The 72,089-nt window shown below is 40.8% G+C and overlaps 1 pseudogene; it reads right to left on the bottom strand.

Moving 5' to 3' along the window:
* Nucleotides 1-39,769: 39,769 nt before the first annotated feature.
* LOC147367654 (microtubule-associated protein 1 light chain 3 beta pseudogene) lies at nucleotides 39,770-48,888 on the bottom strand (annotated as a pseudogene).
* Nucleotides 48,889-72,089: the final 23,201 nt, after the last annotated feature.

Genomic DNA, 72,089 nt, shown 5'->3' with positions numbered 1-72,089 from the left:
ACAGAGAACAATGCCATCACTGCCAAAGTTTCCTTGTGTCCCCATGAACATCTCACACACCCTCCCCCAGCGCTGGATGATTCCTCATCTGATCTCCATCATTGTGGAGGAGTTTTCCTTGTGTTGGAACTTTATATAAGCGGAATCACTTATATAAAGTGATTTTGTACACATGCTTATCTACACATGCTCCTTTGTGTCTTGTTTTTTTTCTACTGCATAATGTTTTGGGGATCTATTCCTGTTGTGTATCAGCAGTTGGTCATTCTTACTGCTGAGATGTCTTGCATTCTATCAATGTACCACTTTTAGTTTATCGATTTTTCTGTTGGTGGACTTTTGTGCATGTTTTTTTCAATATTTCTCTGTACTTTTGTACAAACGTGGTCTGTAATTATGTTCATCAAAATTTTAAAATTACAATAATTATTAAAAATTCTAAGTATAGCAGTTTTAATTTAGTAATCAGTAACCCAGAGAGAGACCTTTATGCAGAAGAATAGGTAGTCTCATGGCAAAATCTCAAAGATATATAGTTTATCATTCTGATTTATTTGGTCATTTTCTCTGAAAAAGAATTAAAAATTTGTTTCCATATATGCTTTTAAAAGCACAGAGATGGCTTATGTGAAAAATTATGCTGGATAATATATTAAATTTTCAATCTATAAAACCAAAAGCCAAGCAAAAGCAGAATGCAAATATGCCAGTAGTAAAGGTCAAAGTAGTTACTGGAATTGAGCTTATAGTTTGACTGGATTCTTCTTGGCAAGAATTCTCACCAGGACCTTCCTGTGGCCCAGTGCTAAAGAGTATGCCTGCTGCCAGGGACCAGCCCCGGCTGATCCAGGGTATTCGAAGGAGAGACGGCGTCGGCGAAGATCAGGAAACAATTGCTTAATTAAACGTTAATTAAGGATATAAAGAGTAATAGAATGAAGATAGCTCAGTGAGGAAATTCAGTGGAGAAAAGAGGCTGAAATAAGGATAGCTCAGTGAGGAAATTCAGTGGAGAAAAGAGGCTGAATAATTCAGCCAGAAGGTAGGAGAAAGAACGACATGGTGAGACCAAGTTTCGGTGAACAAGGCCCGCACTTTATTTTCCAAAGTAGTTTTTATACCTTAAGTTATGCATAGAGGATAATGGGGGAAGGGGTAGAGTCATGCAGTAAGCCAGGCTTTCTTCCTGCAAACTTATCATATGCAAAAGTTTAGGTGATTTGCATCATCTTCTGGCCCGGAGGCCTTTTTCTCTAAAGGTGATTATTCTAAAGTCAGGCGCCAGCCTCCAAAAAGCATTAGATAAATTTGCATTCCTACAGAGCAAAGGTGTGGTGGGCTATAACAAGAAAAAGAATTAACTCAAGGGTCCCAGGTTACAAACATTAAAGCTACTACTTACACCAATTATATTAATCAATACACTGCCAGGGACACAGCAGGTAAGGGATATGGAGACTTAGCAGCAAATATTGGCCCAACAAGTGAAAATCCCTTCACCAATACAATTTCTAATCAATCTTTTAACTGCTCAAAGGAATCTGTATTTAGACAGTTTAGAACATCTCCTGCCTCTCACAGTTGGGAGGCTCTGAACAATCACGTGTGGCCGGAAAAACCTATTCAGGCAGGCTAGAGGATTTCCAAAGGAGTTTGTAGGTTGAAACACTGTCGCACCCAGGAATTATTAACTGGAGCTGTAAGCTAACTCTTTTTTCAGAGAGAGGTAGTGGGGGACAGCCCCCCATAAAGTCAGAGGTGTAGGTGAAAGCACAAAGCAGAAAGTAGGCAGACTCTGGTTTTGGGGGTAGATTGCTCGAGAATTTCCAGGGAGACTCCTGAGGCTTGATCCCGCCTTTGCGTATGTCAAGCCTCCTTCCTCATGACCTTTGCCATGGGCGGAGCTCGCTCCCCACAGCCTGCCAGTGCAGGGAACACTGATTCAACCCCTGGTCTGGGAAGATTCCACACGCCAAGGGGCAACTAAGCCTGCATGCCACAGCTGCTGAAGCACTCTAGAGCCCGTGCTCTCCAGCAAGGGAAGCCACCACAAGTGTGTAATACTGTTATCTACAGGCACAACATTGTCAGCAGAGCTCCAGAATTCGTTTACCTTGCATAACTACCACGTTATACTTGTTTAACAGGAACTCCCCATTCCACCCCCCAGCCCCTGGCAACACTATTCCACTCTCTGCTTCTAAATATCTGACTACTCTAGGGACCTCATATAATACTTGTCTTTCTGTGACTGGCTAACTCCATGTAGCATGATGTCCTGAAGGTTCATCCATGCTGTAACATATGGCACAATTTCCTTCTTTTTTAAGGCTTAATAATAGTCTAGTGAATGTATACACCACATCTTCTTTATCCATTTATCTATCAATGAACATTATCTATCAATGAACATTAAGGTGGGATTCCCAGTGGCACAGTGGTAAAGAACCTGCCTTCGGTGCAGGAGATGCAGAAGACACAGGTTCCATCCCCGGGATAGGAAGATCCCCTGGAGGAGGGCATGGCAACCCACTCCAGTATTCTTGTCGGGAAAATTCCATGGCCAGAGGAGCCTGGTGGACTACATTCCATGGGGTAACAAAGAGCTGGACAGCATGCACGCATAGACGTTAAGGTGCTCCCCCGTCTTGGCTCTCGTGGCCACATTTTTTTCTCTCTTCTTTGCACATGGACCGGCTTTAGTCCAGGCAGATGCAACTTCTTCTAGGCAACACTTACAGCAACAATTTAGTGAGTGTTTGAATATTCTTGGATCTCAGCATTTCTGAATCCCTCCCCCACCAAATCCTTCCAATGAAGCGGGGGCTCAGATGGGTCCCAAATACACCTCATCTGATGTAGTTGCATGGATGTGGTCACACCTTTTAATTTGGAGTCTCCAAGGTGTGGCTGGTACCAGGACTTCCCTCGTGGTTCAGATGGTAAAGAATCTATTTACAATGCAGGAGATCGGGGTTTGATCCCTGAGTTGGGAAGACCCCCTGGAGAAGGGAATGGCAATCCACTCCAGTATTCTTGCCTGGAGAATTCCATGACAGGCCATGGGGTAGCAAAGAGTCAGACGCAACACACACACACACACACACACACACACACACACACACACACACACGGTGTGGCTAAATGTGTACCTCCAGACTTTCTCACCTGGAAAACCTGATAGCTTTGCTATATGAAATTTGCTATATGCTGCACAGAGTTGGACACAACTGAAGCGATTTAGCAGCAGCAGCAGCAGCATATAGTTTTGCTATATAAGAAATGGAGTGTAGATATTAATATTTTCTCTTGCCTCCTGAGAGGATAAGAAAATAAAGCCTTCACCATCATCAAGGAAAAAAAGAACTAGATTTTGTAGGTCATAAAAAGATCTTTGAGGATTAGGGACAATTAGAGTTCCAGCATGTCAGGTGGAGGAAGTCCCTGAGGGAAACAAGAAGAGGGAAGCATTTTCCTGAAATGGAGGAGGAGTCAGAGAAGGGATATGCAGAGGGAGAGTGACAAGGCTCTGCTTGGGCTCTGAAGCCTCACCCCTCCCAGGGCTCAGAACCCTACGCTCCACCTGACTATTCCAAACAGTTCCCCACATGGGGAAAGTCCCAGGATACCCACAAACCCAGGACAAGAGAAGGGAAATACAATGTGGTGAGAGTGGGGAAACCCCATGCTTCCTTCCCGCTAGCATAAAGCTGGGGGTCTCACTTTGGCCAACACAGCGCTCTATGAACTGCGTTCCGTTGGGGCTCCCATCACCCAGACCTCACGCGCATGACCTTCATGTCCGCTGTTCCCTTGGATCTTTCTCCAGGTTCTCAGCATTTGCTGTATCCACATGGCCCAGTACCTACAGAATCTTCGGAAATCAACTAACTGTGAGAGGCCCTTCATGACTATCTGATATAAAAAGAGCACCCCATAAGTCTCTATCATTTTATTTTGCTTGATTTTTCTTTGATGCCATACCCTGACATTATTTATTATGTTTTTTCAATGAGAATATAAGGGTACAGAAAATAATTTTTCTATTTCATTTTATTGTTTCTGCAGTCTCTGGAAAGGTGCCTGATGTTTAGTGGAATGTCATTCTTAATTAATATTAACCTGAGAGAACAGGTTTTCCCTCTCACCCATTACCCAGGTCAGGTGGTGTTGTTCAGTCTCCAAGTCGTGTCTGACTCTCTGTGACCCCATAAACTGCAGCTCGCCAGGCTTCCCTGAGCTTGCTCAAACTCTTGTCCATTGAGTCGCTGATGCCGTCCAACCATCTCATCCTCTGTTGCCTGCTTCTCCTCTTGTGCTCAATCTTTCCCAACATTGGGGTCTTTTCAAATGCATTGGCTCTGCATCAGGTGACCAGAGTATTGGAGTTTCAGCTTCAGTATCAGTCCTTCCAATGAATATTCAGGACTGATTTCCTTTAGGACTGACTGGTTTGATCTCTTGCAATCGAAGGGACTCTCAAAAGTCTTCTCCAACGCCACAGTTCAAAAACATCAGATCTTCAGTGTTCAGCTTTCTTTATAGTCCAACTCTCAAATCAATATATGACTACTGGAAAAACCATAGCCTTGACTAGACAGACCTTAGTCACCAAAGTAATGTCTGTGCTTTTAAATATGGTGTCTAGATTTGTCATAGCTTTTCTTCCAAGGAGCAAGCGTCTTTTAATTTCATGGTTGCAGTCACCATCCATAGTGATATTGGAGCCCAAGAAAATAGTCTGTCACTGTGTCCACTTTTTCCCCAGGTGTGAACTGAGCAAATGGGAGAAACTGCAATGGTCTGAAGAAGCAGCAGATGGCGCTATAAACACAAGATGCATGAACCTAAAAGTATTCTATAAAGTTATTTATTTTTTAAAGAAAGAGAAATTTAGACAAAATTGAGCAGTCTGTAGGGACTGCTGGTTTTGTAAAATGTGAGTGACGCTGTAAGACTTGGCCACCATCATCTTCTGCCTTTCACCTCTAAACTGCCGGAAATCCTAGGTTGATAAGGTTAGTGCCAGTGACCAAGACAGCTGAGCCACTGGATTTCCCACACTCACTGTGAAGTGGTAGGACGTCTCGTCGCATCATCAGCCTGTTGCCTGGATACCCCGTGAGGAAATATCTAACACATTTGGAAGGGGTCATATTGATGAAGTAGCAATACAGGCACATTATTAGGAAATATGGCGATAAATGGAACTCCCTAGCTGCTGCTAGTGGTAAAGAATCCACCTGACAATGCAGGAGACAGAAGAGATGCGGTCTCAAGCCCCGGGTCAGGAAGATCCCCTGGAGGAGGGCATGGCAGCCCACTCCAGTATTCCTGCCTGGAGAATCCCGTGGTTAGAGGAACCTGATGAGCTACAGTCCATAGGGTTGCAAAGAATTGGACACAACTGAGGCGACTTATCACCCATTCATGCATGGAGATAAATACCAAAAGGATGAGCAAAGAGAGCAGAACTGACCTGCCTCTGGGGACTTCCCTGGTGGTCCAGTGGCTAAGACTCTGAGCTCCCAGTGCAGGGGGTCTAAGTTTCATCCCTTGCCAGGGAACTAGATATCACATGCTGCAACTAAGAGTTCTCATGCTGCCAAAAAAAAAAAAGGATCCTGCATGGGGCAAAGAAGATCCCACATGCTGCGACTAGGACCCAAAGCAGTGAAGTAAATAGAGAAATGACCTGCTTCTGCTAGGGTGACTAATGATTCAGATTCACCCAGGTCTCTCCCAATTTTAGCATTCATTCAAGCCCATGAGATTGACAACAGATTTTAAAACAATTTAAGATATCAAGTGATGATTAGGACCCAATGACACAGAAATTCTTATCTTGCTAAGTGGAAGAATAAATTGGCAAAGCCATCCGAGAGTAGTTGGGCAATATCTGGAAGAATTGGAAATGTTCTTCCTTACGGCTAAAAAAAAAAACCACCCAAAAGTCCACAGACTCCCAAACTCTTTTGCATGTGTGCACCAAAGTACCAAACATGTATTCATAGCAGTAGCACTATTCATAAGGGGAAAATAAAACCCTGGAAACATCCAAAAATGCTTAGAATGAGGAATAAATGAATATAGATTATACAATAGAATATTACAGTGAATAAGATAAATGACCTAGAGCCATATGTATCAATGTGTATGTATCTTAAAAAATAAAATTGATAACAAATACAGTTTCAAAATGAAACATAAGGCTAGCAGAAAGCATGTACCAAATGTAGGGTAGTGGCTATCTCTTGGGACTGATGAAGGGGATTGGGGCTCAGAAAACCCAAAGGGGTAATTTCAACTTCATCGCCAATGATCTCATGTTATAGAGATAAAGATCTAAAGTAAAATGTCTACATGCATTTTTCTGTGTAATGGATACAAAGGTGTTTATGAAATTATTCTGTTGTTGTTCAGTCACCAAGTCGAGTCTGACTCTGCGACCCCATGGACTGTAGTGCTTCAGGTTTCTCTCCCAGAGTTTGTTCATACTCATGTCCATTGAGTTGGTGATGCTGTCTAACCATCTCATCCTCTGTTACTCCCTTTCCTTTCGCCTTCAATCTTCCCCAGCATCAGGGTCTTTTCCAGTGAGTTGGCTCTTTGCATCAGGTGGCCAAAGTATTGGCCTTCCAGCATCAGTCCTTCCAATGAATATTCAGGGGTGATTTCCGTTAGGATTGACTGGTTGGATCTCCTTGCAATCCGAGAGACTGTCAAGCATGTTCTCCAGCACCACAGTTAGAAAGCATCAGTTCTTTGGTGCTCAGGCTTCTTTATGGTCAATTCTCACATCCTTACATGACTACTGGAAAAACCATAGCTTTGACTATATGGACCTTTGTTGGCAAAGTGATGTCTCTGCTTTTTAATAGGCTGTCTAGATTTGTCATAGCTTTTCCTCCAAGGAGCAAGCATCTTTTAATTTCATGGCTGCAGTCACCATCTGCAGTGATGTTGGAGCCCCCAAAAATAAAGTCTCTCACTGTTTCCATTATTTCCCCTTCTATGTGCCATGAAGTGAGGGGACCAGGTGCCATAATCTTAGTTTTCTGAGTGTTGAGTTTTAAGCCAGCTTTCACTCTCTTTTTTCACCTTCATCAAGAGTCTCTTTGGTTCCTCTCTGCTTTCTGCCATTAGGGTGGTAGGATCTGCGTATCTGAGGTTGTTGATATTTCTCCCGGCAATCTTGATTCCAGCTTGTGTTTTATCCAGCCCGACATTTCTCATGATGTACTCTGCACGTAAGTTAAATAAACAGGGTGACAATATGCAGGCTTGTCGTTCTCTTTCCCCAGTTTTGAACCAGTCTTTTGTTCTATGTCCAATATTAACTGTTGCTTCTTGACCTGCATACAGATTGCTCAGGAGACAGGTAAGGTGGCCTGGTGCTCCCATCTCTTTAAGAATTTTCCACAATTTGATGTGATCCACATGGTCAAAAGCTTTAGTGTAGTTATTCTCTGTATCTGCCTGTAATTTTTAATTTCTCCAAATTAAAGAAGAGCTAAGTATGAAATACAATGAGATCCCTCAAAATAGTGAGACTACACAAAGTAAGGTTTTGTTAGGACAAGCTTTCCCTCTGAAGAGAAAGGATGAGTTAATTTATCTTAAGTCAAACAATGTTAAATAGTCTTTAAGAGCTGAGAAAATAACACTAATGCTGAGACATTAGTCTGGATTCACCAGAAAGTAAAACCTGAGTCAAAGGTGAGTGTGTAAGTTATTTTGAAACATGACTCCAGAGAGCAGAAGTGGAGGATTGTGGAGACTGTCACAGGAAAGGAAGGGAGGACAACACGAGCATAAATTCTCAAGTCAGTCATCGTGGTGGGCTGTGGGCAATGGGGACTCTCTCTCTGTCCGACAGGACTCTCTGTGGAGCTGTGAGAAATGACTCTGGGAAGTGTCTCCATCTGTGCCTGTTGCCAGTGACCAAGGGCTGCCTCACATTCCATGGGTATAAGGGAGGTGCGCGTGGTGTTGGAGATACCTGGGTCCAAGGCAATGATACACCACGAGTTGGAGGCAAGATCCCCCCAGGTGCTCCCTGCATGGAGCTTGTTATTGCCTTAGTTATGGGAGGAACGCAGGCGGAGTGGATATGAGGGAGGCAGGCACACGGAGTGCCTGGTTGGGGATAGCATTTCCATTTTCCCAAGGTAATAAGAAGTCTGCATTGAAATAGTAAGGAGGGAAGTCAGACATTGGAAAATGCTCCCAGGCTTAAAGGATATGAGCTCCAAAAAGAATTAGGAAGGAAGGAAGGATGGCTGACTTCCCTGGAGACTTTATTGGAAAGGTTCCAGAAGTATCTTTCCACAAGGATAGGGCTGAATGGAAGAAGAAGGACGTTTGAGACTTTCTTGACAAGCCAATAATTTTGAGAATTTTAATTCTAATTGTAGATTCTCTTTTTCTTCCCTCTCTCCTTCCCTCCAATCATACTTCTTTCCTTCCTTTTTGTCTCGCAAATCTCTTCAGTCGTTTTATACCACAGTCTTCTTTTCTAAGCTGTATTCTGAATCCTATTCAATTTAAACTCATATTTATAACAGAAAGTAGATTGATAACTGGATAGTCTTAATAAATGATTTGAGGCAACATAGGCAGATATTTTATCTGATTCCATCACCAACAAGTGGTTCTAAAAAAAAAAATCAGTTTTTCTTATCTTCAGCACTGAAGTGTTATAATGTGAAATCCATTCCTTTAATAAACAATGTGATTTTGGTCCATTTATTTACTAAAGTTAAATAAACATTTTAAATATCTATGATGTACTTTTTTTCTTTTAAAAATAAGTTTAAAAGTTTTTAAGTTTCTTTTTGTCATTTAAAAATATTTTACAAATTTACATTGTAACTTTCTCCTCTCCCTTTTCATGCCCTGCCTCCACTGCTCCAAGTAAAATTTATGTCTTTGGCTTTTATTCCCCCCCCCCCCCACCAATGTAATATAATGACATTAAAATATTTTTTAATTGCATATAATTGATTGGGCTTCCCTGGCGGTGCTAGTGGTAAAGAACCTGGCTGCCAATGCAGAAGACGTAAGAGACATGGGTTTGAGCCCTGGGTCAGGAAGATTCCCCTGGAAGAGAGCCTGGCAACCCACTCCAGTATTCTTGCCTGGAGAATCCCATGGACAGAGAAGCCTGGCAGGCTATAGTTCATGCAGTTACAAAGAGTTGGACACAACTGAAGCAACTTAGCATGCATGCATTATTGATTACATATTATATGTTACAGGTGTACAATACAGTGATTCACACTTTTTAAAGGTTATAGTCCCTTTATAATTATTATAACATATTGGCTATATTCCCTGTGCTGTACAATACATCCTTATAGCTTATTCATTTTATGCATAATACTGTAGTTTGTACCACTCGACTCCCTCCCCCTCTTTTCCCTACTGATAAGCACTAGTTTGTCCTATATCTGTGAGTCTGTTTCTTTTCTGTTGTATTTGCTTATTTATTTTTTAAGATTCCACAGGGGACATGATTCCTCCAGCTCTGTTCTTCATTCTCACGATTTTTTGGTTACTTGGGGTCTTTTGTGCTTCCATGCAAATTTTAAAATTACTGGTTTTAGTTCTGTGAAAAATGCCATTGATATTTTGAGAGGAATTGTACTGAATCTGTAGATTGCTTTGGGTAGTATAGTCATTTTAACAATAATAATTTCTTCCAATCCAAGAACATGGTATATCATTCCATCTGTTTGTGTTGTCTTCAATTTCTTTCATCAGCATTTTATAGTTTTCATGTCTTTTACCTCCGTAGATAGGTTTATTCCTAGGTATTCTATTCTTTTTGATGCAAGGGTAAGTAGGATTATTTCCTCGATTTCTCTTTCTGTTAGTTTGTTGTCAGTGTGTAGAAATGCAACAGATTTCTGTATATTAATTTTGTATCCTACAATTTTACTGAATTCATTGATGAGCTTTAGTAATTTTTTGGTGTCATTTTTAGGATTTTCTATGTACAGTAGCATGTCAACTGCAAACAGTGACAGTTTTATTTCTTCCTTTCCAATTTGAATTTCTTTTATTTCTTTTTCTTATCAAATTACCCTAAACTAGGACTTCGGATACTATGTTGAATAAAGTTGGGTTAACGCTGGCCTAACTGGCTGGTAGAGTTGGGTCCAGGAGTCTGCTTATAGGGCCCAGGGGTCCTGGAGTTAGTGTCAGATCTTTGGTGAGGCAAAGATTGCCAGACACAGTTGGAGAAGGGCCTGGGGCGTCCTGACGCTTGTGTTGGCCTGCTATCAGGTGGGCCTGGCACCCCGTCATCCAGGGCAGGACTTGGCCAAGTCCTCAGGCTGTGGGATTGTGATTTTCTTAGGTCTGTGCTATCCCTGGCAGGTGAGGCTGGTCCTGAAGGTAGAGCAGGATCCCTAGAGCACAGGGTGAGGGTTCAGGGGATTGGGGCTGATGCCTGCCCACTTGTGGATGGAGCTGGATCCCAGGCCCTCTAGTGGGCAGGGCTCTGTAGAGCAGCAGCTGTGGACTCAGGGGCCTTAAAGCAGCCTGTCTGCTGCTAGGCGGGCTGTGCCCCATCCAGCTAGTTGCTTGGCTTTAAACAGATGGCTCAGCTGGTAAAGAATCTGCCTGCAAGGCAGAAGACCTGGGTTCAGTCCCTGAGTTGGGAAGATCCCCTGAAGGGAATGGCTACCCACTTCAGTATTCTGGCCTCGAGAATTCCATGAACTCTACAGTCCATGGGTGGCCAAGAGGCGGACATGACTGAGCGACTTGCACTTCACTTCGGCATCCCAGCTCTGGTGCCTGCAGGTTTGTGGGCCAGAGTGGGGCTGAGTCCTGGTGCTGATAAGCTAGAGGGAGGATTCCAAAATGGCACGTGCCAGAACCAGCATCCATCTCATAGAATGAGCTCCCCAGCTCCACCAGTATCCACGTCCCCAGAGTGAGCGCCAGTTGCCTGTAGCCTTTCACGGAGACTCTCCAAGATGAGCATGTAGGTCTGACCCAGGCTGCTATCAAATTACTGCTTCTTTCCTGGGTCCTAGATCATGTGAAACTTTGTGCACACCCTTGAAGAGTGAAGAAGTCCCTTTGGCACTCCTGAAGGTAAGCCCCACTGGCCTTCAAAGTCAAATACTCTGGGGGCTCATCTTCCCAATGCAAGACTGCTGGGCTAGGAAGACGACATGGGGCTCAGACCTCTCACTCCTTGGGGAAAACCTCTGCAGTCATAATCATTCTTTGGTTTGTGGGTTGCCTATTCTGGTGCATGGGACTTGACTGTATCATCACATCTCTGCTGGTCCTACCTGTTTCATTGTGGTTCCTTCTTTATATATTTTCTTTATTTGTAGCTCTTTTCTGGTAGGTTCCAGTCTTTTTCAGTGATGTGTTTCTCAAGTAGCTGTGATTTTGTTGTGCCCATGAAAGGAGATGAGCTCAGGGTCTTTCTACTCTGCCATCTTCTGTCTGATAGTTTTTATCAGACACGATTTCATGACATTTTCCACATACTAAAAACTGTCTCAACTTATCTAATTTAGGTACGTTTGGGAACTTTCCATATAAAGTGTCACACATGAATTTTATTTATGAATATGTATGTATTATTTAGATATCATCATAATCTACAGGGTCTGAAACGATATGTGAGGGTAAGGACTATGTTAATAGTCTGTGGTCATAAAAGTGTAAACATTCAAACTAATTTAAAAAATTCTGCTTAGCAAAACAAGCAACAATAAAATCCCAAAACAAAACACACACACACAAACACACACACACAAACACACACACACACACACACACACACACACACAGACATCTGCTGATTTCCATACTCTATACTTGGGAATTGGCCAAGGCAGGATAAGAGACACACTGTTAAATGTCTTTGGCATCTAGATGGATAATCTAAATAGATAAAACATTAATAGGTAGCTATGGAGACTGCAGTGAGCTGCAGAGTGCACACCACACCCAAAGATACTTACCAATTTTATCTTTCCTTCTGCAGCGGGAAGAGGTGTCAGCATAAACAGTATGAGGACAGGCAATATGTGGAAAATTGAAAGTACTTGGGAGTTAGGTAATACATAGAAAGGAATGATGAAAAGTATAAAGATTTTTAAAGACAAATGCTACCTCTATTACACAAAAGCAGGTGACCATTTCAAGAGGCATCTGGTAGTCTCAGAAGCTCTTGAAGTCTTATAATCTAGTTAATAGGTGGTGCTAGTGGTAAGGCAATGGCACCCCACTCCAGTACTTTTGCCTGGAAAATCCCATGGACGGAGGAGCCTGGTAGGCTACAGTGCATGGGGTCGCTAGAGTCAGACACGACTGATCGACTTCACTTTCACTTTTCACTTTCCTGCATTGGAGAAGGAAATGGCAACTCACTCCAGTGTTCTTGCCTGGAGAATCCCAGGGTTGGGGAAGCCTGGTGGGCTGCCGTCTCTGGGGTCTCACAGAGTTGGACACGACTGAAGCAACTTAGCAGCAGCAGCGGTAAGGAACCTGCCTTCCAATGCAAGAGATGCAGGTTCGATCCCAGGGTTGGGAAGATCCCCTGGAAAAGGAAATGGCAACCCACTCCAATATTCTTGCCTGGAAAATTCCATGGACAGAGGAGCCTGGCAGGCTGAAGTCCATGGAGTTGCAAAGAGTCAGATATGACTAAGTGACTGAGCACACATATATACGTAACAACAAATAATAAATTAATTAAAAATATATTTGCATTAAGTTCTTAGCTAAGAGGTAAAGCTGGGATGTACTGGTTATCTCCGTAGTGATGGAAGAGACAGAGCTCTTCAAATCCATGACTTTGGCTTTTTGCTCTGACCAAAGCTCAGCATCTCCTCCCATCCTCCTGACGCACTCCCCCAAACACAATGGGTCCTCTTCTTCAGAGCACACATTAGCAGATATAATGTTTGTCATTCTGATGTCCATTTAATTTGTTTCCAGAAAAATTCAGACAGGATTTTATTTGCAAAATGAGGAGGAAAGGAGAAAGCATTATATGTCTGGTATTATTCACAGAAACCAGACAGGTTTTATTTCAGGCTATAATTCATTTGAGAAGACAAAGAGAACTTTGACCTTAGTTCATTTAGTCTTGTTTTTAAAAAGAGGAACATCATTTGCTTACCTTTAAGGTGTTTTTAACTTCAGGCTTGGTCAAACATGACATTTTATTCCAGAGAAAAACTCATTTTGGAAGGCACTATGAAGTAGATAATAAGAATCTGTGGTTCTCAGTTCAGCCATTACTATCTCTGTAACCTTGAGTTAGTTACTCTTTTCCATTAAAGTTTCTTTATCAACATCCCTGTTCAGTTACCTTAACTTTGCCTATACTTTTACTGGTAGTCTCTTCATCAATATATGGTTTTTCAACTTAAGCAGCCATTGGAATAGCCCAAGAAGCCTGGTTCCTATTACCAGACATGGGGAATTTGAAAGGTCTCAAGTAATTCTAATGGGTGGCCAGGGTTGAGAGCCACTGTGTTCAAAAGTTTCTCAACTTGAAACATCTGATGTGAATTCTATTTTCTGCTTGGATTAATTCTTTTATTAATTCTTTTAATTGCATCTTACATTTACTCCTGCTAAATACTCATTGAGATTCTGATAGGCTATTGGAACAGATAAATTTTTTAAAATTTCTAATTTTTAAGAATGTTAACTAATATGTAGGAGATGCATTTAGAATTCAAATAGCATAGACCTTAGCTTAAAGGGTACACACTGTTATTTTTATCATATTTATCATCATATATTGCTCTGATAGTATATTGTAGATGATAGTATATTGTAGATGAGTGAATCAGCGAACTAAAATGGACTGGAATGGGTGATTTTAACTCAGATGACCGTTATATCTGCTACTGTGGGCAAGAATCCCTTAGAAGAAATGGAGTAGCCATCATAGTCAACAAAAGAGTCCGAAATGCAATACTTGGATGCAATCTCAAAAATGACAGAATGATCTCTGTTCATTTCCAAGGCAAACCATTCAATATCACTGTAATCCAAGTCTATGTTCCAACTAGTAATGCTGAAGAAGCTGAAATTGAACAGTTCTATGAAGACCTACTGGAGAAGGCAATGGCACCCCACTCCAGTACTCTTGCCTGGAAAATCCCATGGACGGAGGAGCCGAGTAGGCTGCAGTCCATGGGGTCACTAGGAGTCGGACACAACTGAGCGACTTCACTTTGACTTTTCACTTTCATGCATTGGAGGAGGAAATGACAACCCACTCCAGTGTTCTTGCCTGGAGAATCCCATGGACAGAGGAGCCTGGTGGGCTGCCGTCTATGGGGGTCTCACAGAGTCAGACACAACTGAAGCTACTTAGCAGTAGCAGCAGCATGAAGACCCACAAGACCTTTTAGAACTAACACCCAAAAAAGATGTCCTTCTCATTATAGGGGATTGGAATGCAAAAGTAGGAAGTCAAGAAACACCTGGAGTAACAGGCAAAGTTGGCCTTGGAGTACAGAATGAAGCAGGGCAAAGGCTAACAGAGTTTTGCCAAGAGAACGCACTGGTCATAGCAAACACCCTCTTCCAACAACACAAGAGAAAACTCTACACATGGACATCACCAGATGGCCAACACCAAAATCAGATTGATTATATTCTTTGCAGCCAAAGATGGAGAAACTCTATACTGTCAGCAAAAAACAAGACTGGGAGATGACTGTGGCTCAGATCATAAACTCCTTATTGCCAAATGCAGACTTAAATTGAAGAAAGTAGGGAAAACCACTAGACCATTTAGGTATGACCTAAATCAAATCCCTTACAATTATACAGTGGAAATGAGAAATAGATTTAAGGGACTAGGTCTGATAGAGTGCCTGATGAACTATGGATGGAGGTTTGTGACATTGTATGGGAGACAGGGATCAAGACCATCCCCAAGAGAAAGAAATGCAAAAAATCAAATGGCTGCCTGAGGAGGCCCTACAAATAGCTGTGAAAAGAAAAAAAGTGAAAAGCAAGGGAGAAAAGGAAAGATATACCCATTTGAATGCAGAGTTCCAAAGAATAGCAAGGAAAGATAAGAAAGCCTTCCTCAGTCATCAGTGCAAAGAAATAGAGGAAAGTCTATAACAAAAGGCAAAAAGGCCTAGAGTGGCCAAAATAATATTGAAGACCTAAAACAAAGTCACGACTGAGCGACTTCACTTTATTTTTTCACTTTCATGCATTGGAGGAGGAAATGGCAACCCACTCCAGTGTTCTTGCCTGGAGAATCCCAGGGATGGGGGAGCCTGGTGGGCTGCCATCTATGGGGTCACACAGAGTCAGACACGACTGAAGCGACTTAGCAGCAGCAGGAAAACAAAGTCAGAGAATTGAATTTGCTCCAACTTCAAGTCTTACTATGAAAGTTACAGTAATCAAGACAGCATGGTATTGGCAAAAGAATAGACAAACCAATCAGCAGAACAGAATAGAGAGCTTAGAAATAGACCTACACAGATACAGTCAATTGATCTTTGTCAAAGGTTAAAGATTTTTAAGGTCTCCCTGGTGGCTCAGACGGCAAAGAATCTGCCTGCAATGCAGGAGACCCAGAGACAATGAAAAGATTAGGGGCTGCAAAGGTTTGGGGATAGGGAAAGGAAGGATGAATAGGTGGAACACAGGATTTTTAGGGCATTAAAATTATTCTGTGATACTATAATGGTGAGTACATGACTTTATGCAATTGGCAAAACTTAAAAAACCATACAATACAAAGAGTAAATCCTGAAGTAAACTATGGACTTTGGCTAATAATAATGAATGAATATTGATTCATCAATTGGAGCAAACATACCACAACAAAGCAAGACATTAATAGGGAAAACCGAGGGCAGAGGGTGAACGGAGAAGGTAAGACGTCTCTGTAGTTTCTGCTCATTTTTTTTTTTTCTGTAAACCTACTGCTGCTAAGTCGCTTCAGTCGTGTCCGACTCTGTGCGACCCCATAGACAGCAGCCCACCAGGCTTCCACGTCCCTGGGATTCTCCAGGCAAGAACACTGGAATGGGTTGCCATTTCCTTCTCCAGTGCATGAAAGTGAAAAGTGAAAGTGAAGTCGCTCAGTTGTGTCCGACTCATAGAGACCCCATGGACTGCAGCCCTCCAGGCTCCTCCGTCCATGGGATTCTCCAGGCAAGAGTACTGGAGTGGGGTGCCATTGCCTTCTCTGCTGTAAACCTAAAACTTTCCTAAAAAATAATGTCCATTAGTTAAACAAATACACCACAGAAATATCACAGGCCCCACTTAATGAAATTATTTCTCATCAGCATCTAAAATTTTTTAAAAATTATTAATAAAATCCGGTTGATTAGAGATAGTCCAAATGATGGTGAGGTGGGGGAGCACTAATGGCCATTTGTGTCCGTGGAATAGGGAGCTGTTATGAGCTACAGTGGGGAGAATATCCACAGACACAGTCTTACCAGGTTGGGCTGTATCTTGTCTTTCCCACTAATAAACAGGTGTCCAGTCCAAATGCATTAGTGGAAATGTTGCCCTGCCTTTCAATTTTGGAGTCACTGGTAAGACTAATTCTTGCAGAACTTGAAGCTGGGTAGAAAGTAGGAAAGATAAAATTTGTGGCAGATGGATGGGTCTCAGGAAAGTCTTCTCACATAGACTTCATTTTCCCCCAGCTGTAAACAAGGGCAAGTCAATGGATGATTTGGAAGTTTCCTCCCAATTCAAATGATAGGAATCTTTGATGTTTTGGGTACAGTAGGAAAAATGTTTAAAAGTATGTTTAGGAGATAGTAAGTCTTGGGCTTGCAGTCATCACTTAAGAGTGGAATTTAAATTTTCTCAACTGAGCCTTAAAAGCAGGAGCAGGCAAACTTGTTCGGTAAAAGTTTAGACAGTAGGTGCTTTTGGTTTCATGGGCCATGCAGTCTGTCACAACTATTCAACTCAGGTTGAATAGTTACAGTAGAAAGCTGTTACAGACCCCTATTGTTTTGTCAAGAAAACAGAAGCTTATCCGTTGGTAAGTGGAAGATGGATGAATTCCTTTTAAATGGCACCCCATTCCAGTACTCTTGCTTGGAAAAGCCCATGGATGGAGGAGCCTGGTGGGCTGCAGTCCATGGGGTCACAAAGAGTTGGACACGACTGAGCGACTTCACCTTCACTTTTCACTTTCATGCATTGGAGAAGGAAATGGCAACCCACTCCAGTGTTCTTGCCTGGAGAATCCCAGGGACGGACGGCGGAGCCTGGTGGGCTTCTGTCTATGCGGTCGCACAGAGTCAGACATGACTGAAGTGACTTAGCAGCTTAGCAGGGAGATCTAAGACTTTCTCGAGAGCTGTGGGGGCACATGTAAATTAGCTCAAGCCCTTTCTTTAGATATAAATACAAGCTTATTCATTGTGATTTATTATGTTAATATCTGGAAGGTGGTGCCTTAGAAAATATTTTTTAAATTCCTGTGGCTAAAATAAAGCAGAAATCCATCGTTATTTAGGTGAGGTTACAATGAGCACCTCCCCTCACCTGAATGACCCATATGGTCCATTTCCTGTGTGGTACCAGATGCATTACATTGATTGCTTAACTCCCATCCGGCACTTCTTTTTGTTTTGACTTTGCATTTTTAGCTTACATGTCTCTCTCCGAGGAGAACAATATGGTACTGGGGAGATTAAAGCTGAGATGATAAATGCTTGGGATTTGAGAATTGTTCTCCGAAGAGAAATAGAATCGGTACAACTTGCCCAGGAAAGATACAAATTTCAACATCTCTTTTAACACCTGCTCTTGTGCAATATATTATGGAAAACTGTGCCTAACACAGCATGATTCTTCTTCCATTCCTTGCCTCCTCCCAGGGGACACTAAAAGATGCTAGAAAATCCAAAAGGCAGAGGGAACCCCCAAACTTGGCTTCAAACTGGGACAGAGAAGCTAACACAGAGAGGGAGAAAGCCTGCAAACAAGCTAAAGTACATCAACAGGCACCCAGCACACCATCTTTAAGCCAAGGACAGAGAAACAGCAATGTGGCAAAAACATTATGGTAACATTAATAAGTAATCAGAAAGTTATGGAAAAGATATTTCCTCTGCTTGGAATATGGGACCAAGAAAAACCAAGTTGAAACTTGGGATTGTATTAATGCCTGGGGGCACTCGTGAGTCACAGCAGATGGTTCTTGGTCCTGTAATTAATTGCTCTACATGAATATGAGCGTTTTGTCCTTTAAAAATTTTAAATTCTGCCTTGTAACCACCATATGGTCCCCTGTCATCTACACAGTTTTCTGTCACTTAAGCAGTGACTTATTATTTATTATACTCCAAAAAAATTTGCAGAGTGAATTTGGTATGAGTAAAATTATTCAGTAGAAACCCGTTTCTGAAAGTGATTGCTGAGTGTCTCGGGGCATCATCTCATGTCCCTGAAAAACTCACAAAGTAAATATTTACCACAAGCAAAGCACGGAGCAGAGTTACTCTTATTTTCAACATCATCTTCATGGCGATACTCTGTGCTAACTAATTTTTCCTAATTTTGCACATGTTGAAGAAAAACTTTGCATAATTATTAAAAATGAACACCATCTCTTGGACTCCAGCAGCCTTGCACCCTTGTTACCATGGACAAACATTTGATTGTTGTTCAATTTTTCACCTCAGCTCAAGGAGGAGTGTGGAGGCTCAGTTCCAGAAAAGAACCCAGGTGCCTGTCATTCCATAATCATGGATCTACACCCTGGGCCTGCTTTGTATTATGTGTCTGTCTTGTGGTGATGGGTTTGTGAAGATTGGAGTTCTTCCTTGCTAAGACTCACAGCAAGGCTGTGGTTGTCCCCATGGGTCTCCACATCGTGATTTTTCAAGTGAGCACTGGGTCATCTGAAGAAGCAAATATAATCTGACCTCATTCTGATACCAAGATGTGACATAATTGCTCACAAAAGGGACCCAGACAATTCCTTCACTTCTTTGTTGAGTAGAGGAACAGCCACAGCTCATTTTCCTTTGGGGGATTCTTCCCAGGACTGTTTTCCTCCCCAAGGTAGTATAAACTGAATTTGAGGCGCCAGTCTCATTCTGTGTTATACTTACTGCATAATTGAGTTTCTCCATTTTCCTTTGAAGAAAAGGGTAAGGAAGATGGGAGAACGGAGAAAGGAGAAGAAAGCACAGCCAGTGCTGCATCTTTGTCAACCTGGACATGAGAAAGGGGTCCCTCCAAGGACACAGCTACTTTTAACTCATGTCACCAGCATGTGAGTGGTACACTGAGCCTCTTCCATGGGTGAGGCGGAGACCATGGCACTTCTGGAGAAAAGAATAAATAACTCTTCAAGATATTATCCACCCAGGTGGCTGGGTCATCTCTACCAATAGCCATGGAGCAGAACATGAGAAACACACACACACAATTGATCATCAGCCAGCCAGTGAGGAGAAAGGTTGACTGAGAACCATCGTCTCTGAAAAGTGATGGCCAGAGAAAGAAAGAGAGCAGCTGGCTCAGTTTGGAGAAGCTTCTGGGCTTGGTTTGGAGCAGTTTCTTTCTCTTTTTTTCTTTTAAAAGATCAATGAAACCAATAAGCCTCTTTGTTGTTGTTTAGTCTTTAATTTGTGTCCGACTCTTTTGCGACCCCATGGACTGCAGCCTGCCAGGCTCCTCTGTCCATGGGATTTCCCAGGCAAGAATATTGGAGTGGGTTGCCATTTCCTTCTCCATGGAGGGGTTTCCAACCTTAGAACATTCCCCCAAATAAGGGAGAAGTGGGTGAACATTTCCTGAGGATTCTCACAAATGGTCCTTTTCCTGTCACCTGCTACTGAGAAAAGGAGTTAAACCAGGAAAAGGTACAAAGAAGCCCCTCAGACTGGCTGCAGGGGCAGGGTGGGCTGGGACAGCTGAGGCCTTCACTCACCGTTCATGTTTCTTCAAGCTGGGAGGAAAGTAGAGAAAAGGCAAAATGATTACACTTGCAAAGAGCTAATATTCCTCATTCATAAACAAACTCCTATGGGAAGGGAAGAGAAAAAAGGAGCAAAAACCATCCACTCCCTGAAGGAGAGATGGTGAAGGATGAAGACACGCTAAGAGTGATGTTTTGGGCCCATCCTGGGAAGGGGAGACCCACAGAAGCCAGCAGAGATAGAGGAGAAGGCTCCCAAGGTGGCAAAAGGAGGCTGTTTCCCAAACCTGAGGATCAGTCCACAGTGATAAATGGCACTGGCATATGATTTAACCAAATTGCCGAGCAGTGGGAGTGGGAGAGTCTCAGCCAGCTGAGCTTCCCAATCCTGAAGTGGCCGCTCCCCAGGAAGGCAAAGGACATAGGGATGGCCATGTCCAAGCCTAGCACCCACTGGGAGTGGTGCCAGCATCATTCAGGGGGTGGTGCTGGGACATTAAGCCCATTTCAGAGATTAGAGCTGCCTCAGGGAAGCGAGACTTCACAGACTGATGGCAAAGACTTCACAGACCTCTCTTTTCTCTTAAACCTTCAGAAGTGACAAGGAACTTAAGAACAGATATGGAAATTCCAGCTTAAATAACATGAGAACACCTCTAATGCTACCTCAATCTTCTTGAATTGGGATACCTGAAAGTGAAAAAGTGAAAGTGTTAGTTGCTCAGTTGTGTCTGACTCTTTGTGACCCCACAGACTGTAGCCCACCAGGCTCCTCTGTCCATGGAATTCTGTAGGCATGAGTACTGGAGTGGGTAGCTATTTCCTTCTCCAGGGGATCTTCCTGACCCAGGGGTCGAACCCAGGTTTCCTGCATTGCAGGCAGATTCTTTACCACCATGGAAGCCACCAGGGAAGCCCAGGATACTTGAAGGCAGTAGGAATTCAAACACTTTGAGAATATGGTGTGAGCAGACTTTATATGCAGCTGGGAGAGCAGGAGAAAAATGGACCAAACAAGCTGGTGCTCCCAGCCATGTGTCAATTGGCAACGTGAGTCAGGTTTCACAGAAAAATTTGATGAGAAAACCGTAGAGGAAAGGCTCTTTGAGAATTCAGTACTGTGATGGCTCCTGTGATCAACAGCAGAAATGGAGACAATGGTGGGTAGAACCTGTTCTTTCTGGTTGCCATGGGAGCTTGAGGAACAGAGGCAAACCAAGCAGGGTGCATGTATTGTTTAATTAAAGTCTTATCTTCCATGTTTGTAAGATCTATGTGAGTGGCTTTCAACCTATTTTGTCCTGGACTGTGAGTAAGAAAGGCATTTTCTATCACACATGCACAAGTTTGTAATACTAGCAAAGTTTTCATTTAAAAATACATACTCATACTACATATGATGCATTCTGAGTGTTACTGTATATTTTTATTCAATTTTTTAAGTGCAGCTGTGGTGATAAGACCTCAAAATGATCCCTGATGGTCTCTATCTCCTAGTGTTCCCATCTTTGTATGGTTTGATTATTAGTATAAAACTTTGCTAGAAAGGGGGAAAAGTAGAAAAATGCACAAAGAAAATGACTTGAGTAAGCAAAGAAGTGAGATTGGCTTGGGGTTCTTATGGTTAGCTTTGGAGCCCAGATGCAGGCTCATACATGTGGGCAGGGGCTCAGTGGTTTAAATAAATCTCCTTTGGCCCCACACAAGGGAAAGGAAAGGGGTGGGGCTTGATGCTATCAATAGTCATATATCAAAAATGGGGTCAGATACTTCCCCGGTGGCCCAGCGGCTAAGACTCTGCTCTCCCAATGCAGGGGGCGAAGGATCAAGGAACTAGGTCCCACACGCTGCAACTAAAGATCCTGCATGCGTCAACAAAGATTGAAGATCCTACCTTCCCACAACTAAGACCCAGCACAGCCAAATAAATAAATAAATATATATTTAAAATGAGGTCAGACCCTATTATAAGGCCAAGAATTTGATTTTTCATCAAAAAAATCCCTGAACAGAAAAGTAAATGAGAAATTTGAAAAACCATATTCAAAAGCTTCCAGAGTGTGGATGCATTTCCAGAACAAGGAACAGCCAAAGTGTGTAATCACTGGGGGCTCAGTCATCATTATCTTATAACAAAACCATCAGCCTTCTTACTTTCAGTGAACTTGTCATCTGGGATCAGATGGAGCTCAATGTAATATTTAGTGAAAAATAAGAAATCTCTTTGAATTTATGGGTTTAAGTGCAATAAGAACATCCTGAATTGTCTGATAAAGCCAACAAGTTCCAGCTCAGTAGTTGTGGCTCATAGGCTCTAGAGCACAGGCTCAGTAGTTGTGCATTGCCCTGGGGGATGTGGCATCTTCCTGGACCAGAGATCAGACCCATGTCTCCTGCATTGGCAGGCAGATTCTTAACCACTGGACCACCAGGGAAGCCCTGAGGACAGTATTCATTTTTAATGGAGCAAAAATTAACACATTCACTTTCATGGAAAACTGGAAGATTCTTCCCTGAGGAAATGGAAGCCAAAAACTTCTTGACTCAGAGTCATCAGTTAAACAGTAGGCAGGGGTGAGATTTGGACCTGAAAACAAGGAGATTGATGATGAAAGGTGCATTGCTCTACCGACTTCTCTGGCATTTGTTAGTGCCTCAGATGGTAAAGAATCCGCCTGCAAAGCGGGAGACCTAGGTTCAATCCCTGGGTAGGGAAGATCCCTTGGAGAAGGGAATGACTCATCCACTCCAGGATTCTTGCCTAGAGAATTCCACGGACAGAGGAGCCTGGAGGACTCCCAAACAGTCGGACGTGACAAGTGACTAACACTTTCACATTTTTTCAAGAAGATGAGAGCAGCCTCCCTTAAGAAACTCAGGGAACCCAGAGGGTCCCAAATGAGGACCTTATCAGCCTGCTCCAGTGTGGTGCTACATTATCAGGCCCGAAGTGATCTTTCAGTTACAACAAGCAAAGTCATAGATTTTAGAAAATCCAGCTTTCTCCGCAGTCATGCCTCCTCTTCACCACTCCTAGTGCAGGAATGTCAAGCAATTTTTAGGTGCATGACTCACAAATATCAAAGAACAGTCAAATGTAGGACAGGAAAAGTTTTTTTCCCTCTGTCCTCTTAGGTTAAGGGGTTGCTCAAAAATCAAACTGATAAAAGAGGTCAATAAGAGGGGGAAAACAGTTTATTTGTGCATGCAATGTGCATACACACAGGAGAATTCAGTGATGAGTAACTCAAAGAGGTGGTTTGAATTTGGAACTTTTACACCCTCTTAACAAAGGGCAATAAATTTCTGGGGAAGTGCCAAAGTGAAGGAAAAGGGGTGTGGGCTTTTAGGGGGTGGTAAAATGTGGGATGGTAGATACACAGAAAAGTTAGTGGAAATGATGGAATATTTCAGTAAGTTTCATTTGTGCAGGCCCAACTCAGGGTCACTTTTCTGTCTCTAGTGATAATTGTTGCTTGGTTGTGATAATGGGAGAAGAGATGGGGAATATCTTCAAAAGGAAAGTTTATATCCTGCCTTCTGGCAGAAAGGAGAGGATAGAGGACTTTTCCTCAATCTGTTGGTTCTCAATTGCCTTTTGCTCAAAATAATTCTTATGTCAAAGGGCATATTTTGGGATAGTGTATTCTAATCTCCTTCACAAGAATAACCAGATATTTGAAAACAGCCTATAACACAAAAGCAAAAAAGAAAACAGAAAAGAGAATGGAACACAGAATAAATATCAACAATGTGGACAGTAAAAGACAACTTCAGAAAAATCTGCAATTAATATGTTCAGGGAAAAGACACAATAGTTCAGTTCAGTTCAGTCGCTCAGTCATGTCTGACTCTGCGACCCCATGAACTGCAGCACGCCAGGCCTCCCTGTCCATCACCAACTCCCGGAGTCTACTCAAAACCCATATCCATTGAGTTGGTGATGCCATCCAACCGTCTCATCCTCTGTCGTCCCCTTCTCCTCCTGCCCTCAATCTTTCCCAGCATCATGGTCTTTTCAAATGAGTCAGCTCTTCTCATCAGGTGGCCAAAGTATTGGAGTTTCAGCTTCAACATCAGTCCTTCCAATGAATACCCAGGACTGATCTCCTTTAGGATGGACCGGTTGGATCTCCTTGCAATCCAAGGGACTCTCAAGAGTCTTCTCCAACACCACAGTTCAAAAACATTAAATCTTCGGTGCTCAGCTTTCTTTATAGTCCAACTCTCACATCCATACATGACTACTGGAAAAACCATAGCCTTGACTAGATGGACCTTTGTTGGCACAATATTGAATCTATAAAACAGGAACCTGATGTTGTGAAAGGAAAACGTAAAGAGTAAGAAAATGCTAAGTAATTAAATATGTAGTGAAAAGTAGGACTTCAGAAGCAGTATTGGACAATAATGTCAAATCAGCCTTTGAGAAGGTAAAATAAAAACTAATGAATTCATGGAAACAAAATGAGTGGTTAAGTCTGGGTTTGATATTGATGGATATTTGACTAATGGGTGTTTGAGAAAATTAGGCAGTAGGAGAAACTTACTAAAGAATCATACATATGAATTTCTCCAGAAGGGAAGGACTTGACTTTTCAAACTGAGAAGGCTACCGAGTTCTTCCATCAAGGGAAGGGATAGTTAGGGACTTTGGGAAGGTTATATATTTTAAATGGTGGTTAACAGCATCCCAAGATAGTCCTAAAGGCAAGTCCCAGGACCACTGATTGGCAGCAGTTGAGAGAACAACAAATGCAGATTCAAGGAGCAAGAGCATTGCGGGGGGGGCGGTGCAGAAATAGAGAAGAGAGCCCACATATAATTCAATCAAATGATCAGATTACATGCAGAGTAGACAACTGCGTTGAAGAAGCAGGAGGGTGAGATAAGATAAGGATAAAGAGAAGCACAGAAATGAAAAAGATGTGGAAATTATTAGCTAAGAACAAAAAAATTTGTAATAATGGATGATATATAACTTGACTCATGGGGAATAGAATGTAATGGCTACAAGTATGAAAGCACCACAGACCAATTTAACTAAAAAGATGTTTAATGTATTGGGGTAGTGAGAGAGGGGAAAAGGTGCGGGGAAGAAATTGAATATCCAAGTCCTCATCTCTCATAACAAGACAATAGAAGGAGCTTTGATGAGCCAAGACACAGTGGACCTGATAAGTAACGAGAATTTACTGTTTAGCACAGGGAATTATATTCAGTACCTTGTAATAACCTATAATGAAATATGATCTTAAAAAAGTATAACTAAATCACTTGGCTGTACATCAGAAACTAACACAATATTGTAATAAACTATACTTCAAAAAAAAAAAAAGACACAGTGGATCCATTTAAAGAGTCCACCAATGCTAAGTGTTTAAAAAACTGCTCCCATCAAAATTTCTAAAGACAAGCAGACATTGATTGCTGATATATCAGGACCACAATATTCCACCCAGAAAAGGGAAGAAGATCCTCCATGAAGGTCTGATGCATTGTGACTGTGGAAATTAAGTGAACAGCAAACTGTCTAAAGCATCACTTGCTCAAAGAAAACACTTGGGCAGCAAAGAATCTCTACACACAGAACATCTGGTGCACCTCCCCTTATTTATCTATGGAAAGACCAAAGCAAACAAATAGAACCCCACAAACACATACAAATAACAAAGAAGGCCCATAATTTTGGAGTTATTCTCTCAAAACTAACTTAAGGTGCTTCTTTCTTCCTATCAGAGATGGCTCCCATGGCAAATTCACTTATCTGTGGGAGCTCACTTATCTCACTCTCTGCCTCTATGACACATTGAGGCAGTAGATCGAGTACTTGTTCCCAAGTTTTTAATCCCTCCTTCTGCATGAGACCCTGTGGTACAGAAAGTGTGCTTCCCTGCCCCATGGCTTTGCCATGTGACTTGCTTGACTAATGGAATAATACCAGAGGTAATACAAGCAGAGGCCTTCAGTGTTCTTGTGCAATTCAGGTTTGTGCTCCAGTGATCTACCATGAGAAAAACATGTGTCCTATTGTTACTGAGCCAAGGAGACTGAAAACACATGGGCAGAATTGAAGCCAGCCTAACAATTGAGGTCAGACCAGCTGACCTGAAGCTGAAAGAAGAGCCAACCTACAGAATCATAATGAAGGAAAAATGCTTGCATTTGTAAACCATTGAGATTGAGGATATTTATTACATAATATTGTAGTAGCAATAGCTAACTAACACAAATGGGAAATGTGTGGACTTTGGATTTAGAGACATCTGGGATCTATTCTTGACTATGCAGGCACCCACGCATGGATACAAAAGTCTGCCTGTATAGTGTTTCTATTCTGGGTCTCTTCCTTCTAATATAATTTACTTGTGTATGTTGAACCAACTGTGCATTCCTGGGATAAATTCCACTTGATCACGACACATAATCCTTTTTACATATTGCTAGATTCAGGTTGCTAGTATTTCACTGAGGATTGTTGCATCTATATTCACATCCGTGCATGCATGCTGTCATTTCAGTCGTGTCTGACTCTTGGTGACCCCACGAACTGTAGCCTGCCAGGCCCCTCTGTCCATGGGGATTCTCAGGCAAGAATACTGCAGTGCGTTGTCATGCCCTCTTCCAGGCGATCTTCCTGACCCAGGGATCGAACCAGCGTCTCTTGTGTCTCCTGCATTGGCAGGCAGGTTCTTTACCAATAGCGCCACCTGGGAAGCCCAACTGTATTCACGAGGGATATTAAAATACAGCTGTCTTTTCTTTGTGATGTCTTTACCTAGTTTTGGGATGGCAGTGGTACTGGGTCATAAGTTGAGTTAGGAAGTATTCTGTACTCTTCCATTTTTTAGAAAAAGTTTGTGAAGGAGTGGTATTAATTCTTTAGACCTCTGATACAATTTACCAGTAAAGCTCTCTGCTGCTGCTGCTGCTGCTGCTGCTAAGTCGCGTCAGTCGTGTCCGACTCTGTGCGACCCCAGAGACGGCAGCCCACCAGGCTCCCCTGTCCCTGGGATTCTCCAGGCAAGAACACTGGAGTGGGTTGCCATTTCCTTCTCCAATGCATGAAAGTGAAAAGTTAAAGTGAAGTCACTCAGTCGTGTCCGACTCTTCGCGACCCCATGGACTGCAGCCTACCAGGCTCCTCCGTCCATGGGATTTTCCAGGCAAGAGTACTGGAGTAGGGTGCCATTGCCTTCTCCGAAAGCTCTCTAGGATTGGGCTTTTCTTTGTGAGAAAGGTTTTTATTACTAGATTAATCTCTTTACATTTTATGAATCTATTCAGATTTTCTAATTCTTATTAAATCAATTTTGACAGTTGGTGTCTTTCTAGGCATTTATCCATTTCATCTAGGCTATCTAATTTGTTACTGTATTAGATTCCCCTTGTTGCCAAAATAAATCAACTCCAATTTATAAATGAAAACAACAGAAATGTATTAAACTTATTATTTAATAATTTTGTAGTTTAGAAGTCTGGCATAGGTTTCACTGGGCTATAATTAAGGTGTCAGCAGGGCTATATTACTTTCTGGAGGTTGGAAGGGAGAATCTAGCTTCCTGTTCCAGCTTGCAGAGGCCTCCTGCACTTCTTGACTCAAATGCCTCTTCCTTCATCTTCAAAACCAGCAATATTTGGTCATTTCCTTTTCATTTTGTTATATCTCTGTTTCTCCACTTCCAATCTGGAGAGGTCCACCCCATTTAAAGACTTAATGTGATTAAATTGGCCTACATGCATCATCCAGGATCGTCTCCCCATCTTAAACCTTAACCTTCAGTCAGTCAGTCAGTTCAGTCGCCCAGTCGTGTCCGACTTTTTGTGACCCCATGAACCACAGCACACCAGGCCTCCCTGTCCATCACCCACTCCCGGAGTTCACTCAAACTCATGTCCATAGAATCAGTGATGCCATCCAGCCATCTCATCCTCTGTCGTCCCCTTCTCCTCTTGCCCCCCATCCCTCCCAGCATCAGGGTCTTTTCCAATGAGTCAGCTCTTCGAATGAGGTGGCCAAAGTATTGGAGTTTCAGCTTTAGCATCATTCCTTTCAAAGAAATCCCAGGGCTGATCTCCTTTAGGATGGACTGGTTGGACCTGCTTGCAGTCCAAGGGACTCTCAAGAGTCTTCTCCAACACCACAGTTCAAAAGCATCAATTCTTTGGCACTCAGCTTTCTTCACAGTCCAACTCTCACATCCATACATGACTACTGGAAAAACCATAGCCTTGCCTAGATGGACCCTGTTGGCAAAGTAATGTCTCTGCTTTTCAATATGCTATCTAGGTTGGTCATAACTTTCCTTCCAAGGAGTAAGTGTCTTTTAATTTCATGGCTGCAATCACCATCTGCAGTGATGTTGGAGCCCCCAAAAATTAAGTCTGACAGAGTTTTCACTGTTTCCCCATCTATTTCCCATGAAGTGATGGGACCAGATGCCATGATCTTAGTTTTCTGAATGTTGAGCTTTAAGCCAACTTTTTCACTCTCCACTTTCACTTTCATCAAGAGGCTTTTTAGTTCCTCTTCACTTTCTGTCATAAGGGTGGTGTCATCTGCAAATCTGAGGTTATTGAAGTCACATTTAAAAAATCCCTTGCCATGAAGTATTATGTATTCATGGATTCCAATGATTAAGAAAAGACATATTTGGGTAGAAAGGGACCATTATTCTGCCTACCATAACTGGCATACGATTATTCACAGACTTCCCTGATCAGCCTTTTTATTTCTGTGCTCTCTGTAGTACTGTCCTCTCATTCTTTCCTGATTTTAGTTATTTTAATTCTACTCTTTTTTCCTTTGTAAATCTAGCCAAAGTTTTGTCAATTTTACTAAATTTTAAGAACAATTTTCTATTCTTTCATGTATTTCTGCTCTAGTTTTTTATCATTTCTCTTCTTATGCTTGCTTTGGGTTTAGTTTGTTGTTCTTTTGGTAGTTTCTTAAGGTGATAGTGTATGTTACTGATTTAAATCTTTCTTCTTAATTCGGTATATTCTTTTATGGCTATAAACTTAATGCTCAGAATGGTTTTAGTGGCCTCTCAAAAGTTTTATTTTAATTTATTTATTCATTTATTGGCTGTACTGGGTCATTGCTGGATGCAGGCTTTCTCTAGTTGTGGCAAGAGGGGGCCAGTCTCTAATTGCAATGCTCAGACTTCTTATTGAGGTGACTTCTCTCATTACAGAGCACAGGCTCTAGAGCATAGGCTCTGTAGTTATGGCTCAAGGGCTTAGTTGTCCTGATGTGGAATCTTCCAGGACCAGGGACTGAATCAGTGTCCCCTGCATTGGTAGGTAGATTCTTAACCACTGGACCACCAGTAAAGTCCTCTCATAAGTTTTTGTGTGTTGGGGTTTTTTAAGATTCTCTCTTTGCACAGATGTAAAGAACAGACTTTTGGACTCTGTAGAAGGCAAGGGTGGGATGATTTGAGAGAATAGCATTGAAACATATATATTATCATATGTGAAATAGATCACCAGTCCAGGTTTGATGCATGATACAGGGTGCTCAGGGCTGGTGCACTGGGATGACCCTGAGGGATGGGATGGAGAGAGAGGTGGGAGGGGGGTTCAGGATGGGGAACACATGTACACCCATGGCTGACTCATGTGAATGTATGGCAAAACCCACCACAATATTGTAAAGTAATTAGCCTCCAATTAAAATAAGTAAATTTAAAGAAAAGGAAAAAAAAAAGATTCTCTCTTTGTCTTTTGACAGTTTGATTTTGATGTTTCTAGATGTGGATCTCTTATCTTACTTGAAGTTTTTTAGTTTCCTGGATATGTTCATTAATACATTTTCTACACAATTTGAGAAGCTTTGGTCATTTTTCTCCAAATATTCTTTCTTCTCCTTTCCTCTCCCTTCTTTTCTTTTGGAACTCCCATTATGTGCATGTTGGTATATCTGACGCTATCTCACAAGTTCTAGGTTCTGTTCATTTCTCTTTTTTTCTTATTTCTCAGACTGGATAATCTCAGTTAACCTGTCTTCATGCTTGCTGATCATTTCTTCTGGCTGTTCAAATTATTTGTTGGAATCCTATCATCAAATTTTCCTTTCAATTGTTATAATTTCAGCTCCAGAAATTTTATGTGTTCTTTTTCTTAGCATCAAAACATTTTGTTGATGTTCTGTATTTGGTGACACATTGTTCTCAATCACCTTTAGTTCTTCAGACATGGTTTCCTTTAGTCTTTGAACATAGTTTTAAAAGTTGACTTAAAGTTTTATCCAGTAAGCCCAGCATCTGGAATTTGTCATGAACAGTTTCTACTGGATACTTTATTTACAATGTATGGGCTATGGTCACCTAGCTCTTTGTGTGTCATCTAACATTTGTTGAAAACTGGACAATTTAATAATATAACATCGTAACTTTGGTAATCAGACTCCCTTTCCTTTGTGGTTAGTTGTTTTTGTCAGACTTTATTATTGTCACTATTTGTTTAGTGATTTAATTGAAATAATTCTTTAAAGTGTGTATTCTTTGGCATGGGTGGCCATCGAATCCTCTGCTTAGTTAGCCTAATGGTCAGCTAATATTTGGGCAAAGAGTTTCTTAAATATCTTGAACCAATTAATCTCCCAGGATTTTCTGGAAGATTAATGTGTGCATTGGGGAATCCCTTAAATGCCCCAGTTGGAAGTTTAAAACTCTGCTTTGGCCTTCACTTCTTGTTTACACAGTGTCTTGAGGTCAATCAAAAGTGAGACATTGGGGCTTTTCCAAGTCTTTCGTGGGCTTGTGCATGACTCTCACATGTGTGTGGGCCTACAGAATTCCAGGATTGTATTGGAGTTTCTCAAAGCTCCCTTTGGACATCTCATTAATCAGTCTCTCGTTTTAAGTTTTTAACTCAAATTTTACAAGGACGTATAACCTAACGCTGGATCATGGAAAAAAGCAAGAGAGTCCCAGAAAAACATCTATTTCTGCTTTATTGACTATGCCAAAGCCTTTGACTCTGTGGATCACAATAAACTGTGGAAAATTCTGAAAGAGATGGGAATACCAGACCACCTGACCTGCCTCTTGAGAAATCTGTATGCAGGTCAGGAAGCAACAGTTAGAACTGGACATGGAACAACAGACTGGTTCCAAATAGGAAAAGGAGTATGTCAGGGCTGTATATTGTCACCCTGATTATTTAACTTCTATGCAGAGTACATCATGAGAAACGCTGGACTGGAAGAAACACAAGCTGGAATCAAGATTGCCAGGAGAAATATCAATAACCTCAGATATGCAGATGACACCACCCTTATGGCAGAAAGTGAAGAGGAACTAAAAAGCCTCTTGATGAAAGTGAAAGAGGAGAGTGAAAAAGTTGGCTTAAAGCTCAACATTCAGAAAACGAAGATCATGGCATCTGGTCACATCACTTCATGGGAAATAGATGGGAAACAGTGAAAATAGTGTCAGACTTTATTTTTGGGGGCTCCAAAATCACTACAGATGGTGACTGCAGCCATGAAATTAAAAGACGCTTACTCCTTGGAAGGAAAGTTATGACCAATCTAGATAGCATATTCAAAAGCAGAGACATTACTTTGCCAACAAAGGTTTGTCTAGTCAAGGCTATGGTTTTTCCATTGGTCATGTATGGATGTGAGAGTTGGATTGCGAAGAAGGCTGAGCACCGAAGAATTGATGCTTTTGAACTGTGGTGTTGGAGAAGACTCTTGAGAGCCCCTTGGACTGCAAGGAGATCCAACCAGTCCATTCTGAAGGAGATCAGCCCTGGGATTTCTTTGGAAGGAATGATGCTAAAGCTGAAACTCCAGTACTTTGGCCACCTCATGTGAAGAGTTGACTCATTGAAAAAGACTCTGATGCTGGGAGGGATCGGGGGCAGGAGGAGAAGGGGATGACAGAGGATGAGGTGGCTGGATGGCATCACTGACTCAATGGACGTGAGTCTGAGTGAACTCCGGGAGTTGGTGATGGACAGGGAGGCCTGGCGTGCTGCGATTCATGGGGTCGAAAAGAATCGGACATGACTGAGTGACTGAACTGAACTGATAACCCAATGAGCACATTGCTGGGGCACTGTGTAGAGGCAAGTGCATAGAGTGGTAAAAATACAGTTGACTGGCTAGATATCCACTTTGGTTTGTTCATCAGTGGTAGGAAGAATAGAAGGAGTCATCTTTTATGAGTAGAGATCATAGGCTATGATGAAAGAACAGGAAAAACAAAGGTGGAAAGGATGAGAAGATGAGAAGGACCTGGTCCTAAGAAACTCACTGTGAGGCAACTTCAAGCGATTAGTCTTCTGTGCCTCAGATGTTTGTCCTTGAGTTAAATGAACTTTGCCTTTGATTATAGTCAGTTAATTCCAAAATGTTTCCTTTACTCAGTCTTCCCTTTCTTTACCTTACATTTCAGTCTCTAAGGAGGACAACAGGGTCAGAATATGGAAGATTGTCCATCTCTCTGAACAGTGTGTTTCCTTGTTTATGTAGGCAACACAAAACATTTTCTCCTTCTTTATCATTTTTGCTGATTGTTGAGAGAGTGGTGGTTGGAAGCTAACAGGAAGAAGGGGTGAGAGTGTGGAGTCATGGTTATATTTCATTATTTGCATAGATTTCATAAAATCTTCTATAGAGATGGAAATGTCATCTGGAAATAAAGCTGTGTCTTCTTTCACTGACTGGAAATATCAGAGCAATGGTAAGTGGAAGGATGAGAAGAGGCATAATGCTGGCTTCATAGGATGAGAAGACATCACCACCTCGAATTTTCTGAGACTGTGTAGGAGTGATGTTACTTTCTCTAAAAAAGTTTTGTAGAATTCACAAGTGAAACCATCTGTGCCTCAAGTTTTCTTTGTGGGAAAATTATTAACTAGAAATTAAAATTCTTTTATAGACATAGGCCTACTCAAATTATCTGTTTCTTCTTAAGTGATCTTTGATAGTTTGTGTTTTTCCAAGATTTTGTTCATCTAAATTGTCAAAATTATTGGCAAAAAAGTGGTAAAAATATTCCCCAATTATCCTTTTAGTATCTGCAGAATCTGGTCTGATGCCACCTCTCTCATTACTGATATTAGTTATTTTTGTTTTCTCTCTTTTTTTCTATTCAGTCTCCCAGAAGTTTTCAGTTTTACTGATTTCTTTCAGAGAACTAGCTTTTGAATACATTATTTTTACTCTTTTTTTCCTATTTTTTATTTCAAAAATAAGGTTTATTTTTTCTTCTGCTTGCTTGCATTTTGATTCTTTTTTTTTTTTTTTAAAGTTTCCTAAGGTAATGGCAGCAGTAGGAAACTTGATATAAATTTTGGAATCTGGGAGTAAGGTGCTGCTATTATCAGTCATCACAAACTTAGTAGATTAAAGCAATACAAATTTATCATCTTACACAAATGTATTATCTTATCTTACCTTTTATGGAGGTAGAGGTTCAAAATGGGTTCACAGGGTTATGTTCCTTCTGAAAACTCTGGGAAAAAATATCTTTCTTTGCTTAGAAAAGCTTCTAGAGACTACTTACTGTAATAACCATATTTTCTAGTTTCCGTATTTGATCCTCTGATATCTTGAGGCTGTGCTGACCCTGGAGGGATGTCCTTCCCAGGGCTAGTTAACTCCTGGAGATATTATGGGACTCTTCTGCAAGAACTCCTCTCATATGTAAGCCAAACAATCCAGAGTCCACACTTCAACTACCTACTTGATCAGCTCTCACAACCAGACCCATTACCTGCCTCCCCTAATCAGCCCAGGGCCAGGTGCCAGACAACCAGGACAGCCCTGACACCTCAGAGAACCTGTTGAAATGATGCAAACTTAGAGATATTACTTTGTCAACAAAGGTCCATCTAGTCAAAGCTATGGTTTTTCCCGTAGTCATGTATGGATGTGAGAGTTGGACTATAAAGAAAGCTGAGTGCTGAAGAATTGACGCTTTTGAACTGTGGTGTTGGAGAAGACTCTTGAGAGTCCCTTGGACAGCAAGGAGATCAAACCAGTCCATCCTGAAGGAAATCAGTCCTGAATATTCATTGGAAAGACTGATGCTGAAGCTGAAACTCCAATTCTTTGGCCACCTAATGCGAAGAACTGACTCACTGGAAATGACCCTAATGCTGGGAATGATTGAAGGCAGGAGGAGAAGGGGACATCAGAGGATGAGAAGTTTGGATGGCATCACTGACTCGATGGACATGAGTTTGAGCAAGCTCCAGGAGATGTGAAGGTCAGGGAAGCCTGGCATGCTGCAGTCCATGGGATGAAAGAAGAGAGTGGAAAAGTTGACTTAAAACTCAACATTCAAAAAACTAAGATCATGGCATCTGGTCCCATCACTTCATGGCAAATAGAAGGGGAAACAGTGGAAGCAGTGACAGATTTTATTTTCTTGGGCTCCAAAATCACCGCAGATGGTGACTGAAGCCATGAAATTAAAAGACGCTTGCTCCTTGGAAGGAAAGCTATGACAAACCTAGATAGCACATTAAAAAGTAGAGACATCATTTTCTCTCAGCTTACTAATATTTTCTTCTGAAATGTCTCATCTACTGCAATGGTCATCTGGTATGTTTTTCCATTCAGTTATTGTAATTTTTGTCTCTAGAAGTTTGATTTGGGTTTTCTATGTCTCTACTTAGCATTTTCAATCTGTTTTCTCACTTCTTGAACATATGGAATACAGTCAAAATTATTGTTTTAAAGGCCTTGCTATTCATTCCATCATCTGTGTAATTTTGGAGTCAGTTTTGGTTCATTGATTTTTCTCATCAAGATGGGTTGTGTTTTCCTGCTTCTATGAATATCTGGTTATTTTTTTACTGAATGCTAGACATTGTGATGGAGAAGGCAATGGCACCCCACTCCAGTACTCTTGCCTGGAAAATCCCATGGGTGGAGGAGCCTGGTAGGCTGCAGTCCATGGGGTTGCTATGAGTCGGACACGACTGAACGACTTTACTTTCAATTTTCACTTTCCACTTTCATGCACTGGAGAAGGAAATGGCAACCCACTCCAGTGTTCTTGCCCAGAGAATCCCAGGGATGGGGGAGCCTGGTCAGCTGCCGTCTCTGGGGTCGCACAGAGTTGGACAAGACTGAAGCGACTTAGCAGCAGCAGCAGCATTGTGAATTTACCTCATAGGTTGATGAATATTTTTGTATCCCTATAAATATTTTTGAGCTTTGTTCTGGGATGTGATTAAGCTAACTGGAAAGAGTCTGAGCACTTCTGGGCTTCATTTTAAGATTTGTTCAGCAGAAGCAGAACTGAGTTTAGTTTAGAATTAATTCCTCCCTAAAGGGGTAAGACCCATCTTAGTACATTACCCAGTGTCCTTTGAATTATAAGATTTCCCCCCTGACTTTGGGGAACAAGCCCTGTTTTGGGGCTGTGTGCCCTATGAGGCACTGTTCTCTATAATATTTTGGATAACTCTTTCCCCATCCTTGGAGAGTTTCATCACGCTTATGTCTTAGGCAGTACTCTGCTAAATATTCAAAGCATCCTCTGCAGGGTCTCTTCCTGTGTAGATTTCTCTTCTCCAAAACTCTTGTTATTAGTTTTCCCAGGCTCCTAGCTCTGCTTAATTCAGAGAGACCATCAGCCTCCCCACTGCCCCTCTAGGCAACATAGCTTTAAACCTCTCTAAGCGCCATAAGTTGGACAATCATGGGGCTCTCCTTATTTTTTCCTGCTTCTTTGGGGATCATTAACTTTTTTTGTCTGATGTTCAATGTCTTAAATTTTTTTGTTTCATGTATTTTGTCCTTTTTCTTAAATTTGGTCCGTAGGGTAAACCTGGCCACTGTTAATCCATTTTAAGCAGATTAAAGTCTATTTTAAATTCCTTTTAGTTTTACATTGTCTTCTCCATTTTCAGAGGCATCTGCCAAAATTCTTTTGAATTCCCATGATCTCTCTTTGAATAGTAAACCTAAATGGCTACTTATCTTTAACACTGGGAATATTAGAACTATTATAGTCGAAACTCATTTTCATATGTCAATATAGAGCTTCTTTCAAATAACAGTATTATTTTCTTCTTTAAACTTACTCATATTTCAATTTTTCTCAAAAATTGCTGTGAAACTACTCTTAAAGGTGAATCATGGAACTATGTAGCAAATGCCAAGAACTAGGACTATGGCTTTGTTGTAGTAAAGGAGTATCACTCTCATACTTCTTTATAAAGCAGAAGTGTTGTTATCAATATCGTGACTGAATTTGCCATGGTAGTGTTTTCAAAAGTGAAGTAATAAGTACTTTAGTATTTTTTAACTTGTACAATAATGTACCAAAAAAGGTATGCATCATTGTCCTCCAGGATCCTTTTTTTCTTGGCTGTGCTGGGTCTTCATTATGGTGTGTGGGCTCTCCAGTTGTGGCTTGAGGCTTGTGGGATCTTAGTTCCCTCACCAGGGATCGAACCTGTGTCCCCTGCATTGAAAGACAGATTCTTTTCTTTGTAGTAGTAGTGCTGGGTCTTCATTGCTTCGAGTGGGCTTTTCTCTACTCACTAGTTGCTGTGCGAGGGCTTCTCATTGTAGTGGTTTCTCTTGTTGCGGAGCACAGGCTCTAAGGCACTCAAGCATCAGCAGTTGCAGCACATGGGCTCAGTAGTTGTGTTTCCTGGGCTCTAGAGCACAGGCTCAGTAGTTGAGGCACATGGGCTTGGTTGCTCTCTGGCTTATGGGATCTACCTAGATCAGGGATCGAATCCGTGTCTCCTACATGGCAGGCAGATTCATAACCACTGGGCCATCAGGGAAGTCCCATCTCCAAGATTTTTGAAGACCAAACAAATATAACAGCATGTCCCATTATTTGAATCGTAGAGACTTATATTCCATTATTCTCCTCTACTAGACAAATGGCATATCCTTCATCTTTTTGGTAAAGTTTGGGGTTTTGTATTAATAAGGTACATTTAAGAATTTCCATGACTGAGTTACTGACTCCCTGACACTTTCTGATCCACCAAAGTGGAAGATTCCAAGACCTTCTCACAGCTGCCCTTGACGGCCCCCACCTCTGTGCTCTCTGCTTCTCTTAGATAAGCTTCCCCCACACATCACCATGGTGCGCCATTCATCTCACCCTTCCTTAGAAAGCCTGTCCCAACACCAATCCAGAAAACTTCCAAAATTTCTTTTGGCCTCAACTCAGCTTTCCCTCTGGAAATTCCACTATATATTCTTTCTTTTTTTGGCCACACCGCGTAGCATGTGGAACTTCCCTGACCAGGGATCAAACCTGTGCCCCTTGCAGTGGAAGCCCAGAGTCTTAACCACCAGACCACCAGGGAAGCCCTGTATATTCTTTTTGACAGTTTTCTGTTGCACCTTTATTCACCTTAGTTTGTTAAAATTGTATCTATTTTACAGATCCTCTAGATAGAATGACCACCCACTTCAGTTCAGTTCAGTTCAGTCGCTCAGTCGTGTCCAACTCTTTGCTACCCCATGAATTGCAGCACACCAGGCCTCCCTGTCCATCACCAACTCCCAGAGTTCACTCAAACTCACGTCCATCGAGTCAGTGATGCCATCCAGCCATCTCATCCTCTGTCGTCCCCTTCTCCTCCTGCCCCCAATCCCTCCCAGCATCAGAGTCTTTTCCAATGAGTCAACTCTTCACATGAGGTGGCCAAAGCATTGGAGTTTCAGCTTCAGCATCATTCCTTCCAAAGAACACCCAGGACTGATCTCCTTCAGAATGGACTGGTTGGATCTCCTTGCAGTCCAAGGGACTCTCAAGAGTCTTCTCCAACACCACAGTTCAAAAGCATCAATTCTTCGGCACTCAGTTTTCTTCACAGTCCAACTCTCACATCCATACATGACCACTGGAAAAACCATAGCCTTGACTAGACGAACCTTTGCTGGCAAAGTAATGTCTCTGCTTTTGAATATGCTATCTAGGTTGGTCCCACTTGCTGCTGCTGCTGCTAAGTCGCTTCAGTCATGTCCAACTCTGTGCGACTCCATAGACGGCAGCCCACCAGGCTCCCCCATCCCTGGGATTCTCCAGGCAAGAACACTGGAGTGGGTTGTCATTAGTGGGATACAATAAGTCACCCCTCTCAATGTGATATTTTTGTCTTTGAAAAGCAGAGTTTCTTATAGGAACCTTATCAATCACACAGTAGTTACAAGAATGTCAGATATAATGATGCATACAATCTAAACAAGAGAAGCTATTTAAGAATTTACATACTGTAAAAATATGCACATTAGAAGTTAGCCGTGTGGAGAGATACAAGCAGCTGGAAGAGTAGTTGATTGGGGTTGAAGGATATTTGTATTTAAGGATATTTAAGGATATCCTTAATTAAATTAAGCAGTAATATTGCTTTTTCTTCCTATATATGTTTATTTATATGAATAAATTTATTACAATAAATAACTGCCACTAACAGACATAGGTTCTCCACACACATCTAAATACACAAGAGTAAATGATGACCTACTGCGTGTACAGTTCCAAGTGGGTTTGTGATCCTGTGATAGCTCTCATGAAAATGGTACATAGTAAACCCCATGCACGCAAGCACTGGTTATTAAGTCTAGTTTTAATTTGAAACTGTTTAACTTCTGACATTATTATCTGTGAAGAACATGTTTCCTTTTACTGTTTTAAAAATTGATATGCATGCAGAATGGGGGAATTTTGATGGTTGCTCAAACTAACAGTGATAGCTGAAATATCCTTAAAAATACTTCTTAATAACAGAATTTATTCACATATTTAACGTAGACCATGGGTCATCTATAGCTTCAAATCTAAAGATAGAGGAAGTGTATTGGAATTTTAATGCTTTTAGTTTTAGTATCCTATAGTTTCCTACCTTTGTCCCAAAGAATGAAATCCATGTAACTGCTTCTGTGTTCACCAAAGAAGGCACCACTTTGAGCTCTTAAGAGAATATTCAAAACAAAAAGTGTACTTTATCTTCCTCTGCACTTTTTGAGAAACTTGACCAAAATTATAAATTACTCAAGGTTCCTGTTGAGCAGAGGTGTTTTTCTGTGTTACTGTCTAGAGAACAAACCAAATGAGATCTTCGTGAGAAAAGTGCTGACTTGGAACACATGTTATCAGCAAGCAGGGACCCTGGTCAACAGCTTAATTTTCTCATTTACAAAACACCCCCATTCACTCTGCTTTTCACCAACTATTAAAGCAAAATCCCGGGGGGTGGGGATTGGCTATGCCTAACAACTTATGCTTAAAAAGATCCTCCCAAGATTTCTCTAATCAAGGAAAATCCCTTCTGTAAGAAGTTGGCAGGTTCTGTGAACCTAGAGGGAAGACTTAATATCTCTGCTGCTGCTGCTGCTAAGTCACTTCAGTCGTGTCCGACTGCGTGCGACCCCATAGACGGCAGCCCACCAGGCTCCTCCATCCCTGGGATTCTCCAGAATATCTCTATGGATGCTTAAATTACAAGTTCTTTTGGGGGAAAAGACATTAAAATAACTTGAAGGTCTATTTCATTGGCAACTTAGAATAAAAAATATTAAAATAACTTGAAAGTCTATTTCATTGGCAACTTAGAATTTTATTTTTAAACTTTGAAATTTGAAAACAAGACAGCCTATCTTGAATAATAAAGTTTCCCAATGCTAAATGTGCCCATCTGGAGCTTTTTTTTTTGCCTGAAGTACAAAAGCCAACTTTCTAAAACTCCTAGATAAGGACAGTACTGTTCTGATGATCTGTGATTAGATGAACTGATCAATCTCAGTCAGTAACACCCCTTTTTTATTCCTTGGTAGGGGTTTAAAATATTCTAGAAAAGACTCATTTTTCTAGTCTTACATAGACAATTTCATTCTCAAGTCTCCTGAGAGGTGTATGCTGTATACAACAATCCATATTTATCCTTCTCACTTACATACACTTCACAAATTGGATGGACACACTCATTATATTTATTCACTATCAGGAAGGAGATGATTAGCATTGAGCTGTAAGTACATTCTAATTATCTTGAAGAGCTCACTCATGTTGACACGATCAGGCACCAGGAATTTTATTTTATCCAGGACCAGAAGCTGTTTCTCAGCTTTGTATTTTTCTATTATTACCAAGATTTTGGCAGGATGCTGCTCTGGGATAAGTTGAACATCTTCTACTCTTTGTTTGAAGGTTCTGAGCTGTTAGAAGGTTTTCTCCTGCAATAGCAACTTCTCTTATGTCTCCTCAGCCCGCAGTCATCCCACTGTATTTTATTTGTACCTTTTTAAAATCTGGCAACCCATTCCAGGACTCTTGCCTGGAAAATCCCATGGATGGAGGGGCCTGGTGGGCTGCAGTCCATGGGGTCGCTAGGAGTCGGACACGACTGAGCGACTTCACTTTCACTTTTCACTTTAATGCATTGGAGAAGGAAATGGCAACCCACTCCAGTGTTCTTGCCTGAAGAATCTCAGGGACGGGGGAGCCTGGTGGGCTGCCGTCTATGGGGTCCCACAGAGTCGGACACGACTGAAGTGACTTAGCAGCAGCAGCAAATCTTGTTTTAGAGTCTTTATTTGTATTTTGTTTGTTTGTTTTTGCTGTTTTGCATCTGGAGCAGCAATTCTCAAACATTATGTGCATCAAAATCACCCCCAAAACTTGTTAGAACAGAGTGCCTGACCTCACACCCAGAATGTCTAGGGTCCAAGAACTTTGATCATGCTCTCAAGTAATGATGCATGGTACAAGAAAACACTTTGAGCACCAGAAGCTTTCACAAGACCCACAGTCTAGGTCCTTTGAAGGCAGGGGCCATGTCCCTGCATGGACCTTTCATTCATCTTTCATTCCGCACAGGATCCAACACAGTGACTTGCAAAGAGCTGTTCAGTAGGATGACTTCATTAGTAATGAATTTCTGGACTTCAAAGGTATGTCACAGAAATTTCATACACATTAATATTCTAAGGAAGAATCAGAGTTACAGTGAAGAACCCACAAAGAGTGAAGGAGAGCTCGTGATCCATTCCGAAGTCAGCCTGCATCATCAGTGTATAAAGCAAAAGGGGAAAGTGTAAAGCTGCGTAATTTTCAATGTCAAACAGGCAGCAAGTGTTAGATTAATTATTTTAGCTATTATGCAAAAAAGTTTTTTTTAAACTATAGCCTATTTCCAAGTGATTAATAAATTCAGCAAGAGTGTTTTATTAATTACTACTAGGAAAGCCAATACAATTAATGTACATTCAAAAATTGTCAGACATGGAAGTTAAAAAAACAGAGACCACCATGAGATGGGCAGTGGATGCCTGGCTTTGAGGCCCAGCTGTGCCCTTGATGCCCGTGTGCATTCAGGTACTCAGTTTCTTCTTATGTAGAATGGGTAGCAAAACAATCATGTCTGCTTTTGAGAGATAAGTCCTCAAAACAGTACCTGGCACACAGTAAGTGTTTGTTAAATAAAACAAAATACTAGTAGAGAAATGTAAAGTGGTGCAGCTGCTATGAAAAAGAGTACAGAGACTCTTCAAAGAATTAAAAGTAGAACTGCCATATGATCCATCAATCCCACTTCTGGGTACTTATTCAATAAAAATGAAAACAGGATCTCAAAGAGATATCTGTACCCCCCCTATTCATTGCAGTATTATTCATATTAGCCAAGGTATGGGAACAACCTAAGTAATCTCAATGGGTAAATGAATAAACAATATGTGGTCACCATATACAATATAGTATTATTCAGCCATAAAAAGCAAGGAAATCCTGCCATTTACAACAACATGGATTGACCTTGAGGGTATAATGCTAAGTGAAATAAATCAGACAGAGAAAGTCAAACACTGTAAGATGTCACCTACATATGGGATCTAAAACAACAACAGCAAGTCAAAACAAAAACCAAATCCATAGAAACAGAGAAATGGTGGTGGGCGAGGGACTCAAAAGATTCAAACTTTCAGTGTTAAAATAAATAAATCCTGGGGCTATGTATATATAGCACAGTGACCATAGCTAATAATAACACTGTATATTGGAAAGTTGCTACGACAGTAGATCTTCAAAGCTCTCATTAAAAAACAACAGTAAAAAAATAAACTAATATGGAATCTTCTCAGGTTAGTCTATGCCTTTGGTGATCACATTTTGTCCACCTGAAATTTAGGACAAAGATGATAGATACTCAGGCCACTCCTGGGAATAAAAGGCTTTCCAAAAATTCTGTGATTCTCCAAACAGGGGTTACAGAAGCCAACGACAGTGTTTTGTGTACAGAGAATGTTCTGGACACCCCAGGTTGTCTGGTGTTCATATCTGTGTATTCCCAGCTCCTCTCTTCCATTTCCCCCAAATATCCTGCCACCCCAAGAATGGAGAGAGAATGAGAACAGGAAAGGTAAAACTCGTGTCTTCATCGGCTTTTTCAGTCATGATGTGAGTGGATTTTTGTGGAATGGAAGTAATTTCATGGTAATGTTCCCCACTGGAGCCCAAGAGAGCCTACATCTTGGACCTTAAGTTTCAGGGTGTTGGCTAGTGTGTATACACAGAATAACCAACAGAAACCCAACCAACACACAGGCAATCTCTCAGCAATGTTCTTCCTTTTAAAACATGTTAATGTTTCCACTGAGAGCCCTGGAATTTACTGTACATTTTTGCTTTTGCTTCTTATGGCAGCAAAGGGAGGCACTTACAAGTAAGAGACTCATAAAGTGCAAAAATCACTCAGAGATGATGTTTATCCAGCTGGACTTCTGCAGTGAGAAACACAATTCAAGAATACAACTGAAGGCAAGGAGCCAGTCCCAAATTATGGATGCAAAGATTGGACAAAGGCAGCAGAAAGGGAAAAGATCATGTGTCAGACTGCTAGTCTTCCTGCTACTTCTCATCTGGCAGTGTTGATCCCACTCATGGAGAAGGCAGCTGGCCCCCACAAGAAGCTCCAGAAACTGCCTACACCATCCTTTCTTCATGCTCAGACACACGCTCTGTCCTTCCTTCCTCCCTCCCTTCTTTCCTCCCTTCTTTCTTTCGTGCCTTCCTTCATTCCCTTCTTTCTTCCTTCCTTTCTTCCCTGCCTTCCTCTCTCTCTCCTTTCTTTCTTTCTGGATTTCTTTCTCTCTCTTTTACCCTTCTTCCTTTGTCTGAACTATCTCTCTTGTTATAGAGATTCCCAAACATACACAAAAGTAATGAGAAACACATAACAACCCCCCCAGCTATCTATCACCTGCCTCAGGTATATCAACTCTGTGCCAGCCTCAACCTCCTAGCTGTCCACCCCAACTCTCCCTGCAGCCCAGTGTTTTCCTGCAGCATTTAAAAATAAAAATGTTACTCTTACATGTGTCATTATGTGTCTGTAAGAGAAACTTACTTTTTAAAAACCTAACCAGGCTTCCCTGGTGGCTCAGTGGTGAAGAATCTGCTTGCCAATGCAGGAGACATGGATTTGATCCCTGATCCAGGAAGATCCCACATGCCGTGGAATCCTGATCCAGGAAGAACCCACATGCCACGGAGCAACTAAGCATGTGCACCACAACTATTAAGCCTGTGCTGGACAGCCCGGGAGCCACAAATACTGAAGCCCAAGTGCCTAAAGTCCACGCTCCACAACAAGAGGAGTCACTGCACATAACACCTAAAGAAAAGCCTGCATAGCAACGAAGACTTAGCACAGTCAAAAATAAATAAATAAAGTTTATTTAAAAAAAAAACTGAAATGCATTAGCATACTTTTCAAAATTAACTATATTTCCTTGAGATCAGTGTATTTAAAAATTTCTCAAAAAATGTTTTTATAGTTATTTTGTTCAAACAAACTCCAACCAACCTCTACATGGTGAATTTAGTTGAGAAGTTTCTCAGTCTTTTTCATCGTGTTTTCACGCCTCATGTCTGACCTGCCCAATTTCCCAATCTAGGTTTCGCTGAATTGTATCCTCACGGTTGTCAAAAGTTCAGGAAAAACAACAACAGAAGTAAAGTCAGTGAATCACTGAAGTACTAATTAGTAAAAGTTATAGGGAATTCTGCTCAATGTTACGTGGCAGCCTGGATGGGAGGGGAATTTGAGGGGCCTATGCGTACGTGTATATATACAACTGAGTCGCTCTGCTGTCCACCTGAAAATATCACACCATTGTTAGTTGGTTATATATAATATAATATATTATATATATCTAATATATCTAATATAAAGTAAAAAGTAAAAAAAAAAAGTTTATTGTGTGCAGACCAAAAAGACAGTGTACAAACGGGGAGCACTCAAACCCAAAGGTGGTATATTGTTGTAAAGCAGTGTGAAGGCAGTGACTGTTTATTTTTCAGAGTAACTGATTAAAACATTAGAATTTTCTTGAATGAAAGGGAATTGGTTAATGGTTACCTCATAGCAACTGGGAGGAACAGTTCATATTTTTTGCTTATGATTTTCAGAGGCATAAGCAACAAGTGACCCAGGTCAAGTTACCCTCACTTGTCCTACAAAATCAGCTAAATAAAGCTTTGTTTGTATGACTAAACTGGTTTTGTCTGCTCAGGGAATTTTCAAGTCTGGTCTCTGTTTGAGTTTGATTTGAGCATGATTTAACTAACACATTCCTTTGCTCCCATAATTTGGAGGTTTGTTTAGACTGGGTTATGAACTTTTCAGTGTGAGTCGTCCATAGGTGGTGTTGGTGGTTCCTTTTGTACCCCTAATGTTTTGTTACCCAGGTTTAGTGGATTTGAAATTAATCAGTAGTAAGCTGAGGTATTGTCATCCTGATCCACTCATCAAATGTTTCCCATCAGCCTCATGTTAATTACATTCATTTATTGCCCAGATCTGTTTTTCATTCAGTCAGTTCAGTTCAGTCACTCAGTCGTTTCCGACTCTTTGCGACCCCATGGACTAAAGCACGCCAAGCCACCCTGTCCATCACCAACTCCCGGAGTTTACTCAAACTCATGCCCATTGAGTCGGTGATGCCATTCAACCATCTCATCCTCTGTCGTCCCCTTCTCCTCCTGCCTTCAGTCTTTCCCAGCATCAGGGTCTTTTCAAATGAGTCAGTTCTTTGCAATAAGTGGCCAGAGTATTGGAGTTTCAGCTTCAGTATTAGTCCTTCCAATGAATATTCAGGACTGATTTCCATTAGGATGGATTGGTTGGATCTCCTTGCAGTCCAAGGGACTCTCAAGAGTCTTCTCCAACGCCACTGTTCAAAAGCATCAATTCTTCGGCACTTAGCTTTCTTTATAGTCTAACTCTCACATCCATACATGACTACTGGGAAAACCAAAGCTTTGACTAGACGGACCTTTGTTGGCAAAGTAATGTCTTTGCTTTTGAATATGCTATCTAGGTTGGTCACAACTTTTCTTCCAAGGAGCATCTTTTAATTTCATGGCTGCAATCACCATCTGCAGTGATTTTGGAGTCCAAAAAAATAAAGTCTGTCATTGTTTCCCCATCTATTTGCCATGAAGTGATAGGACCAGATGCCATGATCTTCGTTTTCTGAATGTTGAGCTTTAAGCCAACTTTTCCTTTTCTCCTTTCACTTTCATCAAGAGGCTCTTTAGTTCTTCTTTGCTTTCTGGCATAAGGGTGGTGTCATCTGCATATCTGAGGTTATTGATATTTCTCCTGGTAATCTTGATTCCAGCTTGTGCTTCCTCCAGCCCAGCATTTCGCATGATGTACTCTGTATGTAAGTTAAATAAGCAGGGTGACAATATACAGCCTTGACGTACTCCTTTCCCGATTTGGAACCAGTCTGTTGTTCCATGTCCGGTTCTGTTGCTTCTTGATCTGCATACAGATTTCTCAGGAGGCAGGTCAGGTGGTCTGGTCTGGTTTTTTCATTAGTGGTTGCAAAATGGTGATTTGTTGTTGTTTGTTCTGAATTTATTACGATATCACTTCTGTTTTTTAGTTTTTTGGCTACAAGGCATGTGGACTCTTAGCTCCCCTACCAGGATTGAACTCGCACCCCTTGCACTGAAAGGTGAAATCTCAACCACTGGCCCACCAGGGAAGTCCCTGTTCTGCATTTATTAGCATAACTTCTATAACTATTTGGTTAACCTGAAACAGAATTTGTGTAAGAAAGGCAGAATCAATACATAATGCCTTCTCTCACTGAATTTTCAGAATAATTGTGAACCTATAATGAAGACGACTTCCTTTTTTTTTTTTTTGTCATTATAAACATGTAGAACATGTGTCTGCTTTATTTCAATACATTTAGTCACTTATTTGACTGTGTGGATCACAATAGACTGTGGAAAATTCTGAAAGAGATGGTAATACCAGACCACCTGACCTGCCTCTTGAGAAATCTGTATGCAGGTCAGGAAGCAACGGTTAGAACTGGATATGGAACAACAGACTGGTTCCAAATAGGAAAAGGAGTATGTCAAGGCTGTATATTGTCACCCTGCTTATTTAACTTCTATGTAGAGTATATCATGAGAAACGCTGGACTGGAAGAAGCACAAGCTGGAATCAAGATTGCCGGGAGAAATATCAATAACCTCAGATATGCAGATGACACCACCCTTATGGCAGAAAGTGAAGAGGAACTAAAAAGCCTCTTGATGAAAGTGAAAGTGGAGAGTGAAAAAGTTGGCTTAAAGCTCAACATTCAGAAAACGAAGATCATGGCATATGGTCCCATCACTTCATGGGAAATAGATGGGGAAACAGTGGAAACAGTTGTCAGACTTTATTTTTTGGGGCTCCAAAATCACTGCAGATGGTGACTGCAGCCATGAAATTAAAAGACGCTTACTCCTTGGAAGGAAAGTTATGACCAACCTAGATAGCATATTCAAAAGCAGAGACATTACTTTGTCAACAAAGGTCCGTCTAGTCAAGGCTATGGTTTTTCCTATGGTCATGTATGGATGTGAGAGTTGGACTGTGAAGAAGGCTGCGCGCCTTTTGAACTGCTTTTGAACTGTGGTGTTGGAGAAGACTCTTGAGAGCCCCTTGGACTGCAAGGAGATCCAACCAGTCCATTCTGAAGGAGTTCAGCCCTGGGATTTCTTTGGAAGGAATGATGCTGAAGCTGAAAGTCCAGTACTTTGGCCACCTCATGCGAAGAGTTGACTCATTGGAAAAGACTCTGATGCTGGGAGGGATTGGGGGCAGGAGGAGAAGGGGACGACAAAGGATGAGATGGCTGGATGGCATCACTGACTCGATGGACGTGATTCTGAGTGAACTCCGGGAGTGGGTGATGGACAGGGAGGCCTGGCGTGCTGCGATTCATGGGGTCGCAAAGAGTCGGACGCGACTGAGCGACTGAACTGAACTGAATCACTTATTGTCTGTGGCCCATCAGTTATTCCATCTTTCGCCTGTAGGGGCTCCTCCAGTTTGGCTCTTGGACACAGTTCCTTAGTTTCTGGCAACAGCCCTATTTTGGGCCACAGTGCGTCTCAGGATCATTTTGTACTGTACCTGCCCCAGAACAGCCATTTCTCTAGGAACTCTGCTTCCTGTTAGTGAAAAATAGCATTTGGAGACCACAATCTGGGAACTGGGAGTGGAAAGTGTGTGTGTGTGCCCACTGAGACTGTCTAGTCCTTGAATCTAGGCTTCTTCTTTGCTGTTGTTTTTAACAACACATTATATAAGCTCACATTATAAGCATATACTCACTTTTCCAGACCAAATATAGGATGTAAGTTTGTAGGGTTTTAAGTGTGATGATAAGAATGTATTCCTTTATGTACATTGAAATTTTTAGTTTCTAAGGATTCCTACATAATTATGTATTTGATCTCTTTGGTCTTTCTGTATCTCTGTGTATATGTGCATGTGTGTGTGTGTGTGTGTATGTGTGTGTACACATGTACATACATATGTTTTTCTATATACGTCTATGTGGATAGTTCAAATAGCAATGTCAGTATTACTATTAAATGTAAGAATCTAAAATGAAAGAAAAATTTGTGAACTGAATGGCAAGAAGCCATCGCGATAACAGTGCACTTGAAGTGCATGAAGAGTTTCTGTATTCAATGAAAATGCCAAAATCAAGAGGAATTAAAGAGGATTTCAGTGTATGTACTTACCTGACTGTGAGATTGCTCTGAAACTAAATCTCTGAAACCATGTTCTTAAGGAATCTTGCCACTAAAAATATTTAACAATAGACAGTTATTGGTGTCCAGGGTCTTAGGTAAGAAGAGACAGAAAGATCTTTTCATCTGCTTCTAGGAAGATTTACAGAGAATATGTTGACTATCTTGATTTTAACTGTTTCTTGTAGGTCTGTAACTCCTTCCTTTTAACTTGGACCTAGGGGTGGCATCAAAGAAGTGAAAGTGAAAAGATGATTGTAACTTTTCCAATTTCATCACTTTTCTCTAAGCTTTCTCACTTCTCTCAAACTCACTGTGGGTTGTTTTTAGAAAGTATCAGCCTAATAAGCATGATACAAAGTTAAGCCAATTTATACTCTTGCATTTGCATCTTAAAACCTTCTCTGATTTTATTAAAGAGGCATGTTAAAACCTTCCTCTGTTTATTTCCTTTCCTGTCAGCCGTGTTTCATCTTATCCTGCTGTTGTTCACAACATGCCCCAGGTTTCATGTCCAGGAAAAGGACCGCATGCTGACATACCCAGTTATATTTAAAGTGACTAGCCCTTGATTTGTTTAGTAATTAAGTTAATAATCATATATTTTACTAAGTTTGTTACTTAATAAATAGGATGATTGATACTTTGTTATAAGCATTGCCAACTACTCTTAGAAAATATTAACTCATTATTTTAAAAAGCTGTTTTGGAGTATTGACTATGGGATTAATCCTGAATTTTCCTGAGGATGGTGATGCGGGTACCTGTTTGCAGCTCACTTGAAATGGCCCCAGTTGTCAGTTTGGAAAAACATGGAGAAAACCAGACAGGATAAGCTCATTTTTGAGACTGACTTGTATGCTTGCCTGCACTCTTCTTTAATTTAATTTCCCAGAGCACCATGGTCCTAGGGGTAGAATTCTATCCTAAAGCAGGGATTGAAAACCATGAAAGGATTTGCTCACAGTCGCAGCTAATAGGTGACAAGAGAGTTTTAATCCTGTCTTCATCTTTCACATACATATCCCTGCACCCCAGCTGCCTTTCCCTGAACCTGGTGGGAGAAACCCATCTTCGTTGAACCTTAAAGTGAAAGAATCCAGTTAAAGAGTGAGTGCGTGGGGTCAGGAGGTGTCCTATCTCCCGCTGACAACACAGCATCTTACTCAGAGTCAGGTTCAAAACTGTGCTTACTGAATGGAAGACGTTGATGAAAGCCAGATTCTCAGGACTTCAGATATAAATTTGTTATTCTCAGCTGAGAGGTCCTAGAGTTTATTAATACAATCTATATGTTGTAAAAGTTTTATCTTATGGCCTTTGTAATTTTGATCTGCTCACTGTAGCTCTAGTCCTTTCTGTTTCTCTTTTTCTCATAAACAGAAATTAAAGCAAGAAAAATTTTAAAAATATTTTAACATTTCTTAAGTTGTGAGAATCTTAAACTAAATATATGAAGAAGTTAGCAGTTTACTCAAACAACTTAGACACTTGTTTGGAAACTGATATCGTCAGTGTTTGTGCTCGTCATCTTCTCTGATGAATGCTCTTTGTTCACTTTCAAAACTCACCAATCTGCCAAATATTTATTTGCTGGGAAGTTAGCATGTCTGGGAAGTAGCACATTCTTTTTGATTTAGGCATGGATAAATATTCTTTTAAATCGGATATATATTTTTAAGAAGATATCTTTAGTAAACCTGGGATTGAAATTTATGTATTCATTTCTCCCCTTATTTTTCCTATACCTTTAAAAGATTCCCCTTGGGCACTTGAAGCAGGGGAGGCAGCGTCCAATGCCACAAAGGAACAGCAGTTGAGACAAGATTTATGTATTCAGGGCCCCAAACAGACTCATGGCTGCCTGTAAGAAGGAGCCGAATCCCTCTGCACCAGAGGCCTGGATGGAAATCATCAGCATGCATGTGAGCTTCATCAGTGGGTGAAGAGCCAAGTCATTAACCCATGGGTTAATGGGGTCTGATTGGGAACCATGTGTGTGTGTGTGTGTGTGTGTGAAGTTGCTTCAGTTGTGTCTGACTCTTCTCCACCCCAGCCTGCCAGGTTCCTCTGTCCACAGGATTCTCCAGGCAAGAATACTAGAGTGGGTTGCAATGCCTTCCTCCAGGGGATCTTCCAGGCCCAGAGAGCAAACCCTAGTCTCTTACATCTCCTGCACTGGCAGGCAGATTCTTTACCACTAGCGCCACTTGGGAAGCCCTGGGAGCCACGTACCTGTGGGTTAACGTGAAAGTGCTTCACAGGGAGACAGGAGTGCCTTGGGACACCCAGGAAGTTAAATTCCCACAGAAGATAAGCTCACACACAAGAATTACAAAACATAAGAGAAAGTCCAGTGTTATGAAAAATAGCCAGAAGACCCAGGTCCACTGCATATAGTTTACACAATTATAAATTGTGCACCAAACAGTTATAGGTGTGTCATTCAGATTGACCACAATCACATTTATACACACACATGCACACACACACACAATGTAAAACTTGAGAATAAGAATTTTAGGGCAATCTAAAAAAGATGTTAAATTCTCAGGCTGATAAAAAGAGGGGATTAGACTCATGGAATAAGAACATTTAAAATAAAAACATACCATTATGCAAAAGAACAGGTGATTGTGAGAAAAAACAAAATCAGATATCTTGATAATTAAGTCTTAGAGTATGTATTTAATAGAGGACATATCCAGCAAGCAAGAGATTTAATAAATTAAAAAGGAAAACTAATTTAGAGGGAATATGACCCTGCCAACACCTTGATTTTGATCTAGTGAAACTGATTTTGGGCTTCTGGCCTCCAGGACTGTGAAATAATAAATTTCAATTGTTTAACTCACCAAGTTTGTGATAAGTCGATACAGCAACCATAGAAAAATAAAATACTAGGCAAAGATGGAGCATTTTGAGCATCATCAAGTTAATAGTTGTAGTGAATCACAGCATATAAATTGGTTTTAAATAATTTCACGAGTTCAAAATGATACTAACACTGTCTTATGCACACAAACTCATTTGTCACTACGTAACCAATTCATCTTTGGGGCTGCACAGAGTCAGACACGACTGAAGTGACTGAGCAGCAGCAGCAGCAATCAATTCATTGTCCTGAAAACTGAAATAAAGGGAAATAACTGTACTTCAGAGTAATAATACAGTTGATAAGGAAAAACTTGGCTTGATGGAAAATTTTAAAAAAGAAGGATTTGTAGAATTAAGATATTATCATTTTGTCATTTGTTGTGAAATAACAGACTTAAGCAATGATTATTAATGGCTTCTAAAACCATTAGGTGAAAAAGTTATGAGAAACTTATAATCAGGCTGACAACTTCCAAACCCCACAGTTTAATTTCAGCATTAAAAAGAAAAGAGCAAACTGGCATATGTACCCCCTGATGTCATGCAGTAGGAAAGAAAACACCGACTTGAAATTTTCCTGAAAAAAGATTCAAACTTGAATCTGATCAAACTTCTATTAATAGATATGATTACCAGCTTACAAGAAATACTGGGGACAGGAAATATGTTAAGTAATACTTCTGGGCTGCTACCAGCAAAATTCAAGGTATTTGAAACTATTGAGGAAAAGACCTAGTCTGTTCAACAAATAAGTTATAAAAACAAAAAATGTAGAAGAAAGAATCTGTAATTGAAAATACTTAAGAGATTAATCTTAAATCTTGGAGAAGGAAATGGCAACCCACTCCAGTGTTCTTGCCTGGAGAATCCCAGGGATGGGGGAGCCTGGTGGGCTGCCGTCTCTGGGGTCGCACAGAGTTGGACACGACTGAAGCGACTTAGCAGCAGCAGTAGCAAGAGATTTATCAACCCAATGAGTCCTGATTCAAATAACCCAACTGTAAAACAACCATCACACAGTGGCAGACATTAAAAATGGATTCGCAGTGTAATTAAATTAAAGAATTATTCTTATTATTTTAGGGATGATATACTTGGATGTGTTTTAGAAGTCATGTCTATTAGCTAGACATCACTTCCCTGGTGGCTCAGATGGTAAAGCTTCTGCCTACAATGCGGGAGACCCAGGTTCAATCCCTGGGTTGGGAAGATCCCCTGGAGAAGGAAATGGCAACCCACTCCAATATTCTTGCCTGGAAAATCTCATGGATGGATACGCCTGGTTGGCTACTCTCCATGGGGTCGCAAAGAGTCAGACACAACTGAGCAACTTCACTATCTATCTATCTATTATCTATCATAACTAAGAAATACATACAGAAGAATAGATAAACAAAATAATACAGTATTTGGAATTTATTTCAAAATAGCCTAGCTGGAGGTGGAAAGTTAATGAGAGTAAAAGTAAAATGAAATTTGTCAAGAGTTGATAATTGTTCTAGTTGAATGATGGGTATATGGGAATTTCATTATTCAATTCTCTCTACTTTTGTATATGGTAGAAGATTTTCATATTAAAGGTTTCCTTTAAAAATATGGCACCCCACTCCAGCACTCTTGCCTGGAAAATCCCATGGATGGAGGAACATGGTGGGCTGCAGTCCATGGGGTCGCTAAGAGTCGGACACGACTGAATGACTTCCCTTTCCCTTTAAGAATAAAATAAGGAAATAAAACTAAGGAAATCTCTCAGAACAGAGCTAAGATGAAGAAATGGAAATTAGAAAAAAATAAAGTTAAGATATATACATATATTTGAAGAAGTATGTGAATGAAAGAATAAAGCTGAATTAGTCAGAGTTCTCCAGAGAAATAGAAGCCATAGGAGACATAGATGATAGACAGGTAGATAGATATAGATGATGTAGACATAGATACAGATTGGAGAAGGCCATGCAACCCACTCCAGTATGCTTGCCTGGAGAATCCCATAGACAGGGGAACCTGGCAGGCTACAGTCCATAGGGTCACAAGAGTTGGACATGACTGAAACGAACTAGCACCCAGGCATAGATATAGATACAGATACAGATATAGATATAGATATAAACAGGGACCGAGTAAAAGGACAAGTTCAGTTCAGTCTCTCAGTTGTGTCCAACTGTTTGCGACCCCATGAAAGCTGAGTGCTGAAGAATTCATGCTTTTGAACTGTGGTGTTGGAGAAGACTTTTGAGAGTCCCTTGAACTGCAAGGAGATCCAACCAGTCCATCCTAAAGGAGATCAGTCCTGGGTGTTCATTGTAAGGACTGATGCTGAAGCTGAAACTCCAATACTTTGGCCACCTGATGAGAAGAGTTGACTCATGAGAAAATACTCTGATGCTTGGAAGGATTGGGGGCAGGAGGAGAAGGGGATGACAGAGGATGAGATGGCTGGATGGCATCACTGACTCAATGGACATGAGTTTGAGTGAACTCCAGGAGTTAGTGATGGACAGGGAGGCCTGGCGTGCTGCGATTCATAGGGTCACAGAGTCAGACATGACTGAGCAACTGAACTGAACTGAATTGAACCACAGCACACCAGGCCTCCCTGTCCATCACCAACTCCTGGAGTCTACCCAAACCCGTGTCCATTGAGTTGGTGATGCCATCCAACCATCTCATCCTCTGTTGTTCCCTTCTCCTCCTGCCCTCAATCTTTCCCAATATCAAGGTCTTTTCAAATGAGTCAGTTCTTTGCATTAGGTGGCCAAAATACTGGAGTTTCAGCTTCAACATCAGTCCTTCCAATGAATACCCAGGACTGAGCTCCTTTAGGATGAACTGGTTGGATCTCCTTGTAGTCCAAGGGACTCTCAAGAGTCTTCTCCAACACCACTGTTTAAAAGCATCAATTCTTCTGCACTCAGCTTTCTTTATAGTCCAACTCTCACATCCATACATGACTACTGGAAAAACCATAGCCTTGACTAGACGGACCTTTGTTGACAAAGTAATGTCTCTGCTTTTGAATATGCTATCTAGGTTGGTCATAACTTTCTTTCCAAGAAGTAAGCATCTTTTAATTTCATGGCTGCAGTCACCATCTGCAGTGATTTTGGAGCCCAAAAAAATAAAGTCTGACACTGTTTCCACTGTTTCCCCATCTATTTCCCATGAAGTGATGGGACCGGATGCCATGATCTTAGTTTTCTGAATGTTGAGCTTTAAGCCAACTTTTTCACTCTCCACTTTCACTTTCATCAAGAGGCTTTTGAGTTCCTCTTCACTTTCTGCCATAAGGGTGGTGTCATCTGCATATCTGAGGTTATTGATATTTCTCCCGGCAATCTTGATTCCAGCTTGTGTTTCTTCCAGTCCAGCATTTCTCATGATGTACTCTACATATAAGTTAAATAAGCAGGGTGACAATATACAGCCTTGACATACTCCTTTTCCTATTTGGAACCAGTCTGTTGTTCCATGTCCAGTTCTAACTGTTGCTTCCTGACCTGCATACAGATTTCTCAAGAGGCAGGTCAGGTAGTCTGGTATTCCCATCTCTTTCAGAATTTTCCACAGTTTATTGTGAGCCACACAGTCAAAGGCTTTGGCATAGTCAATAAAGCAGAAATAGATGTTTTTCTGGAACTCTCTTGCTTTTTCCATGATCCAGCAGATGTTGGCAATTTGATCTCTGGTTCCTCTGCCTTTTCTAAAACCAGCTTGAACATCAGGAAGTTCATGGTTCACATATTGCTGAAGCCTGGCTTGGAGAATTTTAAGCATTACTTTACTAATGTGTGAGATGAGTGCAATTGTGCGGTAATTTGAGCATTCTTTGGCATTGCCTTTCTTTGGGATTGGAATGAAAACTGACCTTTTCCAGTCCTGTGGCCACTGCTGAGTTTTCCAAATTTGCTGGCATATTGAGTGCAGCACTTTCACAGCATCATCTTTCAGGATTTGGAATAGCTCAACTGGAATTCCATCACCTCCACTAGCTTTGTTCATAGTGATGCTTTCTAAGGCCCACTTGACTTCACATTCCAGGATGTCTGGCTCTAGGTCAGTGATCACACCATCGTGATTATCTGGGTCGTGAAGATCTTTTTTGTACAGTTCTTCTGTGTATTCTTGCCATTTCTTCTTAATATCTTCTGCTTCTGTTAGGTCCATACTATTTCTGTCCTTTATCGAGCCCATCTTTGCATGAAATGTTCCTTTGGTATCTCTGATTTTCTTGAAGAGATCCCTAGTCTTTCCCATTCTGTTGTTTTCCTCTATTTCTTTGCATTGATCGCTGAGGAAGGCTTTCTTGTCTCTTCTTGCTATTCTTTGGAACTCTGCATTCAGATGTTTATACCTTTCCTTTTCTCCTTTGCTTTTTGCTTCTCTTCTTTTCACAGCTATTTGTAAGACCTCCCCAGACAGCCATTTTGCTTCTCTGCATTTCTTTTCCATGGGGATGGTCTTGATCCCTGTCTCCTGTACAATGTCACGAACCTCATTCCATAGTTCATCAGGCACTTTATCTATCAGATCTAGGCCCTTAAATCTATTTCTCACTTCCACTGTATAATCATAAGGGATTTGATTTAGATCATACCTGAATGGTCTAGTGGTTTTCCCTACTTTCTTCAATTTAAGTCTGAATTTGGCAATAAGGAGTTCATGGTCTGAGCCACAGTCAGCTCCTGGTCTTGTTTTTGCTGACTGTATAGAGCTTCTCCATCTTTGGCTGCAAAGAATATAATCAATCTGATTTCAGTGTTGACCATCTGCATATACAAAAAACAATAATTTATGAAAAGGTGACACTTCAAAGTGAAAGACCTTCATTGTCCTGGGAGCTAAAATAATTTTTCCATAGTGGCATAACAGTCCCAGTTTGGCCATGGGGGACGAGAAGGTTCCCTTTCCCAGCCTGGAGGAGGAGCTGATCATGGAAACGTGATGCCTGCTTAAGAATGAGGAAGAAGGTGATTTTCCTCCATCTCCTCACTTTTCCTTTGATTTTAAAGCTGTAGCTCACTAAATTCTTGGGGCACAGATCCTGTCACCTACCTGCTTGGAAGTCTCACAAGTGTCTGAATAAATCACTTCTTATCTATCACTTTGCCTCTCTATGTGTCTTTTCTGCACTGAGACACAAAGGACTGAGCTCTTTGGAGCCTCTTGATACGCCACCTAACAGTTTCAGAGTTAGACATAGATGATATGAAGGAGATTTATTATCAGGAATTGGCCCTTTTGATTATGTAGGCTAGGAAGCCCCAAGATCTGCCATCTGCAAAGTAGAGCCCCAAGAAAGACAGTGATGTAATTCAGTCAGAGTCTGAGGGCTTAAGAACCAGGGAGCTGATGGTGTAAAACCCAGTCTGAGGGCAGGAAAAGATGAGATGGCCCCAGCTCCAGGCAATTGCCTCCTTCCTTCACTTGTTGTTCTAGTCAGGCATTCAATGGATTGGATGGGGCCACCCACAGTGGGGAAGGCCATCAGCTTTTACAGAGTCCATCAATTTAAATGCTAATCTCCCCCAGAGACACCCTCATAGACACACACCAAAATACTATTTAATCTGGGTGCTCAATCACCAGCCTAATTTACCCTTAATTAACCATTGCAAAAGTGAATGTTGAAGATAATGAAAGAGATAAAAGCTGAGATTTTCCAAAATTGAAGGACACGAGTCCTTACATTGAAAATTCTACCTAATGTTGAATAAATAGTAATAGTAATTTCCCAACCAGATCCATCATAGTGAAACCTCAGAACTTTAAAGATAAAGAAAAATCCTGAAAGATAACCAGAGAGGGGGAAGACTCACATATAAATAAAAAGAAAGTAATAAAGAAGAACAAACTATCAATATAGGTAACAACAAGGATGAATCTCTAGGGTGTTTTACCAAGTGAAAGAAGCCAGTCTCTATCAGTTACATTCTGTATGACTCATTTTATGTGACATTCTGGAAAGGCATGAGGAACGGAGAAGTGAGCAGAGTTCCTAGAGGCCGGGGAGGAAAAGGGTGTGATGTCAAACTATCATACACCTGAGAGTTTATTTCTTAGAGATGAAGCTATTCTATATCCTATTTGTGGTGGTAGTTATACAAATCTATATATGAGTTAAAAGTCACAGAAATATATGGACTTCCCTGGTGGTCCAGTGGTTAAGAATCTGCATTCCTATGCAGGGGACATGGGTTTGCTCCCTGATCTGGGAAGATTACACATGCCATGGGGAAAACAGACCGAGCACCACAACGACTGAGCCCGTGCCCTAGAGCCCATGCCCTGCAACAAGAGAAGCCACTGCAATGAGAAGCCCATGCCCCGCAGCTAGAGCGTAGCCCTGTTTGCCACAACTAGAGAAAGCCCTCAAGTAGCAATGAAGACCAAGTGCAGCCAAAAATAAATAAATAAATAATTTTTTTAAAGTCACAGAACTTTAGACCCTCCCCAAAACATCACTAGATAGATTAAATTTAATTAATTTTAAGAATTGATGCATCTTGAATATATGGCAATGAAAGGACAGTATTGGATGAGACTTAAAATCAGGATTGATCATCTTTCCTTAATGACCTAGGTCACATACCAACTAATTGGATGGCCAGCTAATTCCAAGGCATTGGCCTGGTCAAGAGGGGGTGGAGTTTTCTGAAAATTGTGTTTTTCTTGAATATTCTCCACACTAAGTACATGCTGTAGATAGAAATATATTTTGTGTCCTCTAAAGCTCTCTAGCAGATGTGGCAATTTGAGATATCTTTCTTTTATTAAAAGTTATTAGTACATGATAACAAGGAACTGATAACATTCCCAGCAATGTTCTTAAAATATTAATATTCTCAAGGAAGTTTCAATTAAGTCAAATGGAAATACACGGAAGCATATCAAAAGCTATGGAAAAGCCTTTAAACATGAAAACCAAAGGTTTGAAAGATATACTTTGTCTCTAAAATTGCATGTGAGGGGAGACAAAATTTGCATAATATTTCAGGACACACTGAGTTTGCCACAGTTTGTGGCATTACTGTTACAGCTTCAATTTGGAAAGAGTTAACAAAATTTTGTTAAACTGATGTGAAGAGCCAACTCATTGGAAAAGACCCTTATGCTGGGAAAGATTGAAGGCAGGAGGAGAAGGGATGACAGAGGATGAGATGGTTGGATGGCATCATTGACTCATCAGACATGATTTTGAGCAAACTACGGGAGATGGTGAAGGACAGGGAAGCCTGGTGTGCTGCAGTTCATGGGGTCACAGAGTCGGACACAATTTAGCGGCTGGACAACAAAAACAAGTGTTTATAAGACGGTATCCTTTATTTGTCCGTTTCTCACAAAGGCTCAGCTGAAGGCATTTATCACTCAGCCCCCTCCACTAGCAGATTGGGGCCTAGTAAAATCATGGTCAGTGCTCCCTTTTTCTCCCTGGCTTCATGTCCTAGGACAGGTGGGACTGGTTTGGAGCCAAAGCTTCTGGGTCTGTAACTGAATAATCACAGGTTTCTCCATGTCTGAGATCAATATATTTATTACACAAGATCACTGAACTGCTGTATCTACTTGGTTTAGAAAAATGAAGTGTGTTTCTTTAAAAGACATGCTTTGTTCCTGTCTATCATGTGCCGTCTCACAGCATTCAACTCAATTCCAGGGAGAGCTGCCTTGCCCTGAGAAATGGCTCCTGATGGAGAAGAGACATTCAGAACCAAGGGATAAGACATGCCCCTCTCCCCCGTCACTTTACCTGCTGAGGAGACACTCACAGAGTCCGGGAGGATAAAGTTACTTGGGAAGAAATTGTCTGCAGTGGACCAACTGACTTGCTCAACCAAAAGAATTGCCAGAGAAGGCTGAGGGTGAGGGTGGGTGACTCATATCAAGAAAACAACAAGCAGTAAATAACTATGGCACAGCCATTGGCCATTTCACCTTAGCAAACCTTCTCCTCAGAAGAAAGAGAAGTCAGTTTCCAAGTTAAAGAGCTGTGGGGAACAGAGCTGAGATCTGCACTCGGGCTCCGGACCCAGGGCTGACTGTGCTGATCCGAAGGTGGGCACAGGTGGGCATCCCAGGGAAGCCTCTAGGGCTAGCTCTGCAGTGGCCCTCTGGGCCCCTGTTGGCTCACACTGGGTCCTTCCCAGGGTTGAAATCACAGTAAATGTGTTCCCATTTACACATGAGCTGTAAGTACTGATGAAGGTGTGTCAGATACACAAGTTGGAACAGGGATTTCTCTGACCCAGACATAGCTGTGCAACCCAATGCCATGTTATGTTAGTCACTCAGTCGTGTCCGACTCTTTGTGACCCCATGGACTGTAACCCGCCAGGCTCCTCTCTCAAGCTGGAAAATCAGATTAAGAAACCTTGTGGGAACCAAGGCACCAAGAGTGACTCCCTTTTGAACCCTCTTATACTGTTCCCTCATAGCTCAGTTGGTAAAGAATCTGCCTGCAATGCAGAAGACCCGGGTTCGATTCCTGGGTTGGGAAGATCATCTGGAGGAGGGCATGGCAACCCACTCCATTATTCTTGCCTGGAGAATCTCCATGGACAGAGAAGCCTGGTGGGCTACAGTCCATCGGGTCACAAAGAGTCATTTCAACCTCATCAACCTCACACGACTAAGTGACTGAGCACAGCACAGCACACATATAATGGAATATTCAGCTCAGTTCAGTTGCTCAGTTGTGTCTGACTCTTTGTGACCTCATGGACTGCAGCACACCAGGCCTCCTTGTCCATCACCAACTCCCGGAGTTTACTCAAACTCATGCCCGGTGAGTCAGTGATGCCATCCAACCATCTCATCCTCTGTCATCCCTTTCTCTTCCTGCCCCCAATCCCTCCCAGCATCAGGATCTTTTCAAATGAGTCAGCTCTGTGCATTGGGTGGCCAAAGTATTGGAGTTTTAGCTTTAGCATCAGTCCTTCCAATGAATATTCAGGACTGATCTCCTTTAGGATAGACTATTTGGATCTCCTTGCAGTCCAAGGGACTCTCAAGAGTCTTCTCCAATACCACAGTTCAAAAGCATCAATTCTTAGGCACTCAGCTTTCTTTATAGTCCAACTCTCACATCCATACATGACCACTGGAAAAACCATAGTCTTGACTAGATGGACCTTTGTTGGCAAAGTAATATCTCTGCTTTTTAATATACTGTCTAGGTTGGTCATAACTTTTCTTCCAAGGAGCAAGCGTCTTTTAATTTCATGGCTGCAGTTACCATCTGGAGTGATTTTGGAGCCCCCAAAAATAAAGTCAGCCACTGTTTCCACTGTTTCTCCATCTATTTTCTGTGAAGTGATGAGGCCAGATGCCGTGATCTTAGTTTTCTGAATGTTGAGCTTTTAGTACTGTATAATTCCATTATCTTGGTATGCCATTGTTTATTTATCCATTCACCTACTAAAGGACATCTAGTTGACATCCAACATTTGGTATTTATGAGCAAAGCTGCTACAAGCATCCGTGTGCAAGTATTTGTGTGAACACAATTTTTTAACTCCTTTGGGTAAATGCTAAGGATCATGATTGCTGAATCCTATGGTAAGAGTATGTTTAGTTCAATAAGGAACTGTCAAAAAACTGTTTTCCAAAATGGTGGCAGACTTTTGCATTCCCACCAGCAATGAATGAGCGTCCTTGTTGCTAGACATCCTTATAAGCATAAGTGTTCTGGATTTTGGCCATTCTAATGGTTAATGAAAAGTTAGATTCTTTTTAGCAATAGGATTGACACATCCCAAATATGGGTGTGGTAGTGGTTGCTTTAACTTCTAATATACTCTTTGTGATTAAATATCCAGAAACATCTTTTAGTTTAGTGGAATCACTTGTCATTATTAAACCTCAATGGACTCATGCAAGTTTGAGTGATAATACCATCTTTTAATTATGAAACAATCAGTGGTCTTTTATTACATGGAAATGAAACATTATAACAAAGTTTTTTTCAAAAAAACTCAAAGTAAGTCCAATTTTAAGTTTCTTCTTAGCACCATCTACATGCATCGACATACCCAATAAAGCATCAGAAAAAAAAAATCAGATTCAAACTGATGAGGACAGCACATAGTACATTTGATCAAGTGACTGAGAAGCAAGAGCACATACAATTTAGAATCATAATTATCAATGATGTCTTAGGAAGTTAAAAATGTAGGAGAAGAAGGATGTGATAAAAATCATCAAGAGGTGATGGGGCACTAAGAAAAGATTCCTTTGATGTAAGGAGAAAGAGAAAGTATCAGTTATCCTATGATCAATGGAAGAAATCTTCACTCCAGGAGACAAGACAGGGGGCATCTTGGCAAAGATTCTCAGGCAGAAAACCTCTGTAGACTTCCGGGCCTTAGTTTCCTCCTTTGGGAAGAAAAGAGAAGAAACTAAAGTTAATGATGGTACACATTAATTTTGCTGCTCTGTTATATACATATTTAATGGTGTCTCATCTAAAATTGTCAGACATTCTTAACGTACTTAAGAAGATGAGAGGTGGCTAGTCCAGCTTCAGGCACGTGTGGTGAACATGCTGCACTGGCCATGGGAAAGGACTGTCAGCAGCCCTGAGGTCACCCACACATGCATGGCCAGAGGATAGAATCTAGAGGTGCCTCCAGATGGTCCCTTGGTCTCCTGATGTACTGACTCCAGTCTATGGGCTTGCTTCTCAGCCAGTGTTTCTGCCATTCAGGCAGCTCCTATAAAGTATTCCAGTATTTTGACATGGCTATTTCAGAGAAAGTCTGTATGCTAATGATTTCTTTGAGAAATGTTTACTTCCACATAACCAGAACTCCACCCTGATATTATCAACCAACTTTGGAGAAATTGTGGTAAATTTATTTATTTTTCTTAGAAATTCAGGCAAGCTATGTGGAAACCTTCATTCCATCATGTTCTACTCAGGTGGTGCTTGTAAGCTCATTTCAATGCAAGGAAGGTAAAAAAAATTAATGAATCATGTTATAGTCTTTCATATATCCCAGTCCCTATTAAAAATAGTTGGTTTATTTTCAAATGTTTCCACTCCTACATAATGAACTTTTGACAAAGTAATTTTATGGTACTTGAACTAGATCAATAAATTCTGATCAATACCAATGAAAGTGAGTTTGTCCAATATGGCAGCAACACAAGAGGATGCCAACTGCTGCTGGAATCAGTGAAGGCTGGACACAGTTCACCTTTATGACTGCAATCAATTTCCCAGAGAACTAATCAAGATAAAATCATTGCTTTTTTCTTGTCTCTAATAGTTTTCTGATACTGAAGCTTCAACTTCTCAAAATGTTAATTTTGCCTGTTAAAAACACATATAAATTTTAAAAGTTAAGGTAAAAAGAAAAGTCTAACACAATAGCATGTAACTGGATCTAATCTATTTTATTACTCTTTGGGTTTTGTTTTTTTTTTGCTCATGGGAAAAGCCAGGAGATTTAAGAAATCTACCAAAGAGATTAACCAGACATCCCCTCTTTGGTCTCTGATATATCAGAGAGATCTATAACTCCCATCTGGTTATAATAAGGATACAAGTTTGAAACCTAAGGTTTTATAGTTACTTTAAAGAATCAAATTTTTTATTTGAAAAGAGAAAACTGAAAGCCAGTTGAGGAAGGAAGTCTAATATTCCCCTGGAGCAAATGTGAGTTTCTTTCAGCTTAGAAATAATAATAAGTCACATTATCTGAAATACAGAAACACTTTTTTCCTTTAGAGAAACCAAGAAGCATCACCAAATACCTCTCAGCTTAGGCCTCCCATCCTGCCATATGCGTAGCCTGAAATTTACCTCTCATGTGGTCACTCTGGTTTCCTTTAAAATTCAACATCTGAAATTGACTTGGAAACTACATATGAGGGACATCTGTATTTTGCTTTTTTAAGAGAAATTTCCCAGGGAACAATTATCTAGTCTTTAAGTTTTACAGAATATATCTGAGGTTGATGCTTTTGCAAGAACTTGTGTGCTTGGCCAAATTTCCATTTTGTAGATTGCTTATGCTGAAATGCCTAGTCTATTATCACTAACTTATTCATATTAGAGTGTAAGTGACCAAAATCAATGTAAATTATTACCTCTCTAGTTAGGTTTACAAATTGATGAGGGAACAACCACTCATTCTTTAAAATTCTTTAAAATTGTACATATCAATGTACAGTATTGCTGGTCTCCCTACATTCATGAAGGAGAAATTCTAGAGTAAGAATCATGAGAATGGAGGGCACAAAATAATCAATGAATTAAGAAGAGGAAAATAATGCAGGTTTTCAGACTCAAAACAGCTTTGCCCTTAGTGACTTTACGATGAGATTTCTAAAGTTCCAAGACTGAAGGAGGAAAAATTTCTCAAAGCTTTCTGAGAGAAAGCAATAGCTTACTTATAGAAATATAAGAATTAGGTAGGAAACTCATGCAACAGCTTACCTACAGAAACATAAGAATTAGGTAGGAAAAATCATACAACAATAACCTTAAAGTTCCAAAAGTAAAGGATTTTGAAACTAGAATTTTATTTCTGGCCAATGTTGATTCAAATACGAAGGTCATTTTCAGATCTGCAAAGACTCAGAATAATTTTACCCTTACAGCTTCTATTAAAAAAATTAAAGAGACTGTACTTCAACAAAAAATTAATCCAAGAGAAATTTTACAATGCAAGAAAGAGCAGTAAGCAGGAAAAACAGTAAATATATATATATATAGTTTTATATGTGCGTGTGTGTGTGTGTATATATATATATATATGTGGTTAAGATATAGTGAAGGGTAAATAATTGCCAGTTGTGTAAATGAATATATGAATGAAAATGTGGAAGTAAAATTGCACTGGATTTCAGTATGGCAGGAAGTTGAGAAGAGGTCAGAGAATCAAATGTGTATTAAGAGCCGAAGTAGATGTATTAAAAAATACTTTTCCCAAAGCCTGCCATTGTGCGCTCAGTTACTAAGTCATGTCCGACTCTGCAATCACAGGGACTGTAGCCCTCTAGGCTCCTCTGTCCATGGGATTTCCCAGGCAAGAATACTGGAGTGGGTTGCCATTTCCTTCTCCAGGGGATCTACCCAAACCAGGGATCGAACCCACATCTCCTGCATTGGCAGACGGATTCTTTACCACTGAGCCATCAGGGAAGCCCAAATGCTGTCATTAGCTGATTCAGAATTTCAGAGTAGTAATATTTGCAGTTAATGGCAGAAAATCTATGTAGTATCTAAAAACAAACCTAAGAAATATGAAAGACATATATCACCTCTACTGGAAATTATAAGAGAAAACTTAGAGAGGTGGAAAATTATACTGTGTCTTACCGAATGGAAAGTCACTAATATGATAATTAACTGCCCCTAAACTAAATGATAGGCTTCCCTAGTGACTCAGTTGGTAAATAATCTGTCTGTAATGCAGGAGACCTGGGTTTGATCCCCAGGTCGGGAAGATCCCCTGGAAAAGGAAATGGCAACCCACTCCAGTACTCTTGCTGGAGAATTTCATGGACAGAGGAGCTGGGCAGGCTACAGTCCATGGGATTGGAAAGAGTCAGACACAACTGTGAGACTTTCACTTCACAAAATAAATGATAAATTTAAGGAAATGTCAGTCAAAATTCTAACAAGTTTGACTACATGTTGTGATATGCGTGTCAGTGAAGTTTCTAAGTAAATGGATGCAGTATTAATTTTGACAGATATTGTCAAATGCTTTCCAAAGTCATAGCAGCCTGGGAGAATACCTGTTTTTCCAGGTCTTCTTCATCTTTGTTTACTATCAAGTTAAAAAAAAAACAACCAACTCTTCGCTAATTCTAGTAAAGTATAAGTGACCTCATTGTGATTTTAATTTTATTTATTATATGTATTAGGATGATCATGGTATAATTGGACAAAATAATATAATATATGAAGTAAGGTAACAAAAAATGACAAAATATTAGAAATATCCAAAACTTACATTCATATGTCAGCGAGGTAAATAAACTGCATTATATCCATAAAGTGGAACACATGTGGAAGAAAGGTAACATAGATGGGTGGGCAAATGTGGAATATTCTTCAAAATATGTTTAATTGGAAAAAGCAAGGCATAAAATACCATTTATAGAACTTTTCCAATTATGTGACTCCTTGCAACCGCATGGACTGCAGCCCGCCAGGCTCCTCTGTCCGTGGGGTTTCCCAGGCAAGAATACTGGAGTGAGTTTCCATTTCTCTCTTCATTGTGACTATATATCTATATTTTATATGCATATCAGAAGTATAAATCGTAGATTAGAAATATATTTATACATACACATATATATTATATAGATACAACAAGCACACACCTGGATTATTTCTAGGAAACAAAGATTTTTACAAAGTGTTGCCACTGGGAAGGGGGACTAGAGTAAAGGGAACAATTACCTTCATTTTTTACTCTTTTGTACTTTTTAACTTGGATTAATAAATACTTAACTGATATGAATCATAATACAAAAATTCTACCTAAATATTAGCTGATTAAAAAATGTTTGATAATAGGTAATAATAACAATACAGGCACAGGTATCTTGAAAAACAGGCACAATGAACGGCAATTTGCTCTGTTAGTATTAAACTACAAAATTGTGGAAAATAATATGGAGTAGAACTATATTGGAATAAATAAATTAACAAGTGGAACAAAATAGAGAGTATGGAAACAAAGCCATGCTTGTTTAAAAACATAGTATATTTGCTAATTCATTCTGCATGTTTGTTGAATGATAGGTATCATGCATAAGATAACAACCAAAACATGTTAAATCCTTGAGTTCACAGAAACTACTGTCTAATGAGAGAAAATCAGCTCCAAATAGAAAAGTAAATGTTTGACAATTTAGTGAGGCACAGTAAGGTAACAGATCAGGAGATGACTGCAGTCGAAAAGATTATTTGTTTCTCACAGATCTTAAAAGGAAGGGGTCATGCCACACCATGCAGGGCCATATGGGGAAGCAGCAGGTTGGTCAGGAGGCAGGAATGAGGTTCCAGAAGTGTAGGCAAGAGCTTTTACTGTGGTTTTCATAGAAGAAACAGGAAAGACAGGGCAAACAGGTTTAGGAGGGCAAGTCTGAATAATTTCAGCAGCTTCTGGGACAGAGGGGCTGTCCCTAGTGGTCTGGCACCTCCACTAGGGTGATTAGGGCAGGTGGACAGCAGTCTGGAGTGTGACAGCTGGATTGAGAAGGTGGGTGGTGGGAGGGCTCTGGACTGCTTGTATTTGAAAAGCATATCCTTGGGTGAATTCTCTCTAGTATTTGGTTAACCATAGGTGGGTCAGCAAGGCTGCAGATGTCAAAACATCAGAATACAAAAAATAAAAGACATAGTTAAACATAGTATATAACAGGGTGATGCTGCTGCTGCTGGTAAGTCGCTTGTCGTGTCCGACTCTGTGCGACCCCATAGACAGCAGCCCACCAGGCTCCCTCATCCCTGGGATTCTCCAGGCAAGGACACTGGAGTGGGTTGCCATTCCCTTCTCCAATGCATGAAAGTGAAAAGTGAAAGTGAAGTTGCTCAGTTGTGTCTGACTCTTCCCAACCCCATGGACTGCAGCCTACCAGGCTCCTCCATCCATGGGATTTTCCAGGCAAGAGTACTGGAGTGGGGTGCCATTGCCTGCTCCCATATAACAGGGTGGGAAGTACTATAAAAAATTGGAGACGAGAAAGAAAACAACAGAGGTGGGTGTGCATTTTTTAATTAGTTCCTTTGGATGCGTTGGGTTTTAGTCGTGTCGTGCAGGATCTTTCCTTGCAGTGCACATACTACCTAGTTGTAGCACATGGGCTCAGTGGATGCAGTGCATGGGCTTAGTTGCCCCATGGAACGTGGGATCCTAGTTCCCAGTCCAGGGATCAAAGCTCTGTCGCCTGCATTGGAAGGCTGGATTCTTAATCAGTGGATCACCAGGGTAGTCTCAGGTGTGCATTTTTAATAGGGTAGTGTACATGGCCTTCTCTGGCCTGAAAACATTGTACAAAGACTTGAACGAGAAGAAAGAATACACTGAGCAGGTGTTTAGAAGAAGAACATTCCAGGACATGGGGGAGAGAATGAATTATTCAATAAGTGATTTTGGGACAAATGAATATCTTTTTGGAATACATACATAACTTTAAATTTCTGGTATGTACCATACACATACAAAAATAAATTCTGAAAGGATTAAGGAATTAATGTCATGACTTCTAGTTAAAAGTAGTAAATTGAGTGCCTCCATTTACATTTGCTTCTTCCCCCAGTCTCAATAAAATCATGGGGAAGGATTTTCAAAGACATAAACCTACTAAGGGATTAGGAAAAGAGGCAACAACAAATGTATGGAAGCTAGAAAGCAGAGCGGTGACTGGAAATGGACTTAGCAGAGCTTGGAAAGCTGAATTACAAGCCAGCAGTAGGGAAGTCTTGGTTTCCAGTGCAAAATCCCCAAAGGCTCAGAAACTGGAAGCATCTTGGGTCTTAGGAGGAAAGGAGAGGAGTGAGCTATAAATTGGATGATTGCTTTCAAACCTCTTTAATCAGCTGTTGGGCACTCAGATCCTATCCACTGCTCCTGACACAGGGATACATCTCCACTTTTCTAACAGAATGCTGGAGATTTATTTTCTGGAGAGGGTAAAGCAAATTATGTCTACTTCAGTGGATACCAGCTGCTTGTGGGCTCTTGTTCTTCTTCCCACAATGTAGCCTCAGGACTCTGGAGCCAGGATTTAATCCTTCAGGAAGAAGACTGAAAGTGTATTTTTTGGTGAATTTGAACCAATCCAAGAGGAGTGACCTAACTTCATAAGCAATGGGGACTCACCCTGCAAGACAGCTCACCCCAGGGTGAAGCCCACTGAACACCAAGGACTCACACATCAGCAAACAGCCAAGAGTCACAGACGCTTGAAGAAACCCACCAGGTAAATGACAGGGATGGGAGCAGACAGACCCGAGAGGATACAGAGGCTGCGCAGGAAATGGAAAGCTTTTAAAAAGCATCAATATTCTCATGCAGCTGAAAGAATATATTCTATTTATCTTGGGAACAAGCAACAACAAAGAAACAGCTAAAGAATCCACAAATTTAAAATAAGGTCTCAGAAAGCTCACACTGGATTGATGTATTTGAAAACATTAAAATTAAGAACTTCTGCTAACAAAAACATACTGTCACAGGTGTGAAAAGGCAAGCCACAGCATAACAGAAAATATTTGCAATTTTATCTCCAGCAAAATATTTGTATCCAGAATGTAGAGAGAACATCTATAAATAAATAACAAAAGAAGTTAGAAAACTGATAGAAAATTGGACTAAAGTTCCGAAAAGTCACTTTACAAATAGAATACTCAAATGGGTAAGCAAAGATGCTCAACTTCAGGAAAAAAATAAAACCACAATGATGTGCCATCCACCAGAATGGCTAAAATGAGTAATAAAACACACACACACATACACACTCCAAGTAGTAGTGAATGTACAGCAACTGGAGTTCTCATATGCTGCTGAAGGAATGTCAATTGATAAAACACATATGGAAAACTGGTTCACAACATCCACTAATGCCGAAAATACAAATGTCCTATGACCCAATAATTCTGTTTCTAGGTATGTATCCAACAGAAATGCATACATGTGTTCACCAAAAGACATGTGCAAGAATGATCACAGCAGCACTATCCATAAAAACTGGAAACAATCATCTATCAGCAGTATAAAACGATCAAATAAATTGTAATACATTCTTACAGTGGAATATCATGCAGAAATGAGAATGTACACAAGATAAATGAATTGCTTAAACAGTGGTGAGTGAAAGAAGCCAGACACAAAATAATACAATTCTGTGTGCTTCCATTTCTGTGAAGTACAAAACAGGCAAAGCTAATTTAAAATATTTGAAATAAAGGATGGTTGTTTCCCTTAGGAAGGATAGTGAGTGAGCAAGACACAAGGATGGCATCTGCAGTGGGGGTGATGTTCTTTTCAGAGCCAAGTCCTGGCTACACAGTTGAGTACTTTAGATATTTACCTTTTTTCTATTTGGACAAAATGCTTCAATAAAAATTATTTTATAAAACTTACTAGACAGTTTGGAAGATGAAGATATAGACTCTACATAGATGAAGATATAGATGAAGATATATGAGGACTGTCTCAGAAAGCAGAACACAATGACCATAAATTAAAAACAGGGAGAAAAAATATTACCAAAAAGACAAGAAATAACAAGTATTGATGACGATGTAGAGAAAGAGAAACTCTTGTGCACTGCTGATGGGACTGTAAATTGGTGCGGCCACTATGAAAAGCAGTATGAAGATTTCTCAAAAACATTAAAACTAAACTATCATATGATCCAGCAATTCAGTTTATAGGTATTTATCTGAAGGAAACAAAAACACTAACTCAAAAAGGTATTTGCTCATCCAGGTTTATTGCAGCATTGTTTTCAGTAGTCAACATAGGGAACATCCTAACTGTCTACCAATGAATGAATGAACACACACACAAACACACACACACACAATGGAATATTATTCAGCCATAAAAAATGAATGAAATCTGGATATTTCTGATAACATAGATGGACCTCAAGGGAATTATTCTAAATGAAACAAGTGAGGCAAAGACAAATACTGTATGATCTCACTTATATAGGGAATCGAAAAAACAAATAAATAAACATACAAAACCCCCAAACTAAACTCACAGATACAGAGAACATATTGGTGGTTGCCAGAATCAGGGACTAGAGGTTAGGTGAAATGGGTGAAGAAGGTCAAAAGGTACAAATTTGCATTTATAAAATAAAAAAGCCCTGGGGAGGTAATGTACAGCTTGGTCTTTATAGTTGGTAATACCAAACTCTAACAAATAATCTAACTTTTCACCTAAAGGAGGTAGAAAAAGAACAAACAAAACCCAAAGTGAGTAATAGGAAGGAAGTAATAAAGTTCAGAAGGGAAATAAAACAGAGACTAAGAACTGGTTCTTTGGAAAGATAATTGACAAGTCTTCAATTGACTAACTATGAAAAAGAAAGGGTCAAGTAAAATCAGAAATGAAAGATGAGAAGTTTCGATACCACAGGAATACAAAGAATCATAAAGCAATACTAAAAACAAGTATATGTCCGAAAGTTGGACCACCTAGAATAAATGGACAAATTCCTAGAAACACAATTTTTCAAGACTTAATCATGAAGAAATAGAAAACTTGAAAAGACCAATTCCTAGTAAGGAGGTTGAATCAGTAACCAAAAGCCTCTCAATGAACAAAAGTAGGAATTAGACTTTACTGGTGATTTTACTTGGAGAAGGCAATGGCACCCCACTCCAGTACTCTTGCCTGGAAAATCCCATGGATGGAGGAGCCTGGTAGGCTGCAGTGCATGGGGTCATGAAGAGTCGGACACAACTGAGCAACTTCACTTTCACTTTTCACTTTCATGCATTGGAGAAGGAAATGGCAACCCACTCCAGTGTTCTTGCCTGGAGAATCCCAGGGATGAGGGAGCCTGGTGGGCTGCCATCTGTGGGGTCATGCAGAGTCGGACACGACTGAACTAAACATTTTTTAAAAAGATTTAATACTTCTCCTTCTCAAAGTCTTCCCAGAAAATGAAGATGAGAGAATGCTTCCAAACTCACTTTATGAAGTCAGCATTACCCTGATACCAAACCAGACAAGGACATCAAAAAAGAAAATTATAGAAAGACAAATACCATATATTATATCACTTATATGTGGGATCTAAAATACAACACAAATGAACCTATCCAGAAAAGAGAAACATACTCACAGACCTACAGAACAGGCTCGTGGTTGCCAAGGAGGAGGAGGGGGTGTGGGGGAGGGATGGATGGGGAATTTGGGATTAACAGATGCAAACGATTATATTATACACAGAATGACAAGCAGCAAGGTCCTACTATATACACAGGGAACTATTAATACATTCAATATCCTATGATAAGGATATCAGAAGCAAAGAATCCTCCTGCCAGTGCAAGAGACACAGCTTCAATATCTGATCCAGGAAGATTTCACATGCTACAGAGCATGTAGCCAGAGCGTGTGTGCTCAGTCATGTCTGACTCTTTGCAACCCCAAGGGTGGGGGTCCGCCAGGCTCCTCTGTCCATGGAATTTTCCAGGCAAGAATATTGGAGTGGGTTGTCATTTCCTACTCCAGGGGATCTTCCCGACTCAGGGATCGAACCCGAGTCTCTGGAGTCCCCTACACTGGCAGGTGGATTCCTTACCACTGTGCCGCTTGGGAAACAGACAGGAGCAACTAAACCCGTTGCTGTTTAGTTGCTAAGTCGTGTCTGACTCTTTTGTGACCCAAGGACTGTAATTGTGCCAGGCTTCTCTGTCCATGGAATTCTCCAGGCAACAATTCTGGAGTGGGTTGCCATTTCCTTCTCTAGGGGATTTTCCCAAACCAGGGATCAAACCTGGGTCTCCCACTGAGCCACCATGGAAGGGATGGATTGTAAGTTTGGGATTAGCAGATGTAAACTATTATATATAGAATGAATAAACAACACACACAGGAAATATGTTCAGTATCCTATAATAAGCCATAATGTGTATCACTTTTCCATACATCAGAAACTAACACAACATTGTAAATCAACTATACTTCAATGCAAAATACATTTAAAACACTTTTTTTTTTTTACCCCTTCTGAATTCCAGATTTCTGTGAGGGATAAAATAACTTTACTTAGGCACCTAGGGAAGCAAAAGTTTAAATTTCATCTTTCTTCCAGGGTTTGACTGCAGCCCACAGGCATAATTAAGATTCACTCCAAGATGGTCTATGCCAAGAAGGGGAAACACATAATAATTTCTGGTAAGATAGGAAAATGGCTTATCATGTGACACTATGGTTGATAAGGGAAGGAAGGCAAAACGGACTGAGCACCTGGAGTCTGCTCAATCCTCAGGGATGCCCTTGTTTTCATCATCTCCTTTAGTCCTCTCAACAGCAGCTTCTGCTTTGTTTTTCTTCCTAGCACTTATCAATAGCTGGCAGTTTATACAGGCTTCCTTGGTGGCTCAAAATCTGCCTGCAATGCAGGAGACCTGGGTTTGATCCCTGGGTTGGGACGATCCCCTGGAGAAGGGCATGGCAACTCACTTCAGTATTCTTGCCTGGAGAATCCCATGGCCAGAAGAGTTTATATAGTAACTA

Source organism: Bos grunniens, chromosome 8, assembly GCF_055505025.1.
Source record: "Bos grunniens cultivar Pamir isolate PY7600 chromosome 8, Bosgru_T2T1.0, whole genome shotgun sequence".
Classification (NCBI taxonomy): Eukaryota; Metazoa; Chordata; class Mammalia; order Artiodactyla; family Bovidae; genus Bos; species Bos grunniens.
The sequence above is the reverse complement of the archived record's forward strand: the minus strand, read 5'-3'. Positions and strand labels throughout refer to the sequence as shown.